The following is a 72,089-nucleotide window of genomic DNA, read 5'->3' as shown; positions in this document are numbered from 1 at the left end:
TGCAACTCACCGACTGCGTGTCGTTATTTCAGCGCTGTGTGTAGCACACCGCTACACTTGGTGACCCCGACGGCCCAAACGAAATTTGGACTGGAGATGAATGACGCCGCATCTATTCATGCCGTTTTGTTAAAACTGCCAAGCTTCTGGATGCTGCGACCTCACGTATGGTTCCAGCAAGCAGAAGCCCAATTTCACATTCGGCAGATAACCGCGGATTCCACACGTTACTACTATGTGGTGAGCTCCCTCGACCAGGAGACAGCCGCCCAGGTTGAGGAGTTCATACAGGAGGATGGCAAATACACAGAATTCAAAGCCCTGCTCATAAGGACTTTCGGACTCTCACAGCACGAGCGAGCTGCCCGCTTACTGCATCTGGATGGTTTGGGGGACAGGTCACCGTCGGCTTTGATGAACGAGATGCTGTCCCTGGCCGGAGGACACAAGCCCTGCCTCATGTTTGAGCAGGCATTCCTGGAGCAGCTGCCTGTGGACATACGCCTGCTGCTGTCTGACACGGATTTCAGCGACACCCGGAAGGTAGCGGCCCGGGCAGACGTGCTGTGGAAAGCCAAGAAGGAGAGTGGGGCATCCGTCGCACAGATCACCAGGCCACGCTCCCAGCAGCAAACCAGACCAGGCCCAGCCGCAGAGCCCGCTAACCCCAGAGGCAGGAGTGAGGAGACCAATGAACAATGGTGCTTCTACCACCAGTGGTGGGGCGCAGAAGCCTGCTGCTGTCGCCCGCCCTGCAAGTTCCCGGGAAACGCCAGGGCCAGCTGCTGCTGATGGCTATGGTGGCTGGCCATCGGGATAGCCTCCTGTATGTCTGGGTCAAGCGGTCGGGACGCCGCTTTTTGGTCGACGCTGGAGCCGAGATCAACATCTTACCTCCGACGCGTTACGACACCCGCAACAGAGAACCGGGTCCCACCCTGAGGGCCGTGAATGGCAGCAGAGTAAGGACCTATGGCATCCGTACGGTGCAGCTACAATTCGGCTCCAGCTGGTTCACGTGGGACTTCACACTGGCCGCCGTAGCTCAACCGCTTCTGGGGGCGGATTTTTTGCGAGCTCACAGCCTACTGGTCGACCTGCAAGGGAGGAGACTGGTCCACGCCGAGACCTTTCAAACGTTCTCCCTGGGTGAAGCCCAGTTGCCGGCCCCACACCTAGACTCCATCACGCTGTCCGACACCAACTTCACCGGAGTCCTGGTGGATTTCCCATCGGTTCTGGCACCGCAGTTCATGGCAGCCATGCCCAGACATGGCGTACAGCACCACATCCCCACACAAGGACCACCCCTCCACGCCCATGCTCGAAGGCTTCCCCCGGACAAGCTCCGACTGGTGAAGGAGGAGTTCAAGAGGATAGAGGAATTGGGGATCATATGGCGGTCCGACAGCCCATGGGCCTCCCCCCTGCACATGGTGCCCAAAGCAACAGGGGGCTGGAGACCGTGCGGCGACTACTGCAGGCTGAACGAGGCTACAACACCGGACCGCTACCCTGTGCCGCACATTCAAGACTTTGCAGCAAACCTGCACGGCGCACAGATGTTCTCCCAGGTAGACCTCATCCGGGGATACCATCAAATCCCGATGCATCCGGACGATGTCCCCATAACAGCACTCATCACCCCGTTCGGCCTTTTCGATTTCCTCTGCATGCCGTTCAGCCTAAAGAATGCCGCGCAGACGTTCCAGCGGCTCATGGTCGCGGTGGGACGTGACCTGGACTTTGCTTTCATCTATTTGGACAACATCCTCATAGCCAGCAGTAGTCATCACGAGCATCTGTCCCACCTCCGTCAACTCTACGCCTGACAGAGTGAATACAGCCTCACAGTCAACCCGGCCAAATGCCAGTTTGGACTCGACACCATCGACTTCCTGGGCCACAGGATTACTAAAGACGGGGCAACCCCTCTGCCCGCCAAGGTAGACGCCGTCCGCCACTTCCCCCGACCCAACACAGTTAAAGGCCTGCAGGAATTTGTGGGTATGGTGAATTTCTACCACCGTTTCCTCCCCTCAGCAGCCCGAATCATGCGCCCCCTGTTTGCCCTGATGTCGGGTAAGGGCAAGGACGAGGAGTCTGCAGCCGCTTTCGTTAAAACTAAAGAAGCCTTGGCAAATGTCGCAATTATAGTGCACCCCAGAATGGACGTCCCTACCGCCCTCACAGTGGACACGGCAGTCGGTGGAGTGCTGGAACAACTCATTGAGGGTCGCTGGCAACCCCCGGCATTCTTCAGCAAACACCTACGACCACCTGAGCTCAAATACAGTGCTTTCAACCGGGAGCTGTTGACGCTATACCTGGCAATCTGGCATTTCAGGTACTTCTTAGAAGGTAGGCCCTTCACCGCGTTCACGGACCACAAACCTCTTACCTTGGCGTTCACGAAAGCGTCCGACCCCTGGTCATCCAGCCAGCAGTGACATCTGTCCTACATCTCCGAATACACGATGGATGTCCAGCACGTCTCGGGAAAAGACAATGTCGTGGCAGATGCTCATCCAGACCTAACGTCCAAGCCCTGTCCCGGGGGTAGACTATGAAGCGCTGGTGGAGGCACAGCAGGCAGACAAGGAGATCCCTAGTTACAGAACTGCAGTCTCTGGTTTGCAGCTCCAGGACCTCCCTGTAGGCTCAGGTGAAAGGACCTTACTCTGTGATGTAACCACTGGCCAACCCCGCCCCGTTGTCCCGGCAGCCTGGCAGCGGCGCATTTTCGACTCCATTCACAACTTAGTGCACCACTCCATCAGGTCAACCATCCGGATGGTAGCCAACAGGTTCGTTAGGCACGGACTCCACAAGCAGGTCAATGAATGGGCCAGAATGTGCATGCAGTGCCAAACAGCCAAGGTGTAGCGGCACACCAAAGCCCTGCCGCAGCAGTTCCACCCCACCCACCGGCGTTTCAACCACATTCCTGTGGATATCATGGGCCCCCTGCCAGTGTCGCGAGGAGCGCGGCACCTCCTGCCTATCATAGACTGGTTCACGAGGTGGCCAGAGGCAGTCCTGCTCACCGACACCACCTCCGAATCCTGTGCCCTAGCACTGATTGCAACCTGGGTATCTCGCTTTGGTGTACCGGCCCACATCAATCCTACAAGCCAAAAGTTTAGATAACATTTTAGTATCAACATTAAGTAAGGAAATAGATCTATGAGAAGAGCATTCTTTTTAAGAATAAGCGAAATAGAGGCTTCATAAAAAGATTGTGGGAACTTACCTAATTTAAAAGAATTGTAAAGGACTGCATATAAATGTGGTATAAGCAAAGAGGAAAAAGCCTTATAAAACTCTCCAGAAAATCCATCAGAACCTGGAGCCTTCCCCAAGTGCAGAGTGAACAACTTTGGCAATTTCCTCATAAGAACCAGGTTGATCCAACAATTTTTGAATATCATCAGAAAGTGTAGGAATGTTTAATCAATCTAAAAAAATATTCATTGGAGTATTATCTTCAGGAGGATCATAACTATAAAGTTTAGAGTAAAATTCTCTAAAAGGATTGTTTATTTCCAAATGATCAGATGTTTTATCACCATTATAGACAATAGACAATAGGTGCAGAAGTAGACCATTCGGCCCTTTGAGCCTGCACCGCCATTTTCAATTACTATCAATATTCGGTTCCTGCCTTGTCCCCATATCCCTTGATTCCCCTATCCATAAGATACCTATCTAGCTCCTTCTTGAAAGCATCCAGAGAATTGGCCTCCACTACCTTCTGAGGCAGTGGATTCCAGACCCCCACAACTCTCTGGGAGAAGAAGTTTTTCCTTAACTCTGTCCTAAATGACCTACCCCTTATTCTCAAACCATGCCCTCTGGTACTGGACTCTCCCAGCATCTGGAACATATTTCCTGCCTCTATCTTGTCCAATCCCTTAATAATCTTATATGTTTCAATCAGATCCCCTCTCAAACTCCTTAATTCCAGCATGTACCAGCCCAGTCTCTCTAACCTCTCTGCGTAAGACAGTCCAGACATCCCAGGAATTAACCTTGTGAATCTACGCTGCACTTCCTCTACAGCCAGGATGTCCTTCCTTAACCCTGGAGACCAAAACTGTACACAATACTCCAGGTGTGGTCTCACCAGGGCTCTGTACAAATGCAACAGGATTTCCTTGTTCTTGTAATAAATTCCCTTTGTAATAAAGGCCAACATTCCATTAGCCTTCTTCACTGCCTGCTGCACTTGCTCATTCACCTTCAGTGACTGATGAACAAGGACTCCGAGATCTCTTTGTATTTCTCCCTTACCCAACTCTACACCGTTCAGATAATAATCTGCCTTCCTGTTCTTACTCCCAAAGTGGATAACCTCACACTTATTCACATTAAATGCCATCTGCCAAGTATCTGCCCACTCACCCAGCCTATCCAAGTCACCCTGAATTCTCCTAACATCCTCATCACATGTCACACTGCCACCCAGCTTAGTATCATCAGCAAATTTGCTGATGTTATTTTCTATGCCTTCATCCAAATCGTTAAGGTAAATGGTAAACAGCTGTGGTCCCAATACCGAGCCCTGTGGCACCCCACTAGTCACCACCTGCCATTCCGAGAAACACCCATTCACTGCTACCCTTTGCTTTCTATCTGCCAACCAGTTTTCTATCCATGTCAATGCCTTCCCCCCGATGCCCTGAGCTTTGATTTTACCTACCAATCTTCTATGTGGGACCTTATCAAATGCTTTCTGAAAATCGAGGTACACTACATCCACTGGATCTCCCCCATCTAACTTCCTGGTTACATCCTCGAAAAACTCCAACAGATTAGTCAAGCATGATTTACCCTTGGTAAATCCATGCTGGCTCGGCCCAATCCTATCACTGCTATCTAGATATGCCACTATTTCATCTTTAATAATGGACTCTAGCATCTTTCCCACCACCGATGTCAGGCTGACAGGTTGATAGTTCTCTGTTTTCTCCCTCCCTCCTTTCTTAAAAAGTGGGATAACATTAGCCATTCTCCAATCCTCAGGAACTGATCCTGAATCTAAGGAACATTGGAAAATGATTACCAATGCATCCACAATTTCCAGGGCCACCTCCTTTAGTACCCTAGGGTGCAGACCATCTGGACCTGGGGATTTGTCAGCCTTCAGTCCCATCAATCTTCTCATCACCGTTCCCTTCCGAATGTCAATCTGTTTCATTTCCTCTGTTACCCTATGTCCTTGGCCCATCCATACATCTGGGAGATTGCTTGTGTCTTCCTTAGTGAAAACAGATCTAAAGTACTCATTAAATTCTTCTGCCATTTCTCTGTTTCCCATAACAATTTCACCCAATTCATTCTTCAAGGGCCCAACATTGTTCTTAACTATCTTCTTTCTCTTCACATACCTAAAAAAGCTTTTGCTATCTTCCTTTATATTTATATTCCATTAGCTTTATACATTTCTTTAATTTGATGTTTAACTATAAAGGTCTTTAATAGGTTAGCTAGTAGTTTACCTGTTTTATCTCCATGAACATAGAACTAACTTTTATCTTTTAAAAGTTGCATTTCATTTGTATAAGTTAAGAGCAGATCGTATTTAGTTTTAATTTCAACACATCTTTTATATAAAACAGAATCTGGAGACAAAGCATATTTTTGGTCTAATTGTTTCAACTGATTGGCTAATTCAATTTTCTCTTTATTAGCTTTTTACTTAACACTTGTGGTAAAGGAAATAATTTGACCTCTAATATAAGCCTTAAAAGCATCCCATAAAACAAGACTAGAAGTCTCTTCTAGTACATTCTCTTTAAAAAAAAGAACAATTTGTCTCTCCAAAAATTTAAAAAAATCTTTATCTGATAACAAAGTTGGATTAAAACACCAGAATCTGTTTATTTGGGAGACACCCGGATGATTTAAAGATAAAAACACAGGAGCATGATCTGAAACAGTAATTTCTTTATATTCACAGGATCAAACCAATGGAATCAATTGGCTATCAACAAAAAAAAAATCAACCCTGGAATACGAATGATGAACATAAGAAAAAAACGAGTACTCTTTATCTGTTGGATGCAAAAAACACCAAATATCAACAATATCACATTTCATTAGAAAAAATTGGATAAAGGAGTCAGTCATCTAGAAGAAGAACGATCTAAAACAGGATCTAAACAACAGTTGAAGTCTCCTCCTAAACCCAAGGAATATAAACTTAAGTCTGGTAAAAGCAAAAAAGAACAACATTCAAAAAAGCATGGATCACCTATATTCGGGGCATACAAATTAGCGAACACCATTAATTTATTATCTAATTTCCCTGACACTATAACAAAATGTCCATTGGTATCAGACACTACATTATGTTGAACGAAAGGAACTGAATTGTCTATAAGAATCAAAAGTCTTCTTGCCTTTGCCTGAAAGGAGGAATGGAAAGATACCAATGGCTGAAAAGACGTAGATTATCACACTTACAAAAATGTGTTTCTTGTAAAGAATAATTGAGACATCCAATTTCTTAATATAATAAAATATCTTATTATGTTTCACAGGATGGTTTAATCCTTTCACATTAAAACTAAGTAAATTAAAAATATAATCCATTTTAAGTATTGCTTAAAGGAGATGTTTGAATAAAAACCACTGGAATATATATTAAATCCAAACAATGAGCATTAAGATAAAGTAACCAAGCAACAAGTGAAGCTAAGAGAACCAAACAGCGGGTAGAAAAAAAGAAAACCACCCCCTACCCCCCGCCCAAAGAAAGTTGACCAAAAGACAGTTGACAGCTAAATCTATCATTTCCCTCCCAAAAAAAATCTACTGGCTGAGCTCCAAAAAAAAATTTCAGCTGCATTCCAACAAGGCATAACGAAAAACAGAGCAAAATTAAACATATTAAAAAAAACCTCATAAAATTATAGTACAAAAATATTAGAAAGAAATATGAAAGTTCAAAACATATTAACTTAGAAAGTATTAACACAAAGAAAACTTACTAATATTAAATCCTAAATTTTCTAAACAAGGAAATAAAAGTACAAAAAAAAATTAGATATGAAGATACCAAAAGTAAAAAAAACCAATTGTTCATAAAAAAGTAATGAACAGATAGGCTGCTGATTCTAAAAAAAGGATCCATCAGGCAGACACAACATACATTTGTGTAAAAAGTTATTGAACAGTTTAACTTCTGAAATTCATTCAGCACCCAAGAAATCCTGCACCTCTTGAGTTGAACGGAACCATCTCTGACAGCCATTTTTCAAAATGATTCTAAGACAAGCAGGGTAATGAAGAGAGTGTTTAAAACCTTTATTATACAGATCCGACATGACTTTTTAAAACTTGAAGCATTCATTCAACACCTCGGGTGAAAAATCTTCGACAATTCTGACTTGAGCTGGGTTCAGACATGCCATGTTCCAGCATGTAGTTTACTTCCTTACTCAGAAGCTGATGTTAAAAGGGTTTGCCCTGTGTGGATATTGTTTGATAGGGGCAACATTACCCACATCAATATCATGCTGAAGTACATTAGCACGGGATGGAATACCAGAGAAGAGTGCCGAATTCTGATTGAGTACCTGAATGATGTCAGAGCGCTCAGCAGGATTCAGAGTGTTCAAATCAGCCAGGAGTTTGGAATTTGGCAACCTACCCAGAGGAATCTCTTTAGAAACAGCACCAATGCCTGCAGATGGAGACTTCAGTACAGCTGCAGGCTTAACCTGTGTGGTGTGTTTCCGGTCATTGTAAGGTTTCAAAAGGTTAACGCGGTACAGGTGCATCTTATGCTTATGTTCTGGAGTCACACTGACCCACTCTGCGATGGAGCCTGCAAGGCAGAGCCAGGCTGTGGTAGCAGGATAAGCACTTGGTCCACTGGAGGAGATACTTTGTGTTCAGCCTTCATATCATACTAAGTTTTCATCTTTTCATGAGCTGTCTTCAAGCTTTCCTTAGCCAGCTCACATGTCCTACCAAGGCCAAAGTGAAAGTTAGACACATAATCTAGCAGGTTAGCAGGAGAAGGTTTGTCAGCCAGCCACTTCTCTTTCAATAATTTCAAAGGCCCTCTCACAATGAGGCCAAACACGAGCTCAGATGGACTGAAACCGAGGGATTCTGGAGTCACCTCCCTCATTGTAAAGAGAAGAAAGGTAATGTCATCATCCCAGAGCCTCTCAAACTCTGTAGGCTTGCAGCATTGACTTGACAGTTTGATAAATCTTTCAAATGCCCCCTGAGATTCTGGACAGTAAGCAGATGGGGTACAATGCTGCTTTAGCACTCGAGAGAAGAGGCAAGACATACAATTTGACCCTTTTTCAGACTAGACAACCTTTGGCAGGCCAAATACTGTGAAGAATTTAGTTAGAGCTTTGGAAATGGCAGAAGTTGTAATTTTATTCAAAGGGACAACTTCAGGGAATAGAGTAGCCTTGCACATAATGGTTACCAGACTTGGCACGGGGAAGAGGACAACACAATCAACTAAGTTTCATTCAGAAGACCCCCATCAGCAGGGATAGGATGTAGAGCAGCAACAGGGATCTTTTGATTAGGCTTACCAACAACCTGATACTCCCGGCATGGCCTACAATACTGAGCTACATTCGGTCTCACAGCAGGCCCAAGGAAATGCCTAAGCACCATGGTCAACAGTTTCCTAGTGCCCAAATGACCAGTAAGGCAATGATCATGAGCCAAACACAACATGTTAGGCCGGTAAACATCAGGAACAACAATTTGATAAATGCTACTCTGTCAATTCTGAATGGACGTTTTTAGAGGAGTCTGCCTTCTCATAACACTCCATTGCTAATAAGTAGCCACAGGAGGCCTCAACAATCGCTTCCTCTGAGACCACCTCTTCAAACAGAGGAGATGGGGAAGGGTCTCTTTTCTGTTTGAGCAGTAGCTGTTCACAAGAGGGAACCACTTGGCCAAACCCTATTAGATCTACTTCACCTTTGGCCATAAATGTGTCACAGAGGACAATATTGGGGAGATTGTCAGAGCTCTTGCCTTATCTTTGATTTTTCTTAGACATTGCATGAGTAGTAACACAAACATGAAAGTCAGTTCAAGCTCATTTGGGCCCTCCTGCACCACAGGATTAGAGGTTACTTCGGGAGTAGGTAGCACTCAACCACCTGCCAAATTGTTCCCTAGAATGAAAGACATGCCTTCAATCGGGATCTGGGAACAGAGAGCAACAGCAGCTTCTCCAGAAACCAAACCTGACTGGAGACAAATGCTATACAAAGGCACGGACAAAAACCCTGCAGCAAACCGTCTTACAAATGTCTCTGAACCCAAAGCAGGCTCAGAGAATGGCAAACATCCTGGAGAATAACAGACTGAAAAGCTCCTGTGTCCTTCCAGATCTTAATGGCTTGCATTGACCCTGGATCAGAGGCAAGAGAAACTAAAGCATCTATCAGGAAGGGAGACGAGCCAGCCAACTCGTGCTTCTTGCTTGAGACATCACTATCTGGAGACAGAGACAGATTTGCTACAGTTTTCACAAAAGCGACAGGCTTCACAGATTTCTGCTTCTTATTAAGCACTGAGCATTCAGCAACTAGATGACAGCATTCTTGCAGTAGAATCTCAGCTGTGGCATTCTCAGATGTAAAATTCTTAGCTAAAGGCAAGGCTGGTTTTAAAGATCATGCCTAATGCGATAGGCCTTTACCCCTGTACTCGGCTCACTGTTTACTGCCAAAGCAGACTGTGGATTAAGACATACTCATCTGCCAATATGGCAGCTTGCTCAGAGGTTGATGCCTTCTGTTCATTTAAATAAACAGATACAACAGTAGGCAGACAGCTCTTAAATTCCTGAAGCAAGACGAGTTGACTAAGTTGTCCTTCAGTTTTAACTTGTTGAGCTAAACACCACTGGTCAGATAGATACTCTTTCTCTCTGGAAAACTCAACATCTGTTTGCTGGTCAAGCTTACTACAGCTCCTGAAGCGCTGACGATAAGCCTCAGGAACCAACCATTTCAAGTAGCTGCTTTAACCTCATCATAATCTGAGCTCTTTTCAATGCTTAGAGAAGAGTTGGCTTCTCGAGCCTTACTTTCGAAAGGGAAGGTTTTGGCATCGGGGGAATGAACTAACCTCAAGAACCAAACACTTCACTGATGACCGTGTGTACATTCCCTTTTAACCATTTTCAGTGCTGATAAGCTCAATTTTATCATGAAAAGTCGGCTGCAAAAGTTGATCTTTTGTAAACAGCTCAACAAGGTTCTTTAATGAATTCTTCAGAGATGCCCCATTTAAAAAGCTTCCCTACATTAAAGTACTAACAGAGGTTAGCACAAATGTGCGAATAGGGTGTTTGATACAAAGCAACACCAACTGTGTGAGTGTGAGTGCAAAACGAGAATGCCCATTGAGTGCTGATCTGAATGTAACACCCTGGTTCATATCTTTACTGTTGTGCTGTATGTTTTTCATTAGCAGCTTTGTCAGATCTGTCTGTTCTGCTTTCAGCTTGTTTGGATTTTTGTTGAAAATGAGGAGAAATGTGTGCCATCCAATTAGTATGGTAGAGCTGAGAGGGGGTTTCTCTTTTCTTTCTTTTTATATCTTTTTATTAATTTTAAACAAACATAAGAGAAACATAGATACAGAGAGTTTGAGAATACATAATTAATAGGTTAAAGTATAAATACAAATAGATGATAATCCATCCCAAACTCAAACTCAGTGATTACGAAAAAAGGAGTAAATAAGAAAAAAAAAACCCTCCAAAAAAAAACCTAACCAACATGGGCATTATGTCAAATATACACAGCAGCGTCAATAACTCCGTACCTCCATCCAAATAATTAAGGATAATAAAAGTAAGGTTTAGGAAAAGTCAGTTTAGCTCATATGAAAATGTTGAATAAATGGTCTCCAAGTTTCTTCAAATTTAATTGAAGTGTCAAAAACAACACTTCTAATTTTTTCTAAACTCAAATAAGAAATAGTTTGAGTGGTTTCTCTAGTGAGGGACACTAAGGTTGGGCTTTTTTTTTGTTCAGCAGGAGATAAAGAGACCAGACGCTGGGGAGAGCCGGTCATAGGATACGACCCTGTAGGAGACCCGTTTATTTGAGGTGGATTGCGAGCGACGTATGGAAGGTGGTGTATGCTTTCATGTTGACCGAGGGCCCAGAGTGTGAGTGACAGAGGACTTAAAGAGGAGCTCCAACTTGCTCACATTTGACTGTTTAGTTAGAATGGACCCTTTTCTTTTTGTTATCCTTTACTAACCCTTTAGTTTAGCTAAGATTCATAATATAATTCCTTTAATTGTATGTAGTGTACTGTGTGTTATTTTGTGGCATTCATTTGTAACAGAGGAGATTTACCAGGATGCTGCCTGGTTTAGAGAGTATGCATCATGATCAGAGATTAAGGGAGCTAGGGCTTTACTCTCTGGAGAGAAGGAGGATGAGAGGAGACATGATAGAGGTATACAAGATATTAAGAAGAATAGATAGAGTGGACAGCCAGCGCCTCTTCCCCAGGGCACCACTGCTCAGTACAAGAGGACATGGCTTTAAGTTCAAGGGGGATATTAGAGGAAGGTTTTTTACTCAGAGAGTGGTTGGTGCATGGAATGCATTGCCTGAGTCAGTGGTGGAGGCAGATACACTAGTGAAGTTTAAGAGACTACTGGACAGGTATATGGTGGAATTTAAGGTGGGGGGATATATAGATAGATAGATAGATAGAGATAGATAGATACTTTATTCATCCCCATGGGGAAATTCAACACTTTTTCCAATGTCCCATACACTTGTTGTAGCAAAACTAATTACATACAATACTTAACTCTGTAAAAATATGATATGCATCTAAATCACTCTCTCAAAAAGCATTAATAATAGCTTTTAAAAAGTTCTTAAGTAGTTTACTTAAATACATTAATACAATCAACCCCGGCACTTTAACCTATCTTACTCCTGGCGGTTGAATTGTAAAGCCTAATGGCATTGGGGAGTATTGACCTCTTCATCCTGTCTGAGGAGGCAGGGTTTAAGGGTTGGCACAACATTGTGGGCTGAAGGGCCTGTACTGTGCTGTACAATTCTATGTTCTATGTTCTATAACAGGGTAGCAGGTTACACAGCATTCACACAAACTGGGGTTTGGGGTGGGAGAGCCATCTCAGTCTCATGGGTTCGGTGGGACCAGAGACTGACTTACGCAGCCAAGGAAACCGGGAGCGGGGGTTTCATAAACAACACACAACAAGTGCAGATCTGAACAAACATACAAATAAGCACCATTTCCCACCTGCTCTCCAGATACCTGCCTGGCCTTTGCTCTACTCTGCCCATCTTCTGAGGTGTCATGGGAAAGAAGCATAGGCCAACAGGTTAATGGTCATGCAGTACTGAAATGCTTACCCCTGTCCGAGAACAAAGCTTTACCCAGCATAGACTGGACAGCAATAAAGGAAAAGATCATTAAGGAGTGAACCATAGGAAGCTCAGATTCCTCAGTTGAGCTGGAACACTCCTCTATCTAACCAGGGTACTCGTGCTCTAGTTAACATAGCACTCAAACAACCAGACAGACAGACATACTTTATTGATTCCGAGGGAAATTCGGTTTCGTTACAGTCACACCAACCAAGAATAGTATAAAAACATAGCAATATAAAACCATAAATAATTAAATAATAAGTTAATCATGCCAAGTGGAAATAAGTCCAGGACCAGCCTATTGGCTCAGGGTGTCTTACACTCCAAGGGAGGAGTTATAAAGTGTCAGAAACGAGCCACGCTCCCGAATAATGGCTTCAAGACAAATTCAAGGAAACAAAGTTTATTAACAGTTCTGCAGAGCTGGGTGCCTTCAGAGAAGGGAACCCTGAACCTTACAGGGCAGCAGGTTTTATCCTTCTTCCTTACCCCTCCCCTCCCCGACTCGGGAGGTACACAGTCTTAGATTCAGTGTTTTCCCATTCCATATTTGGAGTTGTTTTTTACACATTTCTGTAAAACAATAGTCCATACCTCAGGACTTCAATGATTACAATCTTCGCATATCTGCTTATCAGACATAATTAAATCACATTTGTTTACTGACTTTAACCCAGACATAATTAAATCACATTTGTTTTCTGCACTGACTTTTAACCTCGCACATCTTAATTTACTTCAACTCTCACAATTCCACCACTTTTCTTTTTAAGATGTGCGTAGCAGCTAGCATTTTTCCTCTTTCCAGGGGGCCCACCGTCCTTCCTCCGCCCCCCGTGGAGGGTCAACTTTCTTCTTTAATAGCATAAGTTTTAGCTCGTTTGTCCCATGTTGGAATTTCGCTACTGCCTGAAGTTGTGACACACTTCGCCTTATTAGTGCTTGTACACAGGGGATGAGGCAGGGTAAAAGCATCAAACTCATTAATCCACCTCCCACCATCCAGAGAGCTGTTCGCCACCAACTGCCTTTATTATAGACCTGATAGTACGGCTTACCATTTTCCCAACACCCTTTTGCTTTTATCATAACAACGATCATTTACATGCGAGTGGGATACGAAGGATCCAGGGAAGACCCGACTTCTCACCCACACTGTTGTTCGACACTTATCACATCTTCCCTCCATCCTCCCAACACATAATATACACAGTATAATACAAATTGTCCATATTACTGCGCTCTTCATGCGACTCATCTCTGTTGCCTCTTTAGTTTCACCACCAATGGTTTTTCTCCTGGTTCACAGGTCCACTCGTCACCGCTCTCAGGCTTCACAGGCCCCTTTATTCTTGACGCGTGTGTCCACCCTTTTTCTTTTGTCCGAACTGTAGCTTCAGTCGTGAGCAGGACCTGGAAGGGGCCTTCCCACTGCGGTTGGAGCTTCTCTGGCTTCCAAGTTTTCACCAGAACCCAATCCCCTGAGGTTACTTGGTGTAGAGCGAAGTCAAGTGGTGGCGTCTGGGCGAGCAGACCTTTCTTGCGTAGCTCTGCAAAGGAACGGGACAAGGCCAGTAAATTGTTCTTTACAAATAAATCACCCCCCTGTAGTGTGGGATACCCCTCTATTTTATTCCAATATGGCAGTCCAAAGAGCATCTCATAAGGAGATACTCCTATATCCTTCCGGGGCGCTGTACGTATTCTCAGGAGAGCGATCGGAAAACACTTGGTCCATGGTAGCTTGGTTTCCAACATCAACTTGGTTAGCTGTGCCTTCGGGGTGCTGTTCATTTGTTCTACTCTTCCCGAACTCTGGGGATGCCACGGGGTATGGTACTTCCATTCGATATCAAGTGCATCGCAAATTAACTGGTGCGTCTCGGAGGTGAAGTGTGTCCCCCGGTCAGAGTCTATGGACCCCACAGTTCCATATCTGGGGATTATGTTCTCAAGTAGTATTCGAGCTACTGTGGGCGCATCTGCCTTAGTAGTTGGGTATGCTCCACCCAGCGTGCAAAGTGATCCACGATTACCAATAAGTATTTCCATCTCTGCACTTGGGGCAGCTCGGTGAAGTCAATTTGGATTCCATGGAAGGGTCTCATGGCCAGGGGTTGGCCGCCTCTTGGGATGGATCGCATCACCACATTTCATCGGGGTTCTGGTGACTTCCAAAGGCCTTAGTGAAGTTGTATCCCTTTGGCACAGCCTGTCGTATCCCTTTTATCATGTATTCGCGTACATATCGCATATTCCTCCTTCCGTCCTCCGATTGCTTATCCCATCGTGGGTCTACTAATGGGAATTTTTGTTCACCTGGTCCATCTTGGGGCTTCTCCCTTTCCCAGACTACTATCGCAGCTTGTCTTATCATTTGCCTCTCTTGGGCGGAGAATAGGGTCCCCATTATTGAGTACATTTCATCCCAGGTGTAGGTATTTGGTCCCAGGAATTGGTCCAATTGTTCCGCAAGGCCCATAGGATCTTCTAACAGATTTTTCATCTCTTTCTTAAAGGTCCGTACCTCTGTACTCGTCAGGGGAACATTCATGTAACCTGTTCCCCCTTGTGCCCCTCCCATTGGGACTTCTCGGAGGGGACACATTTTTGTTTCTTCGCCCTCTTTCTTCATCTCTTGGTTTTCTTTCCTTTTCCTCTCCGCCCTAGTCTCTCTTTTGTTTTCTTGGTCAGATTTTTGCCTTACTTCCTCTACTTCGTCATCACCCTGCTCGGTGCCGACTCTCCTCCCTACTGCCGCCATATTATCTTCTCCCTCTGCTCCCATAACGGGTGCCGTTGGAGGCGCCGGAGGTATGTATGGAGGCGGTAAATTATCCAATACCTCCCACTTATTTCTTCTTTTATCTTCCTCTGTCCTGGTTTCCATCCTCCTGGCTCCTATACTCTGCGGTTTTGCACGCTCCGTTTCCTCTTCACCCTGGTCTGCATCTTCTCCAGCTGCAGCTGCCGATTCATTTTCACTTTCCCTTGCCTCAAGGTCATTGATTTGCGGAGCGGTAGGGGGCACATATGGGGGCGGCAGGGGCTCGAGCACCTCCCATGTATTCTTTTTCTGTTCCCCTTCCTTTATCATTTTCAACTTATAACTATTTGTTGTTGGTAACCAGCATGGGGCATAATCACTTTCTTCGGGTTTAACGTTAGGTTTTGAATTCACGTACAGATTGTTGTACCCAATCCTCGCTAGACCCGAGCTTAGGCCACCACACAGCCGACCCTTGGATCGGCTGGCGGGACCAGAATTCACAGTACTGTATCATCTTTTTCTTTGACTTCCCTTTTCGCCTCCCCTAATCCCAATTTTCTAACATCCATCCCAATGGACTATCAGGGTGTACCCCGGGGTATTTTTCATCGTTGGCGCCTGGATTTCCTTTACCCTTTTCTCTCTTTGACCCCTTATTCCCCATCTCGAGGACTTGCCCGGTTCCTATCCACCCGCAGGCTACCCCGTGGTTCCGCACTCCTTGCGCACCACGTCACTGCAGGAATTTAATTTGAATGTGACCCACCTAGCTCGATCACTCCTGTCCAATTCCGGAACCTTTACTCCCGCGATCGCCCAGCTATCCACATGCAGGCTACCCCGTGGTTCCACAATTCTCGTGCACTACGTCTCTGCAGGATCCACCTGCAGGGTAACCCCGTAGTTCCACAATTCTCGTGTACCACGTCACTGCAGGATCTCTTACCTGGGTCCTGTGCACAGAAATTACTCGATCGCTCACTGTCTCGACTGCCTCGACAACCCCTCTTTGTTTCCTTGAGTCCGCCGGATATCACTCGCTCAAGCCGCGCGGGGCGACGAGCAAGGAATCAGGGACTGCCGAACTCGGCAGGGTGCACCTTCTCCGATGTCCTTCCTTGCCCCCCTCACGGCCGGAGTGTGGATCCCGGATGAGCCCCCAAGTTGTCAGAAACGAGCCACGCTCCCGAATAATGGCTTCAAGACATATTCAAGGAAACAAAGTTTATTAACAGTTCTGCAGAGCTGGGTGCCTTCAGAGAAGGGAACCCTGAACCTTACAGGACAGCAGGTTTTATCCTTCTTCCTTACCCCTCCCCTCCCCGACTCGGGAGGTACACAGTCTTAGATTCAGTGTTTTCCCATTCCATATTTGGAGTTGTTTTTTACACATTTCTGTAAAACAATAGTCCATACCTCAGGACTTCAATGATTACAATCTTCGCATATCTGCTTATCAGACATAATTAATTCACATTTGTTTACTGACTTTAACCCAGACATAATTAAATCACATTTGTTTTCTGCACTGACTTTTAACCTCGCACATCTTAATTTACTTCAACTCTCACATAAAGTTTGATGGCCACAGGTAGGAATGACTTCCTATGATGCTCAGTGTTACATCTCGGTGGAATGAGTCTCTGGCTGAATATATTCCTGTGCCTAACCAGTATATTATGGAGTGGATGGGAGTCATTGTCCAAGATGGCATGCAACTTGGACAGCATCCTCTTTTCAGACACCACCGTCAGAGAGTCCAGTTCCAACCCACAACATCATACTGGCCTTACGAATAAGTTTGTTGATTCTGTTGGTGTCTGCTACCACACTCACCCAGTAGCAGTTATACCAAATGGGAAATAAATGACAACGCAACATCACGCCCAGAACAAAGTAACAAACAAAAGCCTTTTACACAACAAATAATCTAGGGGCAAACACAACTTGGGCCCACCTTTCAAAATTTAGAAAAAGATTGGACCAGCTGTCATTATGTTACAACCTCAGCTCTCAGGAAGCAACACAAATGTTTCAGGCCACAACAGGAACTACAAACAGAAGTTGTTTATTAAAGTTAAATCAAAGGGAAAGAGGGTGATGTGTGGTGTGGTAGTGCTGGCTGCAGAATAGGAATGAGAGAGCAGGACGGAGCGGTTTCGTTTTTAAGCAACCTGGTTACGGAAGGGTAATTGCAGGTACCACAGGAAACTGCAACATGGGTTAAAAAGAAAACACAGCCCTGGACATATCAGAGCCCATGTTGATAGCCTTCTCTATTACAATTGTGGAGCTGATTCGCAAGTCTCGACTTTCAAGGGAAGATTGCTGGATGCCAGCCAGCCTTCCTCCCCTGGCTTTCAAGTCAGCAAAGCCGATCAGCGTGCTAGGCATGTTGCTTGTGCGAGTGCAGTGGAGAAGTCCTGGCTTGTCTCCACATGCAGTTGTAGTGTTGGACCAACTTCCAGCAGCAGGAAGTCCATGTCAATATCTTGGTTGGGATAGAGCGGTGGCTGGAATCCTTTTTGGTATTCAAAGTGGGACCTGCCAGTGGAGGACAAGTGGATATTATTATGGGCAATTACTGCCCAAACCAACTGGGAGATCCAGGATGTGGGGTTGGAAGAGGCAAGGCAGCACAGGTTGTCTGTCAGTTACATTGAGGTGGAAACCAGATGAGATGCTAGGTAGCCACTCATTTCAATTCCATTTCCTATTCCGAAATGCAAGTCCAGGGCCTTCTCTACTGCTATGATGAGGCCACACTCATGTTGGAGGAGCAACACCTTATATTCCACCTGAGTAGCCTCCAACCTGATGGCATGATCATCGATTTCTCAAACTTCTTATAATTGCCCACCCGTCCCCACCCTCACAATTCCCATTTCCTTCTCTTACCTTAACTCCTTACCTACCCATCACCTTCCTGTGGTGCTCCTCTCCCTTCCCTTTCTTCCATGGTCTTCTGTCCTCCCCCATCAGGTTCCCCTTCCTCCAGACCTTTATTTCTTTAACCAATCAACTTCCCAGCTCTTTACTTCGCCCTTTACCAGTTTCACCTATCACCTTGTACTTTTTCCTCCCCTCCCCTCAACTTCTTACACTGACTTCTGCCCTTGTTTTCCATTCCTGATAAAGGATCCTGGCCTGAAATGTCAATTTTTACCCCTTTCCATCGAGGCTTCCTGGTCTGCTGAGTTCCTCTAGCATGTTTTGTATATTGCTGAGAAGCTAGCTGGCTGTAGGTTCCACAGGACAACAGAGGGCCTTCCAAAAACGGGTCGTGAACGGTGGTCTTCGATCAGACATTATGTCCTGAGGGAAGCTGTGCAGCCTGAACATATGCTGAATGATGAAGGTGGTGTTCTCACAAGCCAATGTGAGCTTCGGGAGAGCAGTGAAGGGGGAAGCCTTGGGAGAATCAGTCCACAACCACCAAAATGCTAGTGTTTCCATCGGACGGGGGCAGCCAGTGACGAAATCCATCGAGAGGTGGGACCAGGGGTGTTGACGCACAGGGAGAGCAGACCCACATGATGCTAATGTGATGTCTAGTTCTGGGCACAAGTGGGATAGGCAGAGACAAAATCATGGATATCCTGGGACATTGATGGCCACCATAATCATCGCTTGATAAATTGTAGGGTGCATTGAATTGCTGTATGTCCGACCAGACAGGAGGTGTGACCCCATTCCAACCCTGAGGTGCACCATGGCAGGGACAAGCAGCTGGTTGGGAGGTCCTGTGCTTGGGCCTGGATCTGACTTCTGAGTGGCCTTCACCTCCACCTCCATTTCCCAAATGACTGGAGCAGCAATGCATGAGCGAGGAAGAATGGTGTGCATTAGCGTTGTCCTCAGACATGTGGAACTGCCAGGAAAGAGCACTGGCCTTGGTATTCTTGCCGTGGGCATAGTAGGTTAAGGTGAAATGAACTCACTGGAAAACAGAGCCCAATAGGCTTAATGGGAGTTGAGTCTCTTGGCGTCCCGAATATAGGAAAGGTTTTTGGGATCTGTCCATACCAAAACAGATCTTCCAGGGCAGGCTTTCTCGGTTCCTGACATCTTAGTTTTACCCAGCAAGAGTCAAGTGGTGGGAGAGGAAAGCAGAGGAGTGCAGCCGGGTATCGCAGAGTACAGCTCCAATCTGATGCATTCACCTCGACAATGAATGAACAGGATGGCTCTGGGTTTGCATCACCAGGGTAGCAATAAAATATTGCTTTAACATAGAAATATAGAAACAAAGAAAACCTACAGCACAATACAGGTGTTAAGTACCCCGTAACTGGGTCACTTACCAGCAAAGATAGAGAGGTCCGTTGAAGTCTGATGGTACTATTTTTAACAGTATTTATTGATAGAAATACACAAAAATAATATCAATGCGAACACACAGATAATATACGTCGTCAATACTAGATCTAAAAGCGTGGGTATAATAATAATCAATAAGAAATAAGCTGTATCGTTGTCTAGGCGATAATGAATTGTCCGATGGAAATATATAGTTCGTTCAGTTCATACAGGCTGCTGCCATTGGGGACCCTGTGTGGCAATTGTTGGAGAGAGAGAGACGGGTTAAAACTTGCCCATTCTGTTTATGATGTCAATCCTTCGAGAGTCGTTGAGAGTTGAGTTCCCCGTTGTTAGCTAAAAACCGTTTTTCCGTGGCAAAGGTCACCGATTCCGGGCAACTGGAAGCGGACGCACGTGGCCTTCCACCGGCTTTCGCTATTATGGGATCGCTAGCGTTTCTTCTGGTGTGTCTGAGGGGCTGTTCCCACAGACCCTCTTGTTATCCTGACTCACAGGGTCTCAGGTGTCAATCAGGTTGGGGATGATGCAATCCCTCTACCAACCTCTTCCTTGGTTCATTGCCTGGGGCTTTGATTGCATTGTCCAGGATGCAATACACAAGTCCGTCTCCAAGAGACAATAGCCGGTATCAATGGGTCCGCCTTTCGGAGGCCAGGACACATTCTAACCCTTTTGTGGATTCTGCATGTCTCTCTCTCATTTCCTGTGTCTCCTGAATTGACTCAATAGTGATCTTGCGATTCTCACAAAGGAGGGGGCTACCCCCGCACACTTCGGCCCCTCAGAGCTGTGGTACATTCATAACACAGGCCTTTCAGCCCACAAAGCTGTGCTGAACATGTCCTTACCTTAAAAATTGCCTGGAGTTACACAAATTCTCTATTTTTCTGAGCTCCATGTACTTGTCCAGGAGTCTCTTAAAAGACCTTATTGTATCTGCCTCCACCACCGTCGCCGGCAGCCCATTCCATGCACTCACCACTCTCTGCATAAAAAACTTACCCCTGACATTCCCTCTGTACCTACTTCCAACATCTTAAAACTGTGTCCTCTCATGCTAGCCATTTCAGCCCTGGGAAAAAGCTTCTGTCTATCCACACGATCAATGCCTCTCATCATCTTATACACCTCCATCAGGTCACCTCTCAACCTCCATCTTTCCAAGGAAAAAATGCTGAGTTCACTGAATCTATTCTCATAAGGCATGCTCCCCAATCCAGGCAACATCCTTGTGAATCTCCTCTGCACCCTTTCTATGGCTTCCACATCCTTCCTGTAGTGAGGCGACCAGAACTGAGCACAGTACTCCAAGTGGGGTCTGACCAAGGTCCTACATAGCTGTAACATTACTTCTCGGCTCCTAAACTCAATCCCATGATTGATGAAGGCCAATGCACCGTATGCCTTCTTAACCATAGAGTCAACCTGAGTGTCTTATGGACTCAGACCCAAAGATCCCTCTGATCCTCCACACTACCAAGAGTCTTACCATTAATACTATATTAGAAACATAGAAAACCTACAGCACAATACAGGCCCTTCAGTCCACAAAGTTGTGCTGAACATGTCCCTACTTTAGAAATTACTAGGCTTACCCATAGCCCTCTATTTTTCTAAGCTCCATGTACCTATCCAAAAGTCTCTTAAAAGACCCTATTGTACCAACACCGTTGCTGGCAGCCCATTCCACGCACTCACCACTCTCTGAGTAAAAACTTACCCCTGACATCTCCCCAGCACCTTAAACCTGTATTCTCTTGTGGCAACCATTTCAGCCCTGAGAAAAAGCCTCTGACTATCCACATGATCAATGCCTCTCATCATCTTATACACCTCTATCAGGTCACCTCTCATCCTCTTTCGCTCCAAGGAGAAAAGGCCGAGTTCACTCAACCTATTTTCATAAGGCATGCTCCCCAATCCTGGCAACATCCTTGTAAATCTCCTCTGCACCCTTTCTATGGCTTCCACATCTGCCATCATATTTGACCTTCCAAAATGAACCACTTCACACTTATCTGGGTTGAACTTCATCTGCCACTTCTCAGCCCAGTTTTGCATCCTATCAATGTCCCACTGTAACCTCTGACAGCCCTCCACACTATCCTCAACACCCCTGACCTTTGTGTCATCAACAAATTTACTAACCCATCCGTCCACCTCCTCATCATGGAGTAGGGAGTCCCAGAACAGATCCTGAGGCACACTACTGGTCACCGACCTCCATGCAGAACTGAGATCTGAGAACGCTTGGTCTGCTTCACTTGTCCAAAAGAATCCTGCAGAGGTCTTCTTGGTGAGTGAACATATGGAAGCTGTGATGGAATTGAGGTTTCTATTGAAGTGGCAATAAATGTTGCAAACCCCATGAACTGCTGTACCTGCATGTCTGTAGATGGTTTGGGCCACTGTGACTGCCTGAACATTTGAAGACTGGAAGGAGAGACATCTGTTGCTTTGGAACTCACAGTTAGATTAGTATGAGTTCCACACAGCTTGGCATAAAAGAGACGGTAAAAAGGATGATTATCAGGATGCTGCTTGGTTTAGAGGCTAACACCACAGCTGATAGGAATATCTAAACATAAAACAAATACCGCTAGTCTTCAGAGTCAGTTGACTCGACAGTCCAAAGTGTTGTAGTGCTTTTCTCAAGTCTTGATAAGCACTATGATGAAAAGAAGGGAGTTAAATACCATCACATGTTATGGTTGGGTCCGAAGTCTGAATCCCCTTTCTTGATCCGGTCCACGGACTCCAGAGTCTGGGTCCTTCGACAGCCCCTCGTTTCACTTTGAACTCAAATAGTCACACCTGAGGATCATCTTAGCTTGGTTGGGCTCAAGGAGGCGCACCTGATGCCTATTGGTTGGCTGTGAATATAGGGGGCTCTGGGATTGAGCATAGTTGGGGGGGTCGTCCTGTCCGTCCCGGCTTGGAGTCACCCTGGACCTACCCCCTGCCTCCGTCGGGTAAGGCAGGCCAGATTGCCGTTGCCCGGCGGGGGTCTCTGCCCCTTCCGATCCCTCGCCTCCTATGGGTTGTGTCCCGCAACCTGCCCAGGCCCCTGTATCCTGCCTGGGAGGTCCGGGCCCTGCCCAGGAGTTCTGTGGCCTGCCCAGAGGACTCTAACCCTTCCTATCCCTTGCCGCTGATGGGTTGTGCCCCGCGACCTGCCCAGGCCCCTGTGTCCTGCCTGGGAGGTCCGGGCCCTGCCCAGTTCTGCAGCCTGCCCAGAGGGCTATCCTCCCAAGGTCCCAAAAACCCATCCGCTAGCCTAGCCTCATGACTACAATGAACTCCAAGATCAACTCTGAATTCCAAGACCATCTCTGAACTCCTAGACCATCTCTGAACTCCAAGACTGTCACTGAACTCCGGGGTCCTCTCTGAACCCCAGGATCACCTTAAACGCTACGTCCCTCACACACGCCACGGTCCCCACATCTTATTCTATCGTTTAGCTGTTCCCGTCCTGCCCCTAGTACTTCAGTGCCTGTGTCCTGCATTTGGGTCCAGTCTCATGTCCCCTTATGACATCACAATGAAATAATAATTAGCGGACACATGCATATTCATGAGCACAATTGCCAAATCTGCTGCACAGCCAAGTCTGTGGTTGTGACGTCAATGAACCGACAACGTTAGGACAATTTATCAGCCACCACATTCTATTCTTATCCTCACTGTCAAGTGGCAGAGGTTAGTAACCCTGAGATTACTACCCTGGATGTCCTGATTCTCAGCTTCCTTCTTAACTCCCTGTATTATTTTTCAGAGCCTCCTCACTTTTTCTTTCCATCTTGTTGGTACTAACAAGTACCAGGATTTCTGAATGCTCACCCTCCCTTTTCAAGATATTGTGGATGCATCTAGAGCCATCCTGGACCCTGGCACCTGGGAGTCAAACTATCATCCACATTTCCTTTTTGCATCCACAAAATCGCCTATCTGTGCCCCTGACGATAGAGTCCTGAATAATTGCTGCCATCCTCTTCCATTCCCTACCCTTCTGAGCCACAGGACTAGACTCAGTGCCAGAGGAACGGCCACTGGCAGGTAGGAACCCCAGGTAGGTACCTCCCCCAACAGTACTCAAAATGGAGTGCTTATTCTTGAGGGGGACGGCTACAGGGATGCTCTCCACTATCTGGTGTTTTCCTTTCCCATTGACAGTCACCCATTTATCTGTATTCTGTAGCCTTGGGCTGACTACCTCCCTGTAGCTCCTGTCTGTCACCTCCTCACTTTTCCCAACAAGCTAAAGGTCATCGAGCTGCAGCTCCACCTCCCTAACTCGGTCTCTAAGGAGCTGCATCTCGATGTACCTGCTGCAAATGTGGCCATTGGGGAGGGTAAGAGTCTCTTTGAAATCCCAGATCTGACACTGAAGAGCACCGGCCCTGCAGACATACCATGTATTTTCTGTAGAGCTGAATAAAAAATAAGGAATGAATTTACCTAGACCCCACCTGATCTCGTCAAAGCCCTGTTTGAGCCAAAGCCTTCCTATTCTGCGTCGGACTACTCCAAAAATGATCACTCCACTAGGCAGTACCTCTCTTTTATAGAGACTGAGTTTCCTCTCGAAAATCTTTGTCAGATCTGCGTGGGAACATTCCCGTTGCGTCTATGCAGTACTCCAATCAAAGCCACCATATACAATCCTCAGATTCATTTTATTGTGGGATACTCAATAAATCTTTGAGTAATAATTGTGACAAGAGACCTAAGTGAGGATGCTAGGACCCAACTGTTAGAGCATCAGAGACTAGAATCAAGACACGATATACGACTGAGATGAGGACAGATTTCTAAAGCAGATGAAAAACAAGAATCTGAAGTGGAAATGATGAATGACTGCTGAACCTCAGTTCAAATGCTGTTTAAATGATAAGTTCCTGGCAACAAACTATGGATGCCAATTAGCGGGATGGGATGGGCTGAATCTTTAAAGGCGCCGCTCCAGTATCCACAGAGCAAGGGTATCTAAATCTTGGAAGCTGGTGTGGCCGGGTGTGTTTCATAACAGGACCCCCTCCCCTTTGGCAGACTCCTGATGGCCCTGGCAGTTTGGAAACCATATAAAACCATATAACCATATAACAATCACAGCACGGAAACAGGCCATTCCGGCCCTCCTAGTCCGTGCCGAACTCTTAATCTCACCTAGTCCCACCTACCCGCACTCAGCCCATAAAACATGATGATTGTAGTCATGGATGACAGCCACATCCAAGATGTCTCTTTCAGGAACTCAGGTTCCTCGGGTCCAATTCCTTCCCAGTCTCTGAGGAACTGCCGAACACCCTGAGCAGTTTGTGCATCCAGAATTCTTTTCACGGTGAAAACCTGTTCCCCATCAATAAATCCTGATGGCAGTGGGCTGATGGTGGTAGGTCTAAAGGACTGGTACTCACATTGATATATGGAAGGTGGGATTGATCTTCAGGGTCTTGAGGAACTGCAATGAGAATGCAACTGGGTTTACTTTCTTAAAAACTTTGAAGGGTCCAATGAACTTGGGTGCTAGTGACTCTGGGACTCCACCTGGAGAGGCATATTCTAAGTGGACAGCCAGACCTCTTGCACGGTCTATAAAGCTGGCCCCTGTCTCTTGTGGTTGGCCTTCAATTCAGCCTTTTGGGCCAACAAGATCTACCTTGCCTTATTCTATTTCTCCCTGTGGCCTCGGACACAGAACCCTCAACCTCAGCCTCCTGCTCAGGGAAGAATGACAGAGAGTACCCAAATTGGCATTCAAACGGGGATAACCCATGTGCAAAATGCTGTAATGCATTGTGTTCACCTCTGTCCACATCAAATGGTTGCACTGTAGCCCTGATCAGTGTACAAAACGCCCTTCAAAAACGTGATGCGAGTTGTGGACCACGATCTGACACAATGTCAACTGAAAATTCGTGGATCCTGAAGACCTGATGAAGGACGATCTGGGCTGTCTCTGCCACTGATGTTAGTTTGTCTAATGCAATGAACTTGCAGGTTTTTGAAAAATGGTCTACAATTTCCATGCTTATGGTCTTCCCCTTGGAAGTCGAAAGACATGTCACAAAGCTCATTGCGATGTGTGCCCATGGTCTATCCGGAACAGGCAGATGGTGAAGAAGCCCCTGAAGCTGGGTGTGTATCTCCTTGTTTTGGGCACACACAGTGCATACCTGAATGTATTGTTGGAACTCTTTAGCCCTTCCAGGCCACCCTTGAACTCGAGGGTTCTGGCAACCCCTGGGTGAGTGGTCATTCTAGATGCTTAGACCTGACTGAACTTGGGACAAACAGACAACCCAGAGGACCATTCTTGGCAATCTCCCCTTGCGCCAGGGCCTTGCGAACAAGCAGGTCAATTCTCCGCTGAGCCTTAGCTTGGTGCAAAATGGTGGTTGGCTGCTCCTCTCTTCTGGGTTCATCGAAGTGATCAGACGAGGCATCCAGTTTTGGATTCTTCGACACTGGTTGATAGGTCAGAATAAAATGGAACTGGTTAAAGAAAAGAGACCACCTGGCCTGCCTGGAATTCAGTCCTTTGGCCTCCTGAATATAAGCCAGGATTTTGTGGTCTGTCTGTACAATAAAGGGGTTCTTGACCCCCCTCAAGCCAGTGATGCTATTTCACCAATGACAACTTGTCCACATGCAGCTCTCTATTTCTGATGTCATAGTTCATCTCTACTGAGGGTAGCTGCCCAGAGAAGAATGCACATGAGTGCAGTTGACTCTCTGAAGATGTACGTTGAGATAACATTGCCCCCCACTCTGATGTCTGAGGCATCCAACTCCACAATGAAGGGAAGGTCCGGGTTAGGCGAGATCAAAATGGGAGTTGTCATGAACTGCTGTTTGAGTTCTTCAAAAGCAGCCTCAGCTTCGTTACTCCACACAAAATGGCCTGTGCATCTCCTGGTTAGCACTGTTAGTGGAGCCGCCACTGAGCTGAAGCTCCTGATGAACTTTCTGTAAAAGTTGACAAATCCCAGAAATCATTGGACTTGTTTCACATTGGATGGTTGTAGCCAATCACTGATTGCCTGTGTCTTAGTAGGGTCCATCTTGAGATTGCCATTAGAGATGATAAAACCCTAAAATGAAACAGTGGTTATGTGAAATTCGGAATTCTCCAGCTTGACATAAAGACCATGATCTAGAAGCCTCTTTAGGATATCGCTGACATGAGCAACCGTGCTCCTCCATGGACTTTGAGAAAATTAGGATGTCGCCAAAGTGGATGAAGGCATACTTATGGGGAGCATCCTGGAGCATGTTGTTAATAAAGGCCTGCAAAACTGCTGGCATGTTCACAAGGCTGAAGAACCTGACCAGGTACTCAAAGTGCCCTGTCGGTGTGTTGAATGCAGTCTTACACTTGTCACCCTCCTTTATGTGGACCAGATTATACTCACTCCACAAGTCTAGCTTTGAGTATACTCTTGTCCCTTGAAGGACTTCAAAGGCAGTGTTCATGATTCAAAGGGGGTAACATTCTTGGCCGTTAAGGGATTCAGCCCTTTATAATCAATGCATGGCTGCAGGCTTCTGTCTTTTTTCTGTACAAAGAAGAAGCCTGCACCAGCTGGTGCTGTGGAGGGCTGAATGAATCCATTGCAAGAGCCTCTTTTATGTACTCCTCCATAGCAGTACTCTCCAAGCCTGAGAGCATGGAGGACAATAGGCAGTAAATCTATTGCACGTTCGTAGAGTTGGTGGCTTGACAAGCCAAGGCCCTTCACTTGCTAAACACCTTTTCCAAATCCTTGTAGAAGGAAGGGATTTCAACCAGCTTGGGTGTTGCAGCTACCTCTGAATATTCCTCCAAGGATGACTCCTGAGGCTCCCTAGTAGTGGGGGAGATTTGGCTAACCTCAGAGTCTCCTCCATAGGTTCACTAGATTTTGTTGAAACAGAATCCAGTTCTTATCTGATTCCAGAAACGGAACCAAATCAGATTCCAAATCTTCATCCGTATCCTTGGATGATGGCAACAAGGTGCTACAAGTAGTCTTTCTCCTCGTGGGACAATGCTCCAAGGGTCTATGTTTTGGAGCCTTTCCCTTAGATAGGAATTGGTGACTGATTCCCTTAGGCTTGGCTGCTAGTTTGGGACTCGCACAGTCCTGTGGACTGGAGCCAGCTTGTCTGATTTTAGAGGCAGGACTGGGTTTCCTGAAAGCTTCGGGTTAACTCAAGCAGAAGTCTGCCTTCTCATCAGCTGCTGGTCTCGGGAGAGTCTGGGAGGTCAGTACACCAAACCAAAAACAGCCCCTCTTGCAAAGACCATGCCTTCCTCCCAGTTCACGGAAGGGTCATACTAGGACAGCCAAAGGTGCCTAAGGATCAGGGGTATGTGAGGAGAGTCTATGATATGGAAACTAATGTCCTCTGTATGTTTCCCTGTCCTCATTCACAATCTGCCCAGATCCCAGGGGAAGACCATTCAGGGCAGTTGTGGTCATGTGCTAGATCAGCTCCTGCAGAGGTATTTTGAGCTGACCAAGTCCCCAAGTCCAGGAGATTACCAGCTGTTCCAGAGTCCATAAAGGCATTCACCTCTTGCTGGTTTCTTCCCTGGAAGACCTCCGTATTCAGCATACCATAGAATCTGCAGGGTTGGGAGTAATGGCTGCTACCATCACAGTCCTCCCAACACTGGAGAATTTTAGCAGTTCTCCGGATGGCTAGAGCTTCGGACATTTGGCACTCAGGTGACCTGCCTCCCCACAGTAGTAGCAACACAGCAACAAGTAGTAGAGAGTCTTGTACAGCAGGTTTGCATTGGCTCAACACGATCTTGTGCAGATGGGCTGGTCACCCTCTGAGATCATGAAGTGGACTGCTGTATTGAGGCTGGCTTGGGCTAACACTCTTTGACCTCTTGGTATAGTGCCACTTTCGCTCCTCCAGATGATTATCAGGGTGGATGGACTGATCAATCAGAGCATCTAAGACCTCTACCAGCTCTCCACCCTTGGAGTCAGTGGCAGTATAGAATGGCCAAAGCTTCCCCATTCCAGCCATACTCCTTGGCCATAGTCCGAAACTCAATAGAGGAGTCGCTTCTGACCAGCTACCTTAATGTACCTTCATCAGAGGGTCCGAGACTCTGTTAGATCCAGTGGGTTGATGGAACACCCCCTTCATGGCGTTCATGAATTCTTCTGAATCGGAGCAAATTTCCTGTCCCCTCTCCCAATGTGTGGTGGCCCAGGCCAGAGCTCTCCCAGTCAGGAGGGAGATCATGAAAGCCACCTTCCTGCGCTCTGTTGGAAGCAGGGATGGCTGGAGATCAAACACTAATGAACAGTGAGTGAGGAAGGTGCAGCATGAATCTAGGTCACTACCGAATCTCTCCGGGGTCGTAAGATGGATTGACTCCACCTTGTGACAACTGGCACTCAGCATCCTGAGTTTATGTGTCTCCAGGCTCTGTCTTGAGATGTCCTGACTGTGTCTGGCCACAGGTGACGAGAGGCTCTGATACACCACAGGGTCTGTGTTGGGTCTATCGTACTGTGACAGAAGACATGGGCAAGGATGATAGGCCCCAAGTGCTGGGGTATCTGAGACACAATGCAAGACTGAGATGAGGACAGAGTTCTGAACTAGATGCTAGAGGACAATCCAAAGCAGAGCTGACAATTGACCATTGAAGTTCAGTTCATATGCTCTTTAAATATTAAAATCCTGAAGCCAATTAGAGGGATAGGCCTGAATCTTTAAAGGTGCCATGCCAGCTATCCATATTCCAGGGAGTTGGAATGTCTAAACCCTGGAAACTGGTCGGGTGCGTATCACAACAATAATAACCACAACACAATCAATAAAAGACTGCCCACATTCAACCAGAGAGCAGAAGACAACAAACTGTGCAAATACAAAAAGAAGAAATAATAATAATTAATAAATAAGCAATAAATATCAAAAACATGAGATGAAGAGTCCTTGAAAGTGTATCTATTGGTTGTGGAAACATTTCAGTGATGGGGCAAGTGAAGTTGAGTGAAGTTATCCCCTCTGGTTCAAGAGCCTGATGGTTGATGGGTAGTGACTGTTCCTGAACCTTGTGGTGTGGGTCCTGAGGTTCTTGTACCATCTTCCTGATGGCAGCAGTGAGAAGGCAGCATGGCCTGGGTGGTGGGGCTCCCTGATGATGGATGCTGCTGTCCCATGACGGTGTTTCATGTAAATGTGCTCAGTGGTTGGGAAGGCTTTACTCATGATAGACACGTCCGTATCCACTCCTTTTTGTAGAATTTTCCATTTAAGGGCATTAGTGTTTCCATAACAGGCTGTGATGCAACCAGTCAATATACTCTTCACTACACATCTATAGAAGTTGGTCAAAGTTTTACATGTCATGCTGAATTGCTACAAACTCCCAAGGAAGTAGAGGCACTGCCATGCTTTCTTTGGAATTACACCGAAGTGCCAGGCTCCCGGAATGATAACACCCAGGAATTTAAAGTTGCTGTCTCTTTCCACCTCCAAAGCTCTGATCAGGACTGGCTCATGGATCTCTGGTTTCCTTCTCCTGAAGTCTATAATCAGTACCTTGGCCTTGCTGGCATCGAGTGGGAGGTTGTTGTTATGACACTACTCGGCCAGATTTTCAATCTCCCTCCTGTATGCTGAATCATCATCACCTTTGATTTGGCCAATGACAGTGATGTTATCAGCAAATTTGAACATGGAACTGAAGCTGTGCTTAGCTGTAAAGCAAGAAGAGCAGGGGGCCAAGCACATAACCCTGTGCTGATGGAGATCTCGAAAGAGATGTTGTTGCCGATCTGAATTGACTGGGTCTGCAAGTAAGGAAGTGCAGGATACAGATGCAGAAGGAGGTCTTGGAGCTTATTGATTAGTTTTGAGGGGATGATGGTATTGAATGATGAGCTGTAGTCTATAAAGAAAATTGTGATGGGTGCATCTTTGCTGTCCAGATCTTCCAGGGTTGCCTCAACCCTCAAATGGCATCTGCTTTGGACCTGTTGCTCCAGTAGGCAAATTGGAGTGGATCCACATCACTTCTCAGGTAGAAGTGGATATGTTTCATCACCAACCTCTCAAAACACTTCATCACTGTGGATACAAGTGTTTTGAGAGGTGACCTCCCTTATTGATTACTGAGCAATAGTCACCGAGGCAGGTCACCACCCTCTTCTTGGGCACTGCTATAACTGAAGCCTGCTTGAAACAGGTGGATATCACACACTGGCGAAGCAGAAGGTTAAAAATTCTAGTAAACGCACCACCCAGTTGATCAATCTCTAGTACTTGGCCAGATACCCCATCCTGCATTAGAAAAGAAAGAAGAAAAAAGAAAGAATCAGGTTTGTTATCACCGGCATGTGTCATGAAATTTGTTAACTTAGTAGCAGCAGTTCAATGCAATATAGAATATAGAAGAAGAAAAAAATAAATAAATAAAGTAAGGATGTGGAAACCATAGAAAAGGTGCAGAGGAGATTTACAAGGATGTTGCCTGGATTGGGGAGCATGCCTTATGAGAATAGGTTGAGTAAACTCAGCCTCTTCTCCTTGGAGTGATGGAAGATGAGAGGTGACCTGATAGAGGTGTAAAAGATGATGAGAGGCATTGATCATATGGATAGTCAGAGGCTTTTTCCCAGGGATGAAATGGCTAGCATGAGAAGGCAGTTTTAAGGTGCTGGGGAGTAGGTACAGAGGAGATGTCAGGAGTAAGTTTTTTACACAGAGTGTGGTGAGTGCAAGGAATGGGCTGCTGGTGACAGTGGTGGAGGCAGATACAATAGGGTCTTTTAAGAGATTCCTGGATAGGTACATGGAGCTTAGAAAAATAAAGGGCTATGAGTAACCCAAGGTGATTTCTAAGGTAAGAACATGTTCGGCACAGCTTTGTGGGCTGAAAAGCCTGTATTGTGCTGTAGGTTTTCTATGTTTCTATGTAAAATCAATTACAGTATACATATATTGAATAGATTAAAATCATGCAAAACAGAAATAATATATATTAAAAAAGTGAGGTAGTGTTCATGGGTTCAAAGTCCGTTTAGGAATTGGATGGCAGAGGGGAAGAAGAAGAGAAGAAACTGATCCTGAATCACTTATGTTTAGATATCAGCAACACTCATTTTCAGCTGGTTTAGTTAGAACAGTTAAGCTACAAAGGAAACTATGTTTTTCCACCTATTGCACTCTGTAACACTTGTTTTTCATTGGCTATTTATTTGTTTCAAATTACTGCTCAATTCATTCCATAAAGATCATCCAATTATTTGCTTTGCAACTGAACTCATCTACCTTCCCAATGAGTAGCTAGCCATTTCTTCTTTTTATTTCTTTATTTGTATTATTATCTGGTACTCACTGTTTATAAACTCATGAATTTTGTCCATTTTCTGCCTTTTTTAACTTGAGTGTTTCTCTCCTCTTCTGAAGAAAGCAAAGTGCTGCACTTTTCAAAAACTTGAACATCTCTCTCTCTCTCTCTCTGCCTTCTGTAGAAAAATGTGCTACCTTTTTGTATTACTCAAATGTCATGTAATGCTACATCAGGGAGGCAGACATATAACCATATATAACCATATAACAATTACAGCACGGAAACAGGCCATCTCGGCCCTTCTAGTCCATGCCGAACCCTTACTCTCAGCTAGTCCCACTGACCTGCACTCAGCCCATAACCCTCCATTCCTTTCCTATCCATATACCTATCCAATTTTACTTTAAATGACAATATCGAAGCTGCCTCTACCACTTCTACTGGAAGCTCATTCCACACAGCTACCACTCTCTGAGTAAAGAAGTTCCCCCTCGTGTTACCCTTAAACTTTTGCCCCCTAACTTTCAACTCAAGTCCTCTTGTTTGAATTTCCCCTACTCTCAATGGAAAAAGCCTATCCACGTCAACTCTATCTATCCCCCTCATAATTTTAAATACCTTTATCAAGTCCCCCCTCAACCTTCTACGCTACAAAGAATGAAGACCTAACTTGCTCAACCTTTCTCTGTAACTTAGGTGCTGAAACCCAGGTAACATTCTAGTAAATCTTCTTTGTACTCTCTCTATTTTGTTGACATCTTTCCTATAATTTGGTGACCAGAACTGTACACAATACTCCAAATTCAGCTTTACCAATGTCTTGAACAATTTTAACATTACATCTCAACTCCTATACCCAATGCTCTGACTTATAAAGGCCAACATACCAAAAGCTTTCTTCACCACCCTATCCACATGAGATTCTACCTTCAGGGAGCTATGCACCATTATTCCTAGATCACACTGTTCTACTGCATTCTTCAATGCCCTACCATTTACCACGTATGTCCTATTTGGATTATTCCTACCAAAATGTAGCACCTCACACGTATCAGCATTAAACTCCATCTACCATCGCTCAGCCCATTCTTCTAACTGGCCTAAATCTCTCTGCAAACTTTGAAAACATACTTCATTATCCACAATGCCACCTACCATAGTATCATCTGCATACTTACTAATCCAATTTACCACCACATCATCCAGATTATTAATGTATATGACAAACAACATTGGACCCAGTACAGATCCCTGAGGCACACCACTAGTCACCGGCCTCCAACCTGACAAACAGTTATCCACCACTACTCTCTGGCATCTCCCATCCAGCCACTGTTGAATCCATCTTACTACTTCAATATTAATATCTAACAATTGAACCTTCCTAACTAACCTTCCGTGCGGAACCTTGTCACAGGCCTTACTGAAGTCCATATAGACAACATCCACTGCTTTACCCTCATCAACTTTCCTCGTAACCTCTTCAAAAAATTCAATAAGATTTGTCAAACATGACCTTCCACACACAAATCCATGTTGACTGTTCCTAATCAGACCCTGTCTATCCGTATCTCGGGTTTGTTTTAAACCTAGTTGTTGCCACTGTTTTGTCTTGTAACTCCAGAAATTAATAGAAGGGAAAACAGATCACCTCACTACAGGAAGGATGTGTAAACCATAGAAAGGGTGCAGAGGAGATTTACAAGGATGTTGCCTGGATTGGGGAGCATGCCTTATGAAAACAGGTTGAGTGAGCTCGACCTTTTCTCCTTGGAGTGACGGAGGATGAGAGGTGAACTGATAGAAGTGTATAAGATGATGAGAGGCATTGATCGTGTGGGTAGTCAGAGGCTTCTTCCCAGGGCTGAAATGGTTGCCACAAGAGAACACAGGTTTAAAGTGCTGGGGAGTAGGTACAGAGGAGATGTCAGGGGTAAGTTTTTTGCAGAGAGTGGTGAGTGTGTGGAATGGGCTGCCGGCAACATTGATGGAGGTGGATACGATAGGGTCTTTTAAGAGGCTTTTAGATAGGTACATGGAGCTTAGTAAAATAGAGGGCTATGTGTAAGCCTAGTAATTTCTAAGGTAGGGATGTGTTCGGCATATCTTTGTGGGCCGAAGGGCCTGTATTGTGCTGTAGGTTTTCTATGTTTCTGTGTTTCTAGAGGATTCCAGGATAACTAACAAGGAATGCATCATCAAACAATATATTTACAATATTATTCAAATATTACTGAAATACTAAATACACAACATTAAGCTATGACAATCTAGTACACTGTTCACAATACCACCAACCTTTGTATCATCTGCAAACTTATTAACCCACCCTTCCACTTCCTCATCCAAGTTATTTATAAAAATCATAATTTTAAAGGGATTGGGGTAAAATATAGTAAGGATGTCAGATGTAGGTTTTTACTTAGTGTTTTAAGTTGAAAACATTTAAGAGATTCTTAGATAGGCTCAAGGATGAAAGAAACATGAAGGGCTATGTAGGAGCGAAGAGTTAGATTGATTTTGGATTTGGTTAAAACGTGGCTAATGGGTCTGTCTATTTTCTATGTTCTATATTCATTTGTTATCTCATGCAGATAAATGTACTGTTACATTCAGGTCAAACCTTGAAAAAAATCATTAAAGACCACCTGGTCAAGTTTAAAATTGACAAAACCACAGTTTAAGCAAATATAATGGGTCAATTTTGTCAAAATTATCAGTCTTGCAACAGATGGCTCTGGAAAATTTAGGAAAACATTTACTCATGTGATTAGTCACTGATAACTCACCAGCAAACCAGTTGCAAAATATGTTCTTGCAGTACAGAGAAAATATGTGATTTGCTAATATCACATGTTGATGAACTTTTCATCGAATGAAGCCTATTTCTGTAAATACTGCATGTGAATACAAATGCTAAATCCTCTCATCTATTTTATTAGATAATTTATAACTGTTAATATCTTTAACTATAATTATTTAAGGAGGAAGACACAAAGGTAATAAATATGTGAAATTATATTGTTCAAAGCCATATTTTTTAACATTTTGGGCATTATGGGCTTATGTTGACAGACAAGAAAATACTGACTGAGCTTTTACTGACCAAATGACCAATATTGAATAGCAAATCGATATTTATTATTTCAAGAAAAAATGCACTGCTTCAGGAAGTCAAGTCCTTAAAAATTTATTTACAATAATTTCCATATTTAGTGCATTTTGCTATTGTTTTATAAAGCTTTAGTTCTGTTGTTTCAAAAAAAAAGATACCAAGTAAAGATAGAGATGAGTTAAAAGGTTTACTCTTTTGGAAAGTCTTTTGGGAATTCTCTTCCTCAAAGAGAAGATGAATCAGTTTTTGAAAATTTATAATGCAGATTTATGAAATCAATTGAGCAAAAGGTTACTGCATAATTAATGGAGTGCAGAGTTGAGATTATAATCAATCAGATATGATCTTATTTAATGGCATTCTTGAGGGCCTGCTTCTCATTCACTTATAGCCAATGAATTAACAGTGGAATTGTATTTTTCCAAAAATACAGAATACAGGCCCTGTATTCTGCTTTCAAGACCTCCACCCTTTTTCTATCCATGTTGTTGGTACCAATATGTACCAGGACCTCTGGCTGCTCACCCACCCTTTTCAGGATATTATGGATGCATCCAGAAACATCTCGGACCCTGGCACATGGGAGACAAACTACCATCCAAGTTTCTTTTTTGGCGCCCACAGAATTACCTATCTGTCTGCCTAACTGTAGAGTCCCCTATCACTGCTGCCTTCCTCTTCCTTTCCCTACCCTTCTGAGCCACAGGGCCAGACTCAGTGCCAGAGGCACGGCCACTGTCACTTCCCGCAGCTAGGTCATCCCCCCAACAGTACTCAAAATGGAGTACTTATTGTTAAGGGGGATGACCACAGGGGCGCTCTCCACTATCTGATGTTCCCCCTTCAGAGCAAAAAGGCTCTGAATGAACTGCTGATTTTTCGGAGTGAAGGGAGTTTTTTTTACTACTCGGGTTAAAGAGAGGTGAGAGAGCACAGGCGCGAGACATCAGAAAGTAGAGCGCAAAAGGTTGAAAAAGAAGACTGCCATATCCAGCGGGCAGCGTCGGAGCAGGCAGTAGAGTGACAGGGCTTTGGCTCATTGGGCTTAGGTGGTAACAGGACGAGGCGAGGTGGGAAGTATGTGTGTGAGGCTAGTTTTCTGTGCTCGGTGTCAGATGTGGGAGGTCTTGGAGTCTCCCAGCCTCCCGGATGGCCATATCTGCACCAGGTGTGTCGAGCTTCAGCTCCTGAGGGACCATGTTAGGGAACTGGAGATGCAGCTCGATGACATTTGCCTGGTCAGGGAGAGCGAGGAGGTGATAGAAAGGAGTTATAGGCAGGTGGTCACACCGGGGCCTTGGGAGACAGACAAGTGGGTCACAGTCAGGAGGAGGACGTGGAAAAATCAGGTACTAGAGAGTACCCCTGTGGTTGTACCCCTTGACAATAAGTACTCCTGTTTGAGTACTTTTGGGGGGAACAGTCTACCTGGGGGAGACGGCAGTGGCCACACCTCTGGCACAGAGTCTGGCCCTGTGGCTCAGAAGGGTAGGGAAGGGAAGAGGAAGGCAGTAGTGATAGGGGACTCTATAGTCAGGGGTTCAGACAGGCGATTCTGTGGACGCAAGAAAGAAACTCGGATGGTAGTTTGCCTCCCAGGTGCCAGGGTCCGGGATGTTTCTGATTGCATCCAAGATATCCTGCGGTGGGAGGGAGAACAGCCAGAGGTCATGGTACATATTGGTACCAATGAGATAGGTAGGAAAAGGGAAGAGGTCCTGAAAAAAGACTACAGGGAGTTAGGAAGCAAGTTGAGAAGCAGGACTGCAAAGGTAGTAATCTCGGGATTACTGCCTGTGCCACGCAACAGTGAGAATAGGTAGAGGATAAATGTGTGGCTGAGGGATTGGAGCACGGGGCAGGGATTCAGATTTCTAGATCACTGGGACCTCTTTTGGGGCAGGTGTGACCTGGACAAAAAGGATGGGTTGCACTTGAATCCCAGGGGGACCAACATCCTGGCTATTTGGAAGAGTTTAATCTAGAATTGTTGGGGAGTGGGAACTGAACTGAAGAGATCGGGGAAGAGGAGGTTAGCTCACAAATAGAGAAAGCTTGTAGACAGTGCGAGACGGAGGATAGGCAGGTGATAGAGAAGGGATGCGCTCAGACCAAAGGCTTCAGATGTGTCTATTTTAACGCAAGGAGTGTTGTGAACAAAGCAGATGAGCTTAGAGCATGGATCAGTACTTGGAGATATGATGTGGTGGCCATTACAGAGACTTGGATGGCTCAGGGACACTTCAAGTGCCGGGTTTTAGATGTTTCAGGAAGGACAGGGAGGGAGGCAAAAGAGGTGGGGGCGTGGCACTGTTGATCAGAGATAGTGTCACGGCTGCAGAAAAGGTGGATGCCATGGAGGGATTGTCTACGGAGTCTCTGTGGGTGGAGAATAGGAACAGGAAGGGGTCAATAACTTTAGTGGGTGTTTTTTATAGGTTGCCTAATAGTAACAGGGATATTGAGGAGCACATAAGGAAACAGATCCTGGAAAGGTGTAATAATAACAGAGTTGTCATGATGGGACATTTTAATTTCCCAAATATCGATTGGCATCTCCCTAAAGCAAGGGGCTTAGATGGGGTGGAGTTTGTTAGGTGTGTTCAGGAAGGTTTCCTGACACAGTATATAGATAAGCCTACAAGAGGAGAGACTGTACTTGATTTGGTATTGGAAAATGAACCTGATCAGGTGTCAGATCTCTCAGTGGGAGAGCATTTTGGAGATAGAGATCATAATTCTATCTCCTTTACAATTGCATTGGAGAGAGATAGGAACAGACAAGTTAGGAAAGTGTTTAATTGGAGTAAGGGGAATTATGAGGCTATCAGGCAGGATAGCCAGTAGGCTTAAATTGGAAACATGTTTTCAGGGAAAAGTACAGAAGAAATGTGGCAAATATTCAGGGGATATTTATGTAGAGCTCAGTATAGGTATGTTCCAATGCGACAGGAAGTTATGGTAGGGTACAGGAACCGTTGCATACAAAGGCTGTAATAAATCTAGTCAAGAAGAAAAGAAAAGCTTACAAAAGGTTCAGAGAGCTAATGTTAGAGATCTAGAAGATTATAAGGCTACTAGGAAGGAGCTTAAGAAGGAAATTAGGAGAGCCAAAAGGAGCCATGAGAAGGCCTTGGCAGGCAGAGTTAAGGAAAACCCCAAGGCATCTTACAACTATGCGAAGAGCAGGAGGATAAGACATGAAAGAATAGGACCTATCAAATGTGACAGTGGGAAAGTATGTATGGAACCGGGTGAAACAGCAGAGGTACTCAATGAATACTTTACTTCAATATTCACTATGGAAAAGGATCTTAGTGATTACAGTGATTACTTAACAGCAGACTGAAAAGCTTGAGCATGTGGATATTAAGAAAGAAGATATGCTGGAGCTTTTGGAAGGTATCAAGACGGATAAGTCACCAGGACCAGGCAAAATGTACCCCAGGCTACTGTGGGAGGCGAGGGAGGAGATTGCTGAGTTTAGTATTGCTTAGTATTGGAATGTCCTATAATAGTCCTATTAATGTGAAAACTCTCTTAATAGACTGTTGAGAACCAAAGCAGGCTTTGATAGAAAGAAATTATTTCAGTTTATTAACTCAAATAAGAATGTTTCATTTATCAAATTACATATTCATTTGGATCTTATAGCAAAAATTGCTGAAGCTTCCAATGAACATCATTATTAAAATGTAAATCAGACAGAAAATTGTCTTATTTTTGTACGTTTAACTTCAGTCCCACCTTTCTCCCCTTCTATTTTTCTATGACTTTTTTCTTTTGCTTTCAAATCAGAATTTAGTTTTGAATTGGCCATCCTGACCCGGATCTGGGCCGTACCTTCCAAATATCTGGACCTGACTTGCACTACCTTACTTTCCCTTTTCTATTTTCTAATTATGATTTATAATTTAAATTTTTATTATATTTACTTTGATTTGTACTTTAGATTTGCGAAGCGCAGAATCAAATATCACTGTGATGATTGTACGCTCTAGTATCGATTGCTTGGTGACAATAAAGTAAAGCAAAATAAAGTAACTTTCATTTCCTAGTTGAGTCTCTGTAGACTGGATTTTAAAGTTGAGACAAGTATGGAAGAGAATAGGATAGTGTTTGTTGTTGGAAAACCTGAAGGAATAGGTTTTTGCAAGTCTATTTCTGGTATCTTTGTTCCTATTTTGTAGAACAGGTATTTAGGTTTGTAAAGGCATAGGTAGCCAGCAATATTAGGTTATAAGCTGTGATATTGGGTTGAAAGCTGCGATGGAGAAATGGAGAAAATCAAAAAGCCTGAATGGAATGTGCTATGGCTGAAGGTTTGAAAGATGGGCATTTAAGAGGATTAAGATTCTCATTCAAAATAATCACTCAGAGATTGCATTTGTTTAACTAGACAATGATTGACAAAATAGATAAACAGGATCCTACTGAGAAGTACAAAGATTTGTAAATTACTCTATTTCTTAGCATTATGCAATTGAGAAATTGTGAAATATTGATGACTTGAAGGCAAATGGTATTTTGTCCTTTATTGCAAAAGGCTTTTAATGCAATAAGATGGATTTCTGTAATTATAAATTTTATATATCTTGTCCTCCTTACCTAGTAGAGAGAAAGATTTCATCAAAGATTCAGCAGATTGGTCACTTGGATAACAGGTCTGAGAAGATATTGCTCAGGCCTCTATTGTATAGTTTGGATGATAGAGAGGAGTCTTCATTGCACATGCGGTTACTGGACTAGGGTAGTGAAACAGCTACATGGCCCTCAAAACCAATTCTACTATTTAATAAAGTATGGCTGATCAGATTGTGGCCTCAGTTCTGCATCCCCACCTATTCATTATCTTACCAAATATCTATTTAAATCTAACTTAACAATAGATTACAACACCCAGTTTCCACCATCCTGTGAAGGATTGAAGACTTCTTGTTTTAAATATACTCAATACCCTGGCCTCCACAGCTGCCTATGGCAATGGATTCTACAGATTCAGTAATGTCTGGCTATAAAATAAAAAATCCTCCTCATATCTGTTCTACACGGATGTCACCCTATTCTGAGGCTGTTGCCCTCTGGTCCTAGACTCACTCACTATAGAAAACATCCTCTCCACATCCACCCCATCTAGGCTTTACAATATTCAATAGGTTTCAAAGAGGATCCCCCTTCATTCTTCGAAAGTCCAGGGAGTACAGACCCAGAGCCATCAATCGCTCTTCATATATGAACCTTTTAATTCCCAGAATCATTCTCTTGAACCTCCTCTGGATTCTCTTCGATGCCAACACATCTGTTCATAGATAAGCAACCCAAAACTGCTCACTATACTCCAAGTAAGGTCTGAATAATGCCTTATAAAGCATTATAGATTAAAGCAATCAAGGTGGTGGGGCGTGGCTGCAAGAGCATATTGAAGTGGCAGGGCCTGGGTCCAAGAACGAGGAATGACCAAGGTTTGGCTGATTTAATTGCCAGGTTAGGGTGTTGGGGCTGGAAGAGAGGGGCAAGCTGGTGTTCAGCTCACTGCTCCACATTTACTCATCTCTGTATTAAACTGAAGCTGTAGCCTGCAACTAACAAGCTCCTGGATCAGCTGCTGCGATGCCTGACTTTGTGGCCATGGACTCACATATGTGGATTTCAACTCTGAATGTTATTACTTTTATTGTTTGAACAAGGACTCACTTATGTGCCTGTGGTATTGATTCAGAGCTGGCTTGTGCATAGAAGGCAGAGTGATGGTTGAAGGGACTTGTTCAAGCTGGAGTTCTGTATTAGTGGTGCTCCACAGAGATCTGTGTTAGGACCTCTGCTGTTTGTGATGTATAGAAATGATATGGCTGAAAATGTAGATGGGAGGGTTAGTACGTTTGTGGATGAGACACAGATTGGTGGAGCTGTGGATAGTGTCGAAGACTGGCAAGGAATACAGTGCAATATAGACCAGATGTGGTCAGAAAAATGGCAGATGGAGTTTAACCCAGATAAATGTGAGGTTGTGCACCTCGGTAGGGCAAATACATGGAGACAGTACACTGTAACGGACAAGATCCTTAACAGAGTTGCTGATACAAGAGATCTTGGGATCCAAGTTCATTGCTTCTTGAAAGTGGCTACACAGGTCGATAAGGTGGTTAAGAAGGCTTATGGAATGCTTGCTTTTATTAGTTGAGGCATTGAGTTTGAAAGTCAGGAGGTTATGTTGCAACTTTATAAAACTCTGGTTGGGCCACATCTGGAGTATTGCATACAGTTCTGTTCGCCTCAGGATGTTGAGGCTTTGGAGAGGGTGCAGGAGAGGTCTACCAGGATGCTGCCTGGTTTGGAGAGCATGTGCAATCACAAGGGGCTGGATAAACTTGATTGTTTCCTTTGGAGCGTCAGAGGCTGATAGAAGTTTACAAGATTATGAGAGGCATTGACAGAGTGGACAGGGAGTATCTGTTTCCCAGGGTTGAAATGTCTAATACCAGATGGCATGTAATGAAGGTGAGAGGGGGTAAGTTCAAGGGGGAAGTTTTATAGAGATTTGTGGATGCCTGGACGGTGCTGCCTGATATGGTGGTAGAGGCAAATACTTTAGAGGCTTTTAAGACTCATTTGGATAGATACATGGATGTAGGGAGGATGGAGGGATATGGACATTATGTAAGTAGGAGGGATGAGTGTTTGGGTGTATTTGATTTGCTTTTTATCTGGTTTGGAACATTATTGTGGGCTGAATGGCCTGTCTGTGCTGTACTCTCCTATGTTCTATTCATATGTATTGCACTGTCATGATCCACAACAGCCTGTCTTCTGATATCCCTAATCAGTCACTGCTCCAAGATTGGCCTGCAAGTTTAATCAACCATTTCATTAATCCAGTTAATTCTTAACAAGTATCAGTATTCCTTAAGCTCTTCTTCAACTAGGAGTCTTCTGCATCCACTCTCCAACCAAATATATTGCCACCCACCGTTCTCTCTTCCTTCACCAAGTATAATGCTGGTCTCCTGTTGGCATTCCCATTCCCATCACACCTCTGGTCCTTTCTCATACACCATGTTGTACCAATTGCTGATCACTCTTGATTATCTGTTCTCACTAGATCTCCCTTTGCCAGCCTTTCCTGACCCTAATGATCCCCATAGAAATAGTTATTTGCTCTGTTCACACAGGTCCCGTTCCATGCTGAAATAACCTCCTCATCAGAGGGATTAGAGGGCTCGTCTAAGGAGGCTATCTGGGTGGAATTGAGGAATAGGATAGTAATATTTATAGGGGTGTATTATAGACCACCTAATGGGCAGCGAGAATTGGAGGAGCAAATTTGCAAGGAGATAGCAGATATTTGTAGTAAGCACCGGGTTATGATTGTGGGAGATTTTAATTTTCCACACATAGACTGGGAAGCCCATATTGTGAAAGGGCTGGATGGTTTGGAGTTTGTAAAATGTGTGCAGGATAGTTTTTTGCAGCAATGCATAGAGGTACCAACTAGAGAAGGGGCAGTGTTGGATCTCCTGTTAGGGAATGAGATAGGTCAGGTGACGGAGGTATGTGTTGGGAGCACTTCGGGTCCAGTGATCACAATGCCATTAGTTTCAATATAATTATGGAGAAGGATAGGTCTGGACCCAGGGTTGAGATTTTTGATTGGAGAAAGGCTCATTTTGAGGAGATGCGGATTTAGAAGGAGTGGATTGGGACAATTTGTTTTATGGGAAGGATGTAATAGAGAAATGGAGGTCATTTAAAGGTGAAATTTTGAGGGTACAGAATCTTTATATTCCTGTTAGGTTGAAAGAAAAGGTTAAAAGTTTGAGAGAACCATGGTTTTCAAGGGATATTGGAAACTTGGTTTGGAAAAAGAGAGATATCTACAATAAATATAGGCAGAATGGAGTAAATGAGATGCTCGAGGAATATAAAGAATGTAAAAAGAATCTTAAGAAAGGAATTAGAAAAGCTAAATGATGATATGAGGTTGTTTTGGCAAGTAAGGTGAAATAAATTTGAAGGGTTTCTACAGTTATATTAATAGCAAAAGGATAGTGAGGTATAAAATTGGTCCCTTAGAGAATCAGAGTGGACAGCTATGTGTGGAGCCAAAAGAGATGGGGGAGATTTTGAACAATTTCTTTTCTTCGGTATTCACTCAGGAGAAGGATATTGAATTGTGTAAGGTAAGGGAAACAAGTAGGGAAGTTATGGAAACTATGTAGATTAAAGAGGAGGAAATACTGGCGCTTTTAAGGAATATAAACGTGGATAAATCTTTGGGTTGTGACAGAATGTTCCCTAGGACCTTGAGGGGGGTTAGTGTAGAAATAGCAGGGAATCTGACAGAAATATTTCAAATGTCATTAGAAATGGGGATGGTGCCGGAGGATTGGTATATTGCTCATGTTGTTCCATTGTTTAAAAAGGGTTCTAAGAGTAAACCTAGCAATTATAGGCCTGTAAGTTTGACGTCAGTGGTGGGTAAATTAATGGAAAGTATTCTTAGAGATGGTATATATAATTATCTGGATAGACAGGGTCTGATTAGGAACAGTCAACAGGGATTTGTACATGGAAGGTCATATTCGACAAATCTTATTGAATTTTTTGAAGAGGATACGAGGAAAGTTGACAAAGGTAAAGCAGTGGATATTGTCTATACGAACTTCAGTAAGGCCTTTAACAAGGTTCTGCATGGAAGGTTAGTTAGGAAGGTTCAATTGTTAGGTATTAATATTGAAGTAGTAAAATGGATTCAACAGCGGCTGGATGGGAGATGCCAAAGAGTAGTGGTGGATAACTGTTTGTCAGGTTGGAGGCCGGTGACTAGTGGTGTGCCTCAGGGATCTGTACTGGGTCCAATGTTGTTTGTCATATACATTAATGATCTGGATGATGTGGTGGTAAATTGGATTAGTACGTATGCAGATGATACTAAGATAGGTGGCATTGTGGATAATGAAGTAGGTTTTCAAAGCTTGCAGAGAGATTTAGGCCAGTTAGAAGAGTGGGCTGAACGATGGCAGATGGAGTTTAATGCTGATAAGTGTGAGGTGCTACATTTTGGTAGGAATAATCCAAATAGGACATACATGGTAAATGGTAGGGCATTGATGAATGCAGTAGAACAGTGTGATCTAGGAATAATGGTGCATAGTTCCCTGAAGGTGGAATCTCATGTGAATAGGGTGGTGAAGAAAGCTTTTGGTATGCTGGCCTTTATAAATCAGAGCATTGAGTATAGGAGTTGAAATGTAATGTTAAAATTGTACAAGGCATTGGTGAGGCCAAATTTGGAGTTCTGGTCACCGAATTATAGGAAAGATGTCAACAAAATAGAGAGAGTACAGAGGAGATTTAGAATGTTACCTGGGTTTCAGCACCTAAGTTACAGAGAAAGGTTGAACAAGTTAGGTCTTTATTCTTTGGAGCGTAGAAGGTTGAGGGGGGACTTGATAGAGGTATTTAAAATTATGAGGGGGTAGATAGAGTTGTCGTGGATAGGCTTTTTCCATTGAGAGTAGGGGAAATTCAAACAAAAGGACTTGAGTTGAAAGTTAGGGGGCAAAGTTTTAAGGGTAACATGAGGGGGAACTTCTTTTTTTTAAAATTTTTTTATGGGGAACTTCTTTACTCAGAGAGTGGTAGCTGTGTGGAACAAGCTTCCAGTAGAAGTGGTAGAGGCAGCTTCGATATTGTCATTTAAAGTAAAATTGGATAGGTATATGGATAGGAAAGGAATGTAGGGTTATGGGCTGAGTGCGGGCCAGTGGGACTAGGTGAGAGTAAGCGTTCAGCATGGACTAGAATGGCTGAGATGGCCTGTTTCCGTGCTGTAATTGTTCTATGGTTATATGGTCAAAGCAAACTTCAGCACAACAGTTAAAATCTATTCTGTGGGCAAGGTTAAGGATAAAGAGTCAACTGCTTCATTACTACCAAAAATGAATCTAGCCCTTTAAATTCTTTACACAAGAGAATCAATATGAAAATATTTTGCAAAAACATCTTTATTAAATTAAACATATATTTTACCAAAAATGACTAATGAACTCATTCCTAATATTCAATCGGAGAATTGTTTTATAATCTGGAACCCAAATGCAATTAGGTTGTGTCTGTAGATATTATATTTGAAAACTTGTGTATTTTATACTTCCAAAAGCAGTAATGCTTATAATATGTTACAGACAGGAAGGATAAACACTCAGTGTACAATCTGACTTTGATAAATTTGCTGTGGTTTAAAGATTAACTCACTGATAATGATTTCAAGTACAGCAAACAATTGCACCAATCTCTATCCTCTATTCCCTTGAGGTTCAATATAGAAACATATAAAAAGGCAGGATAAAGACTTCAGAAAGACTTTGATGAAAAGTACGATATAGGCAGGGAGTAATTGAAGAATCTTCAAAATGAAACTAATTTTTCTGTGTCTCTTCAGCACCCTGGTGGACGGTTCGACAAATATTGATTATGATGAAGTACCTGATGACGAAAGAGCTCATGTAAGGAATTTAATTTGCTTTGTGTTGGCGGGGGGTATCTGTGTGGCGGGGGGTATCTGTGTGGCGGGGGGTATCTGTGTGGCGACTTTATAGAAAGACACCCAAATGAAACCTGACAATGAGACCCATTGTAAATTGGTTGACTGATTTGTAGAGCATGTCCACTTTATCTGCCAACAGCAGAACTTCCCAGTGCCCTAACATTTTAATTCCGATTCCTATTCCCGTTTCCATGGCTTCCCTTCATGCCATGATGAGACCACCCTCAGGGTGGAGGAACAACACCTTATATTCCATCTGGGTAGCCTCCAACCTGATGGCATGAATATTGATTTCTCCTTCTGGCAAAAAGAAAATCCCTCCCCCTCCCCTCTTCTTCTATTCTCCACTCTGGACTCTTCTCATACCAGATTCCTTCATTTCCAGCCCTTTAACTTTCCCACCTACCTGGCTTCACCTATCACCTGACGAAGGGTTTCGGCACAAAATGTTGGCTGCTTGTTTCCACGGATGCTGCCCGACCTGCTGAGTTCATCCAGCTTTTGTACGTGTTGCTTTGACCACAGTATTTGCAATGTACTTTGTGTTCACCTATCACCTTCTAGCTATCCATCTTCCCCTTTCCTCACCTTTTAATTCCACTATCTTTCCCCTTCCTTTCCAGTCCTAAAGAAGGGTCTTGCCCCAAAATGTGACTGTTTATTAATTCCATACATGCTGCCTGACCTGCAGAGTTCCTCTAGCAGTATGTGTGTGTTGCTTTGGTTTTCTAGCATCTGCAGACTTTCTTGTGTTCATATCAAAACTGTGGCACTTTCATGCAATATTAAAACCTTATGGTTTTTTTAAATCCTGACTTCCAAAATCACCAAAATCTTGAGTAAACTACTCATAAATTTCTCTTGCATATGTTAATATTGTTTGTGAGGCAAAATTTTCTACGGAGAGTGATGAAATGTGCTGCTGGGTCGGAGCCAAATGCAATAGAAATTCACAGATAAGCAGAGAGATTAGAGGGATATGGACATTGTTTAGGCAGAAGGAATTAGTTTAGTTAGATGTTTAATTACTAGATTGGCATAACATTGTAAACTGAAGGGCTGTTCCTGTGAAGTACGTTGGAAGGGAAGTGCATTGCTGGATGTTGATTTGCACTTGTAGAATAATAGCAACCTTCATTATCCAATCTAAACCTAATGTCCTCACAGCAAATGGAAGCATTTCTTCACAGCTGCTGACATTAGTTTTGGAAACATGGTCTAATCCCAGAGTTTACTTAATTACCTTGCAACCTCTTCCCCACTCTTCAGTCATTTCCAAAGCACCAACACTCCCAGATCTCTGGGTTAATGGAGTAATGAAAATCAGAAGTTTTGAGGCTTGTGGAGAGGATTGTGCAGATAATCAGGGAGATAGATAATTATTTTTGAGAAGATAATACAAGACTGGATAAGGAACAAGAAAAGAATTGTAGATGACAAATGATCCAGGAAGATAAATGTGGAGAGGGATGAGATGAACAGGAGTAGATGAACTAGGAGTCGGTAGTGGGCCTAATCCTGCTCCTATGTCTTTTCATCTTATGGTCTCCGTGACCTCTAAACACCTAACATATTTATACACTCAGCACTGATCTCCTGGTCCTCCATATGCTTTTCCTTTGTAACTACTGAAACAAAGTACTCATTAAATACCCACTCACATTCTCCACATACAAACAAATCTTCCCCCCTTTTATCCTCAATTGTTCCCACCATCTTCCTAGTTATTCTCTTACTTTTGATGTACCTATAGAATGCCTTGGAATTCACCTTAATCCTACTTCCTGAGGACTTTTCATGGCCTCTCCTGGCTTTCCTAATTCCCTTCTTTAGTTCTTTTCTGGTTTCTTCACACTCCGCATGTGCTCTGCTTGATCCTGACTTCTGAAGCTTGACATACTTTTCCTTTTTCATCTTGACTAAATTCATCTCCTCTCTGGATGTCCATGGTTCTCTTATCTTTCCATCCTCGTCCTTCCTTCTAACAGGAGCATGCTGTTCCTGTACTCTTTAAACACCTTCCATGTGTCTGATGTAGACTTGCCAGAGAAAAGGCATTCCCTTTTATCCTATCTATACCCTTCATGATTTTGATACCTCGATCTAATGACCCCTCATTCTTCTACATTCTAGGGAATAAAGTCATAACTTTCAACATTTTCCTATATACTCAGATCCTCAAGTTCTAGCAACTTCCTTGTAAGTTTTCTCTGCACTCTTTCAATCTTATTGACATCTTTCCTGTTGATAGTTAACCAAAACTGGATACAATACTCAAAATTAGGCCTCCCCAATATCTTACACAACTTCAACATCCTAATTCCTGTACTCAATACTTTGAATTATGAAGGCCAATGTTCCAAAAGCTTTCTTTACGACCCTATATATCTGTGATACCACTCTCAAGGAATTATGGGTCTCTACTCCCAGATCTCTCTGTTCTACTGCACTCCCCAGTGCTCTATCTCTCACCGGACGTGAAAATTGTGAGAAGTGGTTCATGGAAAAGGTGAGTCAAATTGATAGAATATGTTTGTTGGATGTAGAGAGGAAGGTGCAGCTGGAATGCAGTTGATCAATCTGGATGAGAAGGCAGAATAGGACAAGAATTTAGTTTAAGGTTGGTGAATGGCCCAGATAAAGGTGATATATATGTATACAAAATGTATGTGCATACTGTAAATCTGGCTCTCTCTCTCTATCACCCTCTCTCTTAATACACAGCATGTACAGTAATTGAAGAAGCCAAACTAAGAACTTTGCTTGTAATGTCTCCCACTTCCTTTGTAGCCTTACTTTTAAAATATATTTCCTCTTAAACTGTAGGTGGAACTTATTTGTGGCTGAGTTCCACAGACACAAATAGTAACTTATAATTCTGGACATAAATATTATCCAGCTTAAGTGAATGGAAGATTATCTTTCAGTGCCTTACTTATGTACAAAAAATACACATCTTGTTGATTTTATACCTTTCAACTAAAATGTAAATTAACATGAAAAAGGTCTGAAAAGAGAAAACACGTGAAGCTACCATGTATTGTTGTTCAGTGTTTTTATTTACCTGTAGCATCATAAAACCGCCGTAGATCCCCGTGGGCCCAGACCTTATGATGCTGGTTCTGAGCCAACCGAAACAATTCGACAAGTCCCTAGTAGAAATGAACCAAGCGTTAGAAGAAGCAGGTTCCAGACTTCTACTACAACCCAAGCACAAAAAGCTAGTCAGAGGACATTCGACAATGACAAAGGAGGATGCCTCTTCATCGGCAATGAAATGGTAAGACAACAAAGAATGAGTCAGAAACTGTTTTGAGAAAGAAAGCTTAAGGAAGATAAAATAGACATATATCGCAATTTCCCTTAACTTTGAGTACATTGAATTTGGGGAACAGGGCAGAAGAGAACTGAGCCTATATTTCTGCAGGAGATTTTTCAAAAAAATTGCATTTTGAATACTAGCTGCAATGCTTTCTGAATTTGAAGAAATGCTTGTTGTGTCTGTGACAGGTAAGCCCCCGTGAAAATGTACACTTCTTGGTATTAATTGAATAATATTCATGATCAGCAATCATCCACTTCCATGGGTTGAAGATTAAGCACAGAAAAGGGTCACTGTATGTTAGATCTTTGGATTTACACAGAAGATAGTTGAATGTAGAACAAGCAGCCAGGAATGGTATAAGAGGTGGGCACAGTAATGTTTAAGAGAAGTTTGGGGAGGTACAGTAAAAGAAAAGTTTTAGAGAGATATAGGCCAAATGCAGGCAAATGGGACTGGCTCAGGAAGACACTTAGATGACTAGGGCCAAAGGGCCAGTGTCCATTCTATAGAACTCTAGAACTCTGGTTGCATTATCTTAAAATGACTGGCAGTTTTTTAGTACATGAAAATTGTCTGAGATCTAGAAAATTTCTTGGAGAGCTCCAATCACTTTTGACATTATTTCCCCCAGATAAAACTAGTGTGGTGAGGAAACTGAAAGGGAAGCAAGTGGAAAGGTAGAGAAAGGCACTGCTCTGCTATTACCTTGTTGGTTTGTGACTTTTTTCTTAATCCAAGAGGTTCTATAGCTATATTAAGAGTAAAAGTGTGGCCATAGAGAGAGTAGATCCCAGAGAGATCAGCAAGGCTGCTAAATCTTGAGCTACAGGAGAAGGGTAGGATTTTAAGTGAGTATTTCTCCTCAGTATTCATTGTGGAGAAAATCATGGTTGCTCGAGATATAAGGGAATTTAATAGAGATATTTGGAGGATATTTTTGTTACCGGGAAAGAGGTACAGTTTTTGTAGTTTTACAGCACCCTAAGGTGGTGAAAGCCCCACTGCATGACTAAATGCATTCTTGACTTCATGCGAGGTTAGTGAAAAAATTGCTGAGGCCCTTGTCTTTCATTGTTAGCCATTACTGAAGTTCCTGAAGACTGGAAGGGATCTAATGTTCTTCTGCTGTTAAGGATAAACCAAGGAACTGGTCAGCCTGACAGCAGTGATAGCAAAGATACTGGAGGGAATTCTGAGGGAGAGGATCTATCAGCATTCGGATAGACAGAGTGTGATTAGTAGTCAGCATAACTTTGTGTGTGGAAATCATGACTGACAAATCCTTTTAAGTTCTTTGTTGAAGTAACCAAAAGGATAGATAAGATTAGGGCAATGGATGTTGTATATTTGGACTTTAGCAAGACCTTCAACAAGGTCCCGAATGGTAGGCTGGTTCCAGGGAAGCCATCTTTGTATCACTATGATGTGGCTGAAAGAAGATCATAGTTGGAAAATTAATATCCAAGGATATGCATTTTATCAAAAGGGCAGGCAGTTAGCCAAAGGGGTTGAGGTGGCTCTGTTGGTAAAAAATGAAATGAAATCCTTTGGTGACATAGGATCACAAAATGTAGAACCTTTGTGGGTAAAGTTAATGCAAGGAACTGCAAGAAACTACAAGGGCAAAAAGATCCTGATGGGAGTTATATCCAGGATGTGGGATATAAATAGAAAAAGCCTGTAATTAGGACAATGTTACAATAGTCATGGGGGATTTTAATATGCAAGTAGATTGGGAAGATCAGGTTGGTGCTGGATCCCAACAGAGGGAATTTGTAGAATCCCTATGAGATGATATTTTAGAGCAGCTTGTGGTTGAGCCCACTCGGGGAAAGGCAATTCTGGATTGGGTGTTGTGTAATGAACCAGATTTGTTTATGGAGTTTAAGGTAAAGGACCCCTTGGGAGACAGTTATCATAATATGATAGAATTCACTCTGCAGTTTGACAGGGAGCTGATAAAATCAGATGTATCAGTATTAAAGTTGAATAAAGGGAATTACAGAGGCATGAGAAAGGAGCTGGCCAAAATTGATTGGAAGGGGACACCAGTGGGAATGAAGGCAGAACAGCAATGGCTGGAGTTTCTTGGGGCAATTCAGAAGGTGCAGGATAAGTATGTCCAAAAGATGAAGAATATTCTAAAGGGAGGATGAGGCAACAAGACATGTCAACAACAGCATAAAAGCAAAAGGCCAAAATATAATGCAACAACTAGTGGGAAATTGGAGGATTGGGAAGCTTTTAAAATCCTACAGAAGGCAACAATAAAGTCCATAATGAGAGAAAAGATGAAATATAAAGATAACCTAGTCAAAAATATCAGAAAATACCAAAAGTTATTTTCAGATTTTTCAGTAAAAAGAGGCAAGAGATGCTAATGGACAACTGGAAAATAACATTGGAGACATAGTGATGGTGGATAAAGAAATGACTAAAGAATTTTGTGTCAATGTTCACTGTAGAAGACACTAGCAGTGAGCCAGAAATTCGAGGCTGTCAGGGGCAGAAGTGATTGTATTCCCTATTACTAAGGAGTAGGTACTTGGGTAGCTGAAAGGTTTGAAGGTAGGTAAGTCACCTGGACCAGATGGGCTATACCCCAGGATTCTGAAAAAGGTAGTTAAGAAATTAAGCATCAAATAAATTCACTACCTGATACATTTAGCGTTCTAGTTTGGATAGTGGTCAGAAGGACCTGAAGTGGACAGAGCAAGTACTAAGTGAAAACTTGCTGATTGAAGGCCTCATCCCAGTTGACTAACTGGTGATGACATAAATCATTAACTAAAGATGAGTTCAGGTATCATAACCTGCTGGGACAACATACTTTGGTTGAACATTGTGTTAGTTGTACCCTACCAGGAAGAGGCAATAAAACTTCAAAATATTTAACTTACCAAATATCAAATGTGTCAATTGGGCAGAATCTGATATCTTCATATTGGAAATTTGCAGACACAAATGTAAAAGCAAAGCTTTAGAAAATACACTATTATGTCATTCGAACTATGATACTCAATTCTGTTTCCAACACTTTTCATTATTTTAACTCACCTATTTCTTTTAAAGGGAGTGCTATGCCCAAATGGCTGTGAATTGAGGACTGCTCTTTTAAAGGATGAACAGAATATGATGCCAGTTATTGAAAACTTAAAATTACAAGTTTCAAATCTTTCTCGATCTTCAAAAGCAATTAACATTTATGTAGAAAGAGTAGATAATGAAATGCACCGGCGTGAATCTCAGTATCTGGGTAAGATTTTCTTGATGATAATTAAAATACTGCAGATGCTGGAAATTTGATATTAAACAGAAAATATTGGAAACAGTCAGCAGGTATCTGACTTGCTAAGTAATCCAGATTTTTCTGTTGAGAAATAATTTTATCTTTAATAACTTAATCTATATCTTCATGTTCCACTGTAATGCACATACTTCTCCGCAGGTAACAGTCATGTATTAAGTTCATACAGTACAGAACTGGAGGAACGTTTTTCATTGATAAAAGAAAAGGTTACACAAACACTCCCTTCTTCGATTCGTGTTATGCGTTCCCTGGTGGACAGTCTCAAAGAGAAACTGAAAAATCTTGAACATGCAGTAATGATGCAGAAGGAATATTGTACAAATCCTTGCGTAGTTTCCTGCAACATACCAGTTGTTTCAGGCAAAGGTGCGTAGGTTTAGAAAGTAAGTTCAAATCTTGAGTTTATTTTCATTTCTTTCAGTTTCCCTGTTAAGGATAAATTGATTTTTTTTTCAGAATGTAATGATATTTATGAAAAAGGTGGTAGAACATCTCAGCTTTACTTAATCCAACCTGATACCTTCAAGCCGCCTTACAAAGTTTACTGCGATATGATAACTGAAGAAGGAGGTACCTATGTTACTTCAAGGTGCAAACAATATTATTTTAATTAAATTCAGTATATCTTATTAACCAATGTTTGCTTTGTATTTATTAATTTTTTTCCAGGATGGACATTGATTCAGAACAGACAAGATGGTAGTGTTGACTTTGGTAGATCATGGGATGCCTATAAAAATGGATTTGGAAACATCGCATATGATTCAGGAAAAGGTTTCTGTGATACACCAGGTGAGACAGGAAAAATTATCTTAAAAAGTTAGTTGGTCTTGTAAATGCTTTCTCCTGAAGGGGTGGGGGCAGATGAGGGACTGATGTACAATGGATAATTTAATATTGATGGAATGGTGAGGACGTCCAAATTGAGGTCCTCAGGTCCCATTTGGATTTTGAAAATTGAAAACTTGGCTCATGAAAGACTATGAAATTCTAAGATAGAGTTATGTTTATTATCATAAGACATTAAGACTTAGAAGCTAAATTAGGCCATTTGGCTAATCGAGTCTGTTCCACCATTCTGAAATGGCTGATTTATTATCTCTCTCAGCCCCATTCTCCTGCCTTTTCACCATATTTGTTGACTAATCCAAAACCTATTAAACCCTGATTTAAATATGCATAATGATTTGATCTCCACAGACATCTGTGGCAATGAATAACTCAGAGTCAATACCCTTTGGCTGAAGAAATGTCTCCTGATCTCTGTACTAAAGGGATATCCAGGGCTGTACCCTCTAGTGCTAAACTCTCCCACTATTGGAAACATCCATTCTATCTAGCCCTTTCAATATTTGGTAGGTTTCAATAAGATCCTGCTTCTACACTTCAGCAAGTACAGTCCATCAAACAATCCCCATGTTAACCCTTTCATTCCCAGCATCATTCTCATGAACCTCCTCTGGACTCTCTCCAATACCAGCATATTGTTTAGAAACATAGTAACATAGAAAACCTACAGCACAATACAGGCCCTTCAGCCCACAAAGTTGTGCCGAACATGTCCCTACCTTAGAAATTACTAGGCTTAACCATAGCTCTCTATTTTTCTAAGCTCTATGTACATATCCAAAAGTCTCTTAAAAGACCCTATCATATCCGCTTCCACCACCGTTGTCGGCAGCCCATTCCACGCACTCATCACTCTCTGAGTAAAAACTTACCCTTGATATCTCCTCTGTACCTACTCCCCAGCACTTTAAACCCGTGTCCTCTTGTGGCAACCATTTCAGCCCTGGGTAAAAGCCTCTGGCTATCCACATGATCAATGCCTCTCATCATCTTGTACACCTCTTTCAGGTCACCTCTCATCCTCCTTCGTTCCAAGGAGAAAAGGCTGAGTTCACTCAACCTATTCTCATAAGGCATGCTCCCCAATCCAGGCAACATCCTTGTAAATCTCCTCTGCACCCTTTCTATGGCTTCCACATCCTTCCTGTAGTGAGGTGACCAGAACTGAGCACAGTACTCCAAGTGGGGTCTGACCAGTGTCCTATATAGCTGCAACGTTACCTCTCGGCTCCTAAATTCAATTTCATGATTGATGAAGGCCAATACACCATATGCTTTCTTAACCACAGAGTCAACCTGCGCAGCTGCTTTGAGTGTCCTATGGACTCAGACCCCAAGATCCCTCTGATCTTCCACACTGCCAAGAGTCTTACCATTAATACTATATTCTGCCATCATATTTGACCTACCAAAATGAACCACTTCACACTTATCTGGGTTGAACTCCATCTGCCACTTCTCAGCCCAGTTTTGCATCCTATCAATGTCCCGCTGTAACTTCTGACAGCGCTACACATTATCCACATCACCTCCAACCTTTGTGTCATCAGCAAATTTACTAACCCATCCCTCCACTTCCTCATCCAGGTCATTTATAAACATCATGAAGAGTAAGGGTCCTAGAACAGATCCCTGAGGCACTCCAATGGTGACCGACCTCCATGCAGAATATGACCCATCTACAACCATCCTTTGCCTTCTGTGGGCAAGCCATTTCTGGATCCACAAAGCAATGTCCCCTTGGATCCCATGCCTCCTTACTTTCTCAATAAGCCTTGCCTGGGGTACCTTAACAAATACCTTGCTGAAATCTATAAACACTACATTTACTGCTCTTCCTTCATCAATGTGTTTAGTCACATCCTCAAAAAATTCTATCAGGCTCATAAGGCACCACCTGCCCTTGACAAAGCCATGCTGACTATTCCTTATCATATTATACCTCTCCAAATGTTCATAAGTCCTGCCTCCCAGAATCTTCTCCACCAACTTACCAACCACTGAGGTAAGACTCACTGGTCTATAATTTCCTGGGCTATCTCTACTCCCTTTCTTGAATAAAGGAACAACATCTGCAACCCTCCAATCCTCCGGAACCTCTCCCATCCCTAGTGATGATGCAGCGATCCTCGCCAGAGGCTCAGCAATCTCCTCCCTCGCCTCTCACAGTAGTCTGGGGTACATCTCATCAGGTTCCGATGACTTGTCCATCTTGATGTCTTCCAAAAGCTCCAGCACATCTTCTTTCTTAATATCTACATGCTCAAGCTTTTTGCTGCAAGTCATCACTATTATCACCAAGATCCTTTTCCATAGTGAATACAGGTGTCCCCTGCTTTACGAATGTTCACTTTACGCCACCTCGCTTTTACAAAAGACCTATATTAGTAACCTGTTTTTGCATTACAAAGATGATTTTCGCTTTTACGAAAATTTTTCCCATACAAATTAATGGTTCTTCACTTTACGCTATTTCGGCTTAAGAAAAGTTTCATAGGAACGTTCTACCTTTGTAAAGGGGGTACACCTGTACTGAAGTAAAGTATTCATCAAATACTTCTGCTATTTCCTCCTGTTCCATACACACTTTCCCACTGTCACACTTGATAGGTCCTATTCTTTCACATCTTATCCTCTTCCTCTTCACATACTTGTAGAATGCCTTGAGGTTTTCCTTAAATCCTGCCCGCCAAGGCCTTTTCATGGCCCCTTCTGGCTCTCCTAATTTCCTTCTTAAACTCCTTCCTGTTAGCCTTATAATCTTCTAAATCTCTAACATTAACCAGCTCTCTGAACCTTTTGTAAGCTTTTCTTTTCTTCTTGACTAGATTTATTATAGCCTTTGTACACCACGGTTCCTGTATCCTACCATAACTTCCCTGTTAAGGGACCCACAACCACTCACAATACTCCAAGTGCTCTGCTCATCTGCTCTCTAATAAGATCAAAGGAGTTTCTCAGCGATGTGGGCTTGTGATATCGCCGCAAGCACTTGCTCACCCCATTCAAACCGGGCATGTGCTGGGATTTCTAGTTGGACTTCCATTGGATTCAATATAACCTTAAATGTAAAGATTGTTTCTCTGTTCTTTGTTTACTTTTGAATATGTCTCTCCAGCAATATTTGGAGATAGGACTATAGAACCATAGAACATTACAACACAGAAACAGGCCCTTTGGCCCTTCTTGGCTGTGCCGAACCATTATTCTACCTAGTCCCACTGACCTGCACCCGACCCAAATCCCTCCATACACCTCTCATCCATGTACCTGTCCAAGTTTTTCTTAAATGTTATAAGTGAGCCCGCATTTACCACTTCATCTGGCAGCTCATTCCACACTCCCAATACTCTCTGTGTGAAGAAGCCCCCCATTAATGTTTCCTTTAAACTTTTCCCCCTTCACCCTTAACCCATGACCTCTGTTTTTTTTCTCCCCTAACCTCAGTGGAAAAAGCCTGCTTGCATTCACTCTATCTATACCCATCATAATTTTATATACCTCTATCAAATCTCCCCTCATTCTTCTGCGCTCCAGGAAATAAAGTCCTAACCTATTCAACTTTTCTCTGTAACTCAGTTTCTCAAGTCCCGGCAACATCCTTGTAAACCTTCTCTGCACTCTTTCAACCTTATTAATATCCTTCCTGTAATTAGGTGACCAAAACTGCACACAATACTCCAATTTCGGCCTCACCAATGCCTTATACAACCTCACCATAACATTCCAACTCTTATACTCAATACTTTGGTTTATAAAGGCCAATGTACCAAAAGCTCTCTTTACTACCCTATCTACTTGTGACGCCACTTTTAGGGAATTTTGTACCTGTATTCCCAGATCCCTCTGTTCTACTGCACTCCTCAGTGACCTACCATTTACCTTGTATGTTCTACCTTGGTTTTTCCTTCCAATGTGCAATACCTCACACTTGTCTGCATTAAACTCCATCTGCCATTTCTCAGCCCATTTTTCCAGCTGGTCCAAATCACTCTGCAAGCTTTGAAAACCTTCCTCACTGTCCACTACACCTCCAATATTTGTATCTTCAGCAAATTTGCTGACCCAATTTACCACATTATCATCCAGATCATTGATACAGATGACAAATAACAATGGATCCAGCACTGATCCCTGTGGCACACCACTAGTCACAGGCCTCCACTCAGAGAAGCAAATCTTCCACTACCACTCTCTGACTTCTCCCAGTGAGCCAATGTCTAATCCAATTTATTACCTCTCCATGTATATCTAGCGATTGAATCTTCCTAACTAACCTCCCATGCGGGACCTCGTCAAAGGCCTTACTGAAGTCCATGTATACAACATCCACTACTTTCCCTTCATCCACTTTCCTGGTAACTTCCTCGAAAAACTCCAATAGATTGGTTAATCATGACCTATCACACACAAAGCCATGTTGACTTTCCCCAATAAGTCCCTGTCTATCCAAATACTTGTAGATCCTATCTCTTAGTACTCCTTCCAATAATTTACCTACTACTGACATCAAATTTACCGGCCTATAATTTCCTGGATTACTTTTAGAGCCTTTTTTAAACAATGGAACAACATGAGCTATCCTCCAATCCTCCAGCACCTCACCCGTAGATACCAACATTTTAAATATATCAGCCAGAGCCCCTGCAATTTCAACACTAGTCTCCTTCAAGGTCTGAGGGAATACCCTGTCAGGTCCTGGGGATTTATCTACTCTGATTTGCCTCAAGACAGCAAGCACCTTCTCCTCTTCAATCTGTATGACCTCACTACTTGTTTCCCTTATTTCCATACACTCCTTGTCAGCTTCCTTAGTAAATACAGATGCAAAAAAACCCATTTAAAATCTCCCCCATTTCTTTTGGTTCCATACATAGCCAATCACTCTGATCTTCAAGAGGACCAATTTTATCCCTTACTATCCTTTTGTTCTTAATATACCTGTAGAAGCTCTTAGGATTATCCTTCACCTTGACTGCCAAAGCTACCTCATGTCTTCTTTTAGCCCTCCTGATTTCTTTCTTAAGTTTTTTTTGCACTTTTCATACTCCTCAAGTACCTTATTTCCTCCCTGTTTCCTATACATTTCATGCATCTCTCTCTTCTTCTTTATCAGAGTTCCAATATCCCTCGAGATCCAAGGTTCCTTATTCTTATTCACTTTGCCTTTCATCCTGACAGGTACATACAAACTCTGCATTCTCAAATTTTCTCCTTTGAAGGCCCCCCGCTTACCAATCACATTCTTGCCAGAGAACAACCTGTCGTAATCCACGCTTTTTAGATCCTTTCTCATTTCTTCAGGTTTGGCCTTTTTCCAGTTTAGAACCTCAAGCCGAGGACCAGATCTATCTTTATCCATGATCAAGTCGAAACTAATGGTGTTATGATCACTGGAACCAAAGTGTTCCCCTACACACACTTCCGTCACCTGTCCTAACTCATTTCCTAATAGGAGATCTAATATTGCATCCTCCCTAGTTAGTACATCTATATATTGATTTAGAAAACTTTCCTGAACACATTTCACAAACTCTAACCCATCTAGACCTTTAACAGTATGGGAGTCCCAATCAATATGCGGAAAATTAAAATCCCCTGCTATCACAACTTTATGTTTCCTGCAGTTGTCTGCTATCTCTCTGCAGAATTGCTCCTCCAATTCTCGCTGATTATTGAGTGGTCTATAATACAACCCCATTAATGTGGTCATACCTTTCCTGTTTCTCAGCTCCACCCACATGGCCTCAGTAGACAAGCCCTCTAATCTGTCCTGCCTGAGCACCGCTTTTGCATTTTCCCTGACTAGAAATGCCACCCCTCCACCTTTCATCTCTCTGCCTCTATCACGTCTGAAACATCAGAATCTGGAACATTGAGCTGCCAGTCCTGCCCCTCCTGTAGCCAAGTTTCACTAATGGCTACAATGTCATAATTCCACGTGTCAATCCACGCCCTCAGCTCATCTGCCTTCCCTACAATACTCCTCACATTGGAAGAGACACACCTCAGATTATTACCACCACACACAAACCTTCTATTTATGACTTTGCATGAACTTTTAACATCATTTATTTTCACCCCCCCCCCCCCACTATCTGCTCTGTCACTCTGGTTCCCATCCCCCTGCAAATCTAGTTTAAACCCTCCCAAATAGCACTAACAAACCTCCCTGCAAGGATATTGGTCCCCGTATAGTTCAGGTGTAACCCGTCTCTCTTGTAGAGGTCCCAACTCCCCTAGAAGAGGTCCTAATGATCCTGAAATCTGAAACCTTGCCCCCTACACCAGTTCCTCAGCCATGTGTTCATCCTCCAGAGCATCCTGTTCTTACCCTCACTGGCATGTGGCACAGGTAGCAATCCTGAGATTACCACCCTTGAAGTCTTTCTTTTTAACTTCCTACCAAGCTCTCTATACTCACTCTTCAGGACCTCCTCACTCTTTCTTCCTACATCATTGGTACTGATGTGTATCATAACATCTGGCTGATCACCCTCCCATTTCAGAATGCTGTGCACACGATCAGAGACATCCCGGACCCTGGCTCCCAGGAGGCAACAAACCATCTGGGAGTCTCTGTCATGACCACAGAACCTCCTGTCTGTACTATCGAATCCCCTATCATTACCGCTCTCCTCTTCCACCCTCCCTTCTGCACTGCAGAACCAGACTCAGTGCCAGAGATCCGGCTGCCACAGCTTGTCCCAGGTAAGTCATCCCCCCACCCCCAACAGTATCCAAATCGGTATACCTGTTGTTGAGGGGAATGGCCACAGGAGATCCCTGCTCTGCCTGCCCTTTCCCCTTCCCTCGCCTGACGGTAACCCAATTACCTGTGCACTGCTGCTTTGGCATAACTACTTCCCTGAAACCACTATCTATAAATTTCTCATTCTCCCAAATGATCCGGAGGTCATCCAGCTCCTGCACCAGTTCTCTAATGCAGTTTGTTAGGAGCTGCTGGTGGATGCATTTCTTGCAGGTATCGTTGTCAGGGACACCAGAGGTCTCCCTGACTTCCCACATCCTGCAAAAGGAGCATTCCAATATCCTGCCTGGCATTCTCTCTACTCTAAACGCACAAAACAAAACTTACCAGAACCTACCCTTGCCTCTGCCTGTTCACACCGAAGCCTGTTGAGCCAAAGCCCTCTTACTCTGCTGCCCGCTGTATATGGTGGTCGCCTTTTTAAACCTTTGGCGCTCTACTGATATATTGAACATTTGAAGACACCACCCCTCAAAATTCAAAGTACTATTATCCTGTTAATTGCATAGTTTATAAAACATGATATAAATGGATCTAAAATAAAAAGAGATTTAGTTGGGGACAACTGACAGAAAATTGAAAAATACTGGTATTTTCCTAGCACATAGATCAGAACAAACAGTCAGTGAAGTCAGATTAAGTAATAGTTTCAAAGATTGAACTTGCCTTTCAGGCACTCCTTAAACAATTGTGAATTTTCCATATTTTCAAAGATTCAAAGTACATTTATTACCAAAGGTGTATACATTATACAACCTTGAGATCTTTTGCTTACATTCAGTTGCAAAGCAAGGAACCCAAAAGAACCCAATTAAAAAAAGACCAACCCCCAATGCACACAAATCATGCAAACAATAGAATTGAGCAAAAACAACAGAAGTTTATACTGAAAGCTAACACTTGAACTCATTGTTTTGGCAGTTAGATTTTTTTCATTTGACCTGGCAAGTTTTGATGAAGTAAAATTTTGTTTTTCTTGAATAGAATTTAGTGTCTTGCCTCATAGAATTGTGTTGCCGTCTCTTAGATTCTGCAAGTATTCCTTTGGTGTTCAATTTCTTCTAGAGAAGCCCCATTTATTTAACTTTCAACTCATTAAAAAGAATGCAGAAGTGCTTTCTTCCCAAATGATATTAGCTCTTCTGTTAATATCAAGCTTCTCAATAAAAAAAGTCAATGTTTGCAATATTTTTTGTATTTATATCTTCACTCTTGGTTTATCCAGAATAGTTTTCTTTCTGAAATTACACTTGATGAAACATCTTTCTGATCTTTATTTTAACTTTTTGATATCAAGGCAATGTTTAAATCAGCCAATGCATTCAAACAAAATTAGTCAAATAAAATTGTTTTTATAAATTCCACATCAGTTTATTACTGTGCTGCAGAGTGATGCAATTAGTAGAGCTGTTGTCTAACAGCTCCAGCAAACCAACTTCAATTCTGACCCTCAGTACCATTTGTGCAGAGTCTGCATGTGCCTGGTGACTACATAGGTTTTCTTTGAAATCACATAATTAGGATTAATTGGCCACTGAATTTGGTCCCTAGTATTTAGGTGAGTGACAAACTCTGAAAGGAAATGATGAAAAAGTGAGGAGAATACATTGGTTCAGAAAGGATTTTTGAAAATGTGGGCACAAGATGGTCAGCATGAACTCAGTGTGCTGAAGGGCCTAATCCTATGATATATTTCTTGATGATTGCATATAGATCATATAGTCTGCATGATAATTCTTTTTTTTTGCAAAAGCAGATGAAAACAAAAAATGAAAGATTATTTTCATTGTGATCCTCTCTGCATCTGCACCAAAACCCACAGAAGAATCTGAAGATGCATAGAAGCATCCAATTATGTGGAATTAGACATCACTGCCAACACTTTTCCTTCTGTACCATCCACATACTGTTACACACACAAAACACTGGAGCAAATGAGCAGGCCAGGCAACATGTATGGAAAAGAGCAAACAGTTGCTCGCTGATTTGGGCCATCAGGACTGGAAAGGAATTGGGAAAAGTCAGAATAAGAAGGTGGGAGGAGGAGAAGGAAGACAAGCTAGGAGGCGATAGGTAGGTAGGGGAGGAGGGGTGAAATATGAAGCTGGGAGATGATAGGTGGAAAAGGTAAAGGGCTTGAGAGGAAGGAAACCTTTAGGAGAGGAGAGTGGACCATGGGAAGGAGGAGGGGCACCGGGGGGGGGGGGGAGTGGGCAGATGATAGGCAGGTGTGGAGAAGAGAAGAGACAAGAAAGGGACCAGGGTGAATAACTGAAGAAGAAGGAAGGAGGAGGGAGAAAAATTGCTGCAAGTTGGAAAATACTTGGAGGCTACACAGATGGCATATGAAGTGTTGCTCCTCCAACCAGAGTGGGTTCATTATGGCAGTAGAGGAGGCCATTGACCGATGTGTCAGAATGGGAATGGAGATTTGAATTAAAATGGTTGGCCACCGCGAAATCCTGCTTTTTGTTTTCATGGTTATAAGTTAATGTTTTTACGGCTTCATACACTTCAGTTTTACTATAGTCTTCTATAACTTACCTAAAATGTCTTAACTCAATGCAATTAATCAACTTAATACATTGAATCCAATCTACCCCTCACCTGTTGTCCCTCTTTAATCCATGTTGTTAACATTTGCGATCATAAAACATTCACGTGACTAAACCTAATGGATATCATTATGGAAAGAATCATCCCTGCCAGTAATCATATACCCATTTCCCCTGCATAACATCTATATGTATACACTTGTATAGACTTCTATCAAGTGTAGTAAACCCCGATGGTTGTCCCCTTTCGAAGTGAGAATTACTCAGCTGTGATCTGATTGAAATTAGTATCTTCATGACATGCACACAATTATGAAGTGATCATGACTTCATTTCTATAAACTTTTCTTCAGGTGAATACTGGCTGGGAAATGACCGCATCAGTCAATTGACAAAAATGAAAACTACTGAGCTCCTTTTTGAAATGCGTGACTGGAATGATGATAGTGTGAAAGCTCACTATTCCAAATTTGTAGTACAGTCTGAAGTCAACAAATATCGGCTGTCAGTCGATGGCTATTCAGGTGTGGCTGGTAATACTCTTATGGAAGGAGCCAAATCGCTCTTTGGAATCAACCGAACCATGACTATACATCAGGACATGATGTTCAGTACCTACGACAGAGACAATGACGGATGGTAAGTCAAGGAGAACAGAATGCTGCTGTTTTGTTACTTCTAACTTTTAAATTAGTTTAGTTGGTTTTAAATCTCAGAATGACTTTTTAAATGTATATAGAAGGATATCTGAAATTCACATGTACAATTCCACTACATACTTGAAGCTGGTGTGAAATGCAGATGAATTGGGTGTCCACCGACATAAGAAGAACTACAAATGACAATGCATTGCATCTAGCAGTGTGTGCTTTGTGTAAATCTGGATGCTCAAATGTTTCAATTTAATATCAGAGAATGTGTATACAGTATACAATCTGGAATTCTCACTCTTCACAGAAACAGCCATAGCAAGTCTGGATTTGTTGTGTCTGACTAAACTGTCTGAATTCTTTGGGAAGTTAGAAGGAGGATGGATGAGGCAGTGAATTTGATGTAGAATAAGTGGACAAAAACCAGGTTTTTAACAAGGTAATAGACAACAGGCTGGACAAAAGTACAAATCCATAGTGTCAAAGAGAGAAGGGGGAACTTTCTCTTTTATTTAACTGGTATGTTGTGGTTCCAGATAGTACAAAAGAGTTCATTATAGGACGTTATTTACAGAATTATACATAACTGTCTCAGAACAGCTTGATAAAGGAAACCAAATGGAAGATTTTCTTTATTGGTCCAGATATAGAATACAAGAAGTGGGAGTTCATGCCTGAATTTCATGCAATGTTATCTGGATCTCAGCTTGAGTATGCCATACAGATCTGGTCGCGGCATGAGTTTAAAGAGATTATTGCACTTAGGGCATTCATGAGAATGAATGGAAAACTAAAGATTAGGCAGGCTAGGACAGTATCTTTGAAACAATGGAAAGTGAGGGGAGATGTGTATAATTATGAGGGACCTTGATAATCAGGAATATTGACATGGAAATGCTGCCACAGCCTCACAATACTAGCAATGATAAGAAGTTTGATGCATTCCACTGACATACAAGAATCACTTAAAGAACATAACCTGTTTCAAGAAAATAAGTTAGAATCTCCTAACGAAGAAGCTGTCTATAGACCTTCTGAGAATTCTGTCAAGTATTATACAATCCATATTCCATTTTATTGAGAATTAAATTACCTTTTACCCAGAAAGCTAAACTCTAAGCCTAGTCAAAAAGATACTTATTCCTAGTATACATAAATACTAATGTAATTTTGTTTTAATATGTTGGCAAATTGTAACATTTAAATGTATTCTAACTGGCAAAGGTGACCAGTTGCAAGATGTAGAAGATGGTAAGAGGCAGAGTAGATAGTACATAGCCAAAAAGCTTTTTCCAGAGCTGGAAATGACTCATGCAAGGGGCATAATTTTATGGTGATTGAAGGAAAGTATAGGTGAATGTCAGAGATAGGTTCTTTACACAGAGAATGGTGGGTGTGTGGAATGCCCCACCAGAGGTGGTGGTAGAGGCAGATACCTTCAGGGCATCTAAGCAACTCCTAGACAGGCACATGGATGATAGAGAAGTGGAAAAGGATCCTGTACATGATAAAGAGACCACTACATGTATTTTGTGGTCCGTTTCTGCTATGGCCCATCCACTTTGAAGTGTTGTACATTCAGAGATGCTCTTCTGTATGTCATTATTGTAACACGTGGTTATTTGAGTTGCTGTCACCTTGCTGTCAGACTGGCTGTTCTCTTCTGATGTTCCTCATTAACAATGCATTCTTACTCACAGATCTGCCACTCACTGCATTTTTCTGTTTTTTTTACGTCATTCTCTGTAAACTCTAAAGCAGGGGTTCCCAACCTCTTTTTATGCCATGGACTTCTAACATTAACTGAGGGGTCTATGAACCCCAGACTGGGAACACCTGCTCTAGAGAGGCCCAAGGGATCAACAGTTTCTGAGATACTCAACCTATCTTTTCTGTCACCAATGGTCAAAGTCACCTAGGCCGTATATCTTACCCTTTCTGATGTCTGTTTTGAACAACAGAATTTCCTGACCATTTCTGCATGTTCCAATTAGTTTGTTTTAATCTCAACAGGGAACCTGAAAATCCAACAAAACAATGTGCCAGAGAAGATGGTGGTGGTTGGTGGTATAATAGGTGTCATTCTGCAAATCCTAATGGTAGATATTACATTGGTGGAGAATACACAAAAGAGGTGGCAAAGCATGGCACTGATGATGGAATCGTGTGGATGGACTGGAAAGGATCATGGTATTCACTGAAGAAGATGAGCATGAAGATCCGGCCACAGTTCACTTCCACAATGCCAGATAGGGAGCAAATACCTATGCAGTTCCTATCAACCTGATCCATTTATTTCTTTATAGGATATGCAACTAAAAAGTAAATATTACATGAGCTTCAGATTGTCACTTTGGATCTAGTTTTACATTTAATCTATTTGTGAATCATGAAAAGAGAACAATTAGTGACATGTTTGTGAATACTAAAAATTAATAAATATTGCACTTAAAAATCTTACTTTGTTGAATGACAAAAATTGTAAGAAATTCCAATTACGTACATTTTTAGGGACTCTGAGGTTAGCCTTCAGAGTTGTGTACTATATAATTACCCCTCTTCTATTTCTTCAGTCTGCTCCATGTTCCTCTCCTTTACTTCAGCTTCCTCGTAATTTTTTACCAATCTTTTTTTCTTTTAATATTCCTCCTCTTGCTCCAACATAGCATCCATCTTTTCCATCCCCTCATTCTCCACTTTTCCTGTTTCTGTTCTTCCACCTTTTCCACACTCCCTTTTCCTCTGCTGTTCTTTCAGCAGATCTATAGAACAGTAATTGTAAACAAGATCAACAAGAGCATAGAAGACAACACAATGTGCAAATGCAAATATATATAAACAGCAATAAATAAAAAAGAATGAAATAACAAGATGAAAGAGTCCTTAAAGTGAGATCATTGGTTGTGGGAACACCAGAAATAGAATGAGTGTAACTATTCCCTTTTGTTCCAGAAACTGATGGTTGAGGGGTAGTAACTGTTCTTGAACCTAATGGTGTGAGTCCTGAGGCTCTTGCACCTTCTACCTGATGAAGCAGTGAGAAAAGAGATGATCTGGATGGTGGGGATCTTTGATGATGGATTCTGCTTTTCTACAGCAACGATTCATGTAGATGTGCTCAATGGTTGGGGAGGGTTTTACCTGTGATATACAGTGAAATACATCATCTTGTGTTAACGACGAACACAGTCAACGAATATGCTGGGAGCCTGCAAGTGTCACCATGCCTCCAACATAGTATGCCAAAAACTTACTAACCCAAATCTGTACTTTGTTGGATGTGGGAGCAAAGGAGAGTACCCAGAGGAAACCCATGCAGAAACTATTAACTTCTTTTACAGTGACTGATTAATCTACCAACCCATTCTCTTCAGTCTGTGTGAGGAAAGCAAAGCACTGGGAGGAAACTAATGTGATACAGAGTGAATATGAGACTCCATCAGATAACCACAGAAGCTCCATTAGCTCCGCCATGATATCACTCTCTTTTATTCCTTCCCTTCGGCCTGCTAAAACACTAATCTCCTCTCTCATACCTCCATTTCCACTGAGGCATCTGGTTCCTCCCCAAAATCTCACTCATTTCTTCTGATATCAGGGATTGGCACACTTCTGAACAGTAAGGAAGTCAATAGATTTTGGCATTGGGCAAGCAAATTGTACTGATATACATCGGCCTGGACTTTGGTAGAATACTGGCTCCAACTCAAAGAGGAAAATGAAGGATGCTCTCCGGACATCAGCCAAACAGGCCATGGCAGTGGACTTCAGAAATAAGAAGGGGATTTTGATTTGCCCCAGATAAGCTCACAGAGATCCCAGATAGTTGTAAGAGGAATAGATTTGCATTAGTAAGTGACTTCAACATCCTTAATATTGTCTGGGATTGCCACAGTGCAAACGAGTCAGAATTTATCAATTGTGCACAGAAAAGCAAAAATCTTTGTTGATCTGTATCTGTCCCTACCAGAGAGGAGGCAACCCAGGACTTCCTATTTGGAAACTAGGCAGGGTCAGTGGTGCCAATGATGCTATTTCAACTTGTTTTGATATTGTTATGATAAAGGATAGGACTGCTGTACAAGTCAGAGTCCTAAATTTGGGCAAGGTTAATTTTGATGGCACTTGACAGGAATTTGCAAAGGCTAATTGAGGGAGGTTGTTTGCAGATAACGAAGTGTCTGACAAGTGGTTGCCAATTTGTGGAACCACAGGAGATGTGAGAAGTGGATTCAACAGTGGCTGGATGGGAGATGCCAGAGAGTAGTGGGAGATAACTGTTTGTCAGGTTGGAGGCCAGTGACTAGTGGTGTGCCTCAGGGATCTGTACTGAGTCCAAGGTTGTTTGTCATATACATTAATGATCTGGGTGATGGGGTGGTAAATTGGATTAGTAAGTATGCAGATGATACTAAGATAGGTGGCGTTGTGGATAATGAAGTAGGTTTTCAAAGCTTGCAGAGAGATTTAGGCCAGTTAGAAGAGTGGGCTGAAAGATGGCAGATGGCAGATAGAGTTTAATACTGATGAGTGTGAGGTGCTACACGTTGGTAGGAATAATCCAAATAGGACATGCATGGTAAATGGTAGGGCATTGAAGAATGTAGTAGAATCTAGGAATAATGGTGCATAGTTCTTTGAAGATGGAATCTTATGTGGATAGGGTGGTGAAGAAAGCTTTTGGTATGTTGGCCTTTATAAATCAGAGCATTGAGTATAGGAGTTAGGATGTAATGTAAAAATTGTATAGGGCATTGGTAAGGCCGAATTTGGAATATTGTGTACAGTTCTGGTCACCGAATTATAGGAAAGATGTCAACAAAATAGAGAGAGTACAGAGGAGATTTACTAGAATGTTACCTGGGTTTCAGCACCTAAGTTACAGAGAAAGGTTGAACAAGTTAGGTCTTTATTCTTTGGAGCATAGAAGGTTGAGGGGGGACTTGATAGAGGTATTTTAAAATAATGAGGGGGATAGATAGAGTTGACGTGGATAGGCTTTTTCCATTGAGAGTAGGGGAGATTCAAACAAGAGGACATGAGTTGAGAGTTGGGGGCAAAAGTTTAGGGGAAACAAGAGGGGGAACTTCTTTACTCAGAGAGTGGTAGCTGTGTGGAACGAACTTCCAGTAGAAGTGATAGAGGCAGGATCAATATTGTCATTTAAAAAAAAATTGGATAGGTATATGGACAGGAAAGAAATGGAGGGTTATGGGCTGAGTGCAGGTCAGTGGGACTAGGTGGGAGTAAATGTTTGGCACGGACTAGAAGGGCTGAAATGGCCTGTTTCCATGTTGTAATTATTATATGGTTATAAGTCTCAGTTTGTATTTGGAACAGGTCTGGGAGCTAAAAAAATAAAATGAGGAACATATTCATATTACAAAAACTGAGGAGCTGGAGAAGAAATTGCAAGGATCGATCAGATATTTGCATTATTTAGCTGGAGGTGAGGTGCAGGAATAATGGAGGATGGTAAAGGTGTCTTTATTTAAGAAAGGCTGCAAGGACAAGCCAAGCCACTGCATGCTCTTGACCCAACATCAGTGGTGAGAAACTTACAAATAGGGATTCTGAACGACAGGATCTCGCAGCAGCTGGAAAGGCAAGGACTGATCAAGGATACTTAGCATGCCTTTATAAATGGGAAATAATGTGTCACAAATCTGACTGAATTTGTTGAAAGGTGATCAAATGGTATGACAAGGGCAGACAGTGGGTATTATCTACAAGAACTTTAACAAGGCCTTTGATAGGGTTGCATGTTGCAGGCTAGTCAAAAGTTTACAGCACATTGGATATGGGTGTGCTGGTCAATAGAGTATAAAATTGCCCTGGTGGAAGGAGTAAGATAGTGGTGGTGGAGGGTATTTTTCAGATTGGAGGCATGTGACCAGTGGTGTGCCACAGGGATCGGTGCAGGGTCCACCTTTCTTTGCCACATTTTAACAACACAGATGAGAATGCAGGTGGCATGACTGGCAAGTTTGTGGATGACACCACAAATTAGTTGTATCGTGGACAGTGAAGAGGATTTTCTAACAATCATGCAATCTAGATTACCTGTGGAAGTGAGACTCAGATGTTGGTCCTTCCAGAATTCGATAGGGAAATCTCCCCTCATTCTTCTAAATTCCAGTGAGTACTGGCCCAGAGCAATCAAATGCTCCTTAAATGATATGCTTGTAGGTGGCCCCCATTTTTCGAACGTTCGCTTTACGACAGCTTTGCTGTTACAAAAGACCTACATTAGCACCTGTTTTCGCTAACCAAAGTGGATTTTTGCTTTTATGAAAAAAAGACTCCCGCTTTATACGTGTGTTTACCCCGAGAAAGACCATCATGATCGTGAAGCCTCGTGCGGGCAGTTGTGAGTGCATGCATGCACGTGTGCAACTGTGTACGTGCCTATTTTTTTCTCCAAATCGGTTTTTGCTAAATCTTCCCGATTCTGATAAGTGAAACTACACCATACATACAATATTTTTTACTTTATTTAGGCTCTATATTTATCATATCATTCCTGCTTTTACTATATGTTCCTGTTATTTTAGGTTTTATGTGTTACTTGGTTTGATTTGGTAGGTTATTTTTTGGGTCTGGGAACACTCAAAAATTTTTCCAATATCAATTAATGCTAATTGCTTCTTCACTTTACAACATTTTGGCTTACAAACAGTTTCATAGAAACGCTCTACCTTCGGATAGCAGGGGAAACCTGTATTTTACACATGTCCTGCTAAACATGCCCTATCCATACAGCTGTCTATGTCTTTCAGATATGATTATCATACTTACTCTGGCAGCTCATTTCATATACATACCATCCACTGCGTGAAAATGTTGCTCTTCAGCTTTCTATTAAATCTTGCTCCTCTCACCTTAAATTGTTGTCCTCTAGTTGGTGATCTCCCAGTCCTGTGGAGAACACTAAGGACATTCACCCTCCTTATCACCCCCATGATCTACACAACCTGATAAGATCATGCCTCTGGTCTAAAGAATAAAGTTCTAGCATGCCCACTCACTCCCTTCATTCCAGTCCTTTGTGTCCTGGCAACATGCTTGTGAAATTTTTTCTGCGTTCTTTACAATTTAATGACATTTTTCCTACCACAGGTTTGCCAAAATATTCTGAATGCAACTTCAACAATATCTTGTATAATTGCAACATAGTTCAATAGTTCCATTTTACATCAGACTAATGTACACAATATACATCCCGAAATTCTTGTTCTTTGCAGACACCCATGAAAACAGAAGGGTGCCCCAGAGAATGAGTGACAGTTAAATTATTAGAATCCCAAAGCCCCCCCCCCACTTCCTCCTCCCACGCACAAGCAGCAGCAAGGCAACGATCCTCACCCACCCACTTCTGTAAAAAAACATGAGAGAAAGAGAGAGAGAGATAGATAGAGAGAGAGAGAGAGAGATTCACTGAGTACAGAGCCTCTGACAGCTGATCTGATGTTCCTGATGTTCTGTTCTCTCCCATGAGACTTGATTCAGTGGCACCAGCTTAGAATCAGCCAGTGAATAGGGCCATGAAACATTGCAACCCCAAAGGTGTGCTTGTCTTCTTGGCCGCATCCTTGGGATATCAAAAAACAGCTGGCCTTGAGCCCTTGGGAGCGAGTCCCACAACCACAAAGAACCAAAGCCTGAGTGTAACTCCAGCTCGGGGTCTTCAACAGAACCTCATCCACACTGAAAAGGGGAAAGAGAGACATCAAAGGTTGAAATTAAGCTGTTTTGTAGATGAAAATGAAGGAGTCACAATTTAGCGCCATCATAGCTCCACCTCTGCCTATGTCCCACATTCTATGCTCACTGCCTTGGCCATGCCCAAGAATCATGACCAGCATGCCAAAAGCTTTCTTCACCATCCTGTCCACCAGCGATGCCACTTTCAGGAAATTACACACTGTACCTGTACTCCTTGGTTCCTCTGTCCTTCAACACTTCACAGGGCTCAACCATTAACTGTGAAGTTCCTACCCTTATCCTGGTTTGCTTCCTTCACTTATCTGAAGGATAAGTTACCATTTGTTATCCCATGTATTCAACTAATTAAAATGCCGCTGGAATTGTACAGATTCCAATAAGAAGGAAGGACAAAGCTAGCAAGGACAGGAAACAGCAGATCTCTAAAGAGGTGATGAATTTAGTCAAGGAACAAAACTAAATGCATGTAAAACTTAGGAAGGTACAATCAGACAAAGTCCTTGAGGATTGTAAAAAATGCCAGAGAAGGACTCAAGAAAGGAGAGACCATAAGACAAGACAAAAGAGCTGAAGTCGGCCATTCAGCCCATCGAGTCTGCTCCGCCATTTCATCATGAGCTGATCCAATCTCCCCTTTAGGACCATTCCCCCGCCTTCTCACCATAACCTTTGATGCCCTGACTACTCAGATACCTATCAATCTCTGCCCTAAATACACCCAATGACTTGGCCTCCACTGCCGCCCGTGGCAACAAATTCCACAGATTCACCACCCTCTGGCTAAAAATTTTTTTCGCAACTCTGTTCTGAATGGGCGCCCAGCAATCCTCAAGTCATGTCCTCTCGTACTAGACTCCCCCACCATGGGAAACAACTTTGCCACATCCACTCTGTCCATGCCTTTCAACATTCGAAATGTTTCTATGAGGTCCTCCCTCATTCTTCTAAACTCCAAGGAGTACAGTCCAAGAGCAGTCAAACGTTCCTCATATGTTAACCCTCTCATTCCCGGAATCATTCTAGTGAATCTTCTCTGAACCCTCTCCAAAGTCAGCACATCCTTTCTTAAATAAGGAGCCCAAAACTGCACACAGTATTCCAAGTGAGGTCTTACCAGTGCCTTATAGAGCCTCAACATCACATCCCTGCTCCTATACTCTATTCCTCTAGAAATGAATGCCAACATTGCATTCGCCTTCTTCACCACTGACTCAACCTGGAGGTTAACCTTAAGGGTATCCTGCACAAGGACTCCCAAGTCCTGTTGCATCTCAGAACTTTGAATTCTCTCCCCATTTAAATAATAGTCTGCCTGTTTATTTCTTCTACCAAAGTGCATGACCATACACTTCCAGACATTGTAATTCATTTGCCACTTCTTTGCCCATTCTCCCAA

At 42.9% G+C, this 72,089-nt stretch overlaps 1 protein-coding gene and 1 long non-coding RNA gene across 2 annotated transcripts in view; both read left to right on the top strand.

Moving 5' to 3' along the window:
* The window catches only part of LOC140725945 (uncharacterized), a 13,706-nt gene extending 7,241 nt beyond the window's left edge, over positions 1-6,465 (top strand). The window contains exon 3 of the long non-coding RNA XR_012098539.1: positions 5,963-6,465. This is a non-coding gene — a long non-coding RNA (uncharacterized lncRNA). The remainder of the gene's footprint in view (positions 1-5,962) is intronic.
* A 38,843-nt stretch (positions 6,466-45,308) lies between these two features.
* fgb (fibrinogen beta chain) lies at positions 45,309-65,428 on the top strand. The gene is made up of 8 exons (XM_073043144.1): positions 45,309-45,466; positions 48,578-48,787; positions 51,905-52,088; positions 52,281-52,508; positions 52,599-52,712; positions 52,812-52,934; positions 62,672-62,957; positions 64,982-65,428. Exons 1-8 carry the CDS (start codon positions 45,374-45,376, stop codon positions 65,253-65,255), a joined length of 1,512 nt encoding a protein of 503 aa, XP_072899245.1. The 5' UTR covers positions 45,309-45,373; the 3' UTR covers positions 65,256-65,428.
* The last annotated feature ends 6,661 nt before the right edge of the window (positions 65,429-72,089 follow it).

The sequence above is a fragment of the Hemitrygon akajei genome, chromosome 4 (assembly GCF_048418815.1).
Source record: "Hemitrygon akajei chromosome 4, sHemAka1.3, whole genome shotgun sequence".
NCBI classification, from domain to species: Eukaryota; Metazoa; Chordata; class Chondrichthyes; order Myliobatiformes; family Dasyatidae; genus Hemitrygon; species Hemitrygon akajei.
This window is presented reverse-complemented; position numbering and strand designations above follow the sequence as displayed.

Bases quoted from the DNA above. Each gene is read 5' to 3' on its own strand.
- fgb (XM_073043144.1), top strand. From the start codon at position 45,374: ATGAAACTAATTTTTCTGTGTCTCTTCAGCACCCTGGTGGACGGTTCG. The intron at 48,788-51,904 runs GTAAGACAACAA...TTTCTTTTAAAG, and splicing joins TCTTCATCGGCAATGAAATG to GGAGTGCTATGCCCAAATGG. The intron at 52,509-52,598 runs GTGCGTAGGTTT...TTTTTTTTTCAG, and splicing joins ACCAGTTGTTTCAGGCAAAG to AATGTAATGATATTTATGAA.